This window comes from Ovis canadensis, chromosome Y (assembly GCF_042477335.2).
Source record: "Ovis canadensis isolate MfBH-ARS-UI-01 breed Bighorn chromosome Y, ARS-UI_OviCan_v2, whole genome shotgun sequence".
NCBI classification, from domain to species: Eukaryota; Metazoa; Chordata; class Mammalia; order Artiodactyla; family Bovidae; genus Ovis; species Ovis canadensis.
Genome location: NC_091271.1, coordinates 15,149,532 through 15,221,620, shown reverse-complemented (window position 1 = coordinate 15,221,620; position 72,089 = coordinate 15,149,532). Strand labels below are relative to the sequence as shown.

At 43.1% G+C, this 72,089-nt stretch overlaps 1 pseudogene; it reads left to right on the top strand.

Annotated features, from left to right (window-relative positions):
- Positions 1-57,194: 57,194 nt before the first annotated feature.
- On the top strand, positions 57,195-58,907 carry LOC138431333 (zinc finger protein 280A-like; annotated as a pseudogene).
- Positions 58,908-72,089: the final 13,182 nt, after the last annotated feature.

Below are 72,089 nucleotides of genomic sequence, written 5' to 3'. Positions count from 1 at the left end.
TGTGAGCATGGCTCTGCAGATATCCCAAGACCCCATGTTAACTTCTTTTGATTTTATATTGTGAAGTGCAATTGCTGAATCATGTGTCAGCTCTAGTTCTTTAATTTTTCGAGGAGCCTTTAAACTGTTTTCTGTAGCAGTTGCACCATTTTAAAATCTATCTGTAACACACAAGGATCCAGTTTCTGTACGTGCTTGCCAACAGTTGCCCTTTCCTTTCCTTCATATGTAAACACACACATATGCACACACAATTTCTTTCATACCCGTTTCCATGATTGTTTATCTCAAATTATGAGTATAGTTCCTTGTGCTATACAGTACACTCTTGTTTGTCTATTGTATATATTATGCTTTGCATCTGCTAATCACCAGCTCCCAATCTGTCCCTGCCTTACCTTTCCCTCTTGGGAATCACATAGTCTGCTCTCTATGTCTGTGAGTCTGTTTCTCTTTCATAGATCAGTTTATTTGTGGCATATTTTAGAGTCCATGTAAGTGATACCATACGATATTTGTCTTTCTCTCTCTTTTTTTTAATTTTTATTTTTACTATATTTTATTTTACAACACTGTGTTGGTTTTGCCATACATTGACATGAATCCGCCACAGGTGTACATGAGTTCCCAATCCTCACCCCCCTCCCACCGCCCACCCCATATCATCTCTCTGGATCATCCCTGTGCACCAGCGCCAAGTGTCCTGTATCCTGCATCGAACATAGACTGGCGACTATCTTACATGATAGTGTACATATTTCAGTGCCATTTTCCCGTATTATCCCACCCTCTCCCGCTCCCTCAGAGTCCAAAAATCTGTTCTATACATCTGTGTCTCTTCTGCTGTCTCTCATACAGGGTTATCATTACCAACTTTCTAAATTCCATATATATGTGTTAGTATACTGTGTTGGTGTTTTTTTTTCTGGCTCACTTCACTGTGTATAATCGGCTCCAGTTTCATCCATCTCATTAGAATTGATTCCTATAAAGTCTGCAAGCAATAAATGCTGGAGAGGGTGTGGAGAAAAGGGAACCCTCTTACACTGTTGGTGGGAATGCAGTCTAGTACAGCCGCTATGGAGAACACTGTTTATAATAGCCAGGACATGGAACAACCTAGATGTCCATCAACAGATAAATGGATCAGAAAGCTGTGGTACATATACACAGTGGAGTATTACTCAGCCATTCAAAAGAATATATTGTCTTTCTCTTTCTGACTTCCTAAGTATTCTTTTGAATGCTAGTGTAGATTCAAGTATTTACTTAACAACATTTGTTGCTACTGTATAAAATGTGGTTGACTTTTAAAATATTTGTCTTCTATTCTGCAAGCTTTATATTAATTCTAATACTTGTGTTTCTTCAACATTTTCTATACTAAATTATCTTATCTCCAATATACTTTGACTTCTTCCTTTCCATTCTGACGGCTGTTTTTTGTGGTTTTTTTTTTGTTTGTTTTTTCGTTGTTGTTTTTTTTTTTTTCTTTTTTCTTTTCTTTTATTTTTTTGGAACTACAGCAACAATTCTCTTTTGTTACCTGATTGCTCTGGTTATAGAACTGCCAGTATAATGTTGAGCCAAAGTGTGTAATAGACTTCCTTGTGTTGTTCCCAGTCTTAGAGGGAAAGCTTTCAGTTTTTCATTCTTAAGTATGATGTTAGCTGTGGGTCTTTTTACATGTGCCCTTTGATTGAGAAAGTTCTCTTCTGTTCTTAATTATTAAGTGTTCTTTTAACCCCGGTTATGAAAAGGTGCTAGATTCAGGGAAATGCCTTTTCTTCAGGCAGATGTGTTATTTGTTTTATTGTTTTAAAATGGCATAATGTTGATTGACTTTCCTATAAGGAACCAACTTTGCATACCTCCCTAAATTGCATGTGATCATAGTGTACAGTCTTTTTTATATGCTGTTGGATTTTGTTTGCCAGTATTTTGTTGAGGACTCTTTCACCTGTATTCATGAGGGATATCAGGTGTGTGTGTGTTTGTGTGTGTGTGTGTGTGTGTGTGTGTGTGATGTCTCTTTCTGATATTGGTATGAGAGAAAGACTGGCATCACTTTGCCTGCTATGTACGGAAGAGACATGTGACATAAAGATGAAGCATTGTTGGATTGAAGTTTAGCCAGGATTAGAGGGAGAAATTTAGGATATATCAGTGTGGAATTGGGGTGAGATTATCAGAGAGCTCATTCTCAGTTTCCTAGGCCTGAATTAAGTGCTTGACATTGTATTATGCTGTTTGTTAACTAGGTATAGATAGATTATACTTTGAATTTGCTACCTATTTTGTTTGTTAACATTTACGAAATTAGAATTTATGGATCAGTTGTAATGTGCATTTAAGATACATTTTCTTCCATTTTTACTACAAAACAAGATGCCGTTGAATAGCTGATGCCTTTTAAAAAAGCTGTTAACCTTAAGTCTAAGAAATAAGCATGTTTGTCTTTAAGATACAGAGACACATTTAAAAGTTACAAATTTGCCCAAGAAGACGCAACTGGTGTGTGGTTAAGTTAGAATTCCAACTTAATCTCCTATGACTCCAAAGTCCATGCTTCGAAACGCTGTAGAACAATGCTTTTGTAAAAATACTCATCCTTTACATGTGATTTCACGTAATGATCAGTGTGGCGTTTTTTTCCCCCTCTTTATTTTTTTAAGTAGAAGAGGTTAAAGTGAACATGCGACAAAGCTATGATTCTAGAGCCATGTAGACTTGTAGTCGTAGTTTTTTCAGCTGTCATTGAGTCTGGTTGACACTCAGTGTCTTTGTCTGTAAGATAAGGGTGTGTATAAGTACTCTAGAGTTTTGGAGATAATCAAATAGCCCATTTTTCTGTACTTAACTAATCTGTAGTATGTTTACACTTAGGTGGCAGTTTGTATAAAGGAAGCACTGGGACTTGTGGCCGCACCCTCTAAGAATAAAAAAGTATTAAAAATATGGAACTCCCATGTATGTTACGTGAAGAAGAACAAGAGCCAGAAGTACGGAAAAGGGAGGGAGAGACGAAACAAGTAGATGATGATGATGATGATGATGAAGTGATCTTGGTTGGAGTGGAACATGTAAATGACGATGCTGACGTGATCTTTGTTGGGATGAGCTCAGCTTCAAAACCAGTCGTTTCAAACATACTGAACAGAGATACCCCAGGTTCTTATTCAAGGAGAAAAAGGTATGGTCACTTCAGGAGAGGTAACGCTCACAGATTACAGCCTGTTAGTCATGTGACTCCTACATCAGAAGCAAAGACTGTCTTGCCAGTGTCTGACTCTGACTCAAGATCAACAGGTAGTCCTATTATTATTGAACCTCCGTCTCAAGCTGATTATAAAAATCTTTCACCACAAATAGTGCCTGATTGCTTTTCGAAGGAGTTATGTTCTTCTTTGATTACCTTCACAAGTTCATTGCAGCATCCAGTAGAAACAGCAGTTTCTGCAGGAGATATGAATAAAAGTCCTCATGTATCAAAGCGAGTTTCCCCTTGTGAAACAAATCACAGAAATCCCAGAAGGCCTAAACTCAGTGATGGCATTGTAGGGGAACATTCTTTAGGTTTTTCCCCGTCAGGTTTTTTTCATACAGAGACCACTCAGCAAAGCACACCAGACCGTGTCCATACCTCACTAAGCCATGTTCAGAATGGAGAACCTTGTCCAACACCTTTTCCAAAGGACAGTGTTCATTGCAAGCCTGTAAGACCTTTAGGGGAAAGTGGACGGACAAAAACTGATTTTCCAAGTTTGGCAAGTCCAAACAAAATTGGTGATCCCACAGAAGGAAATCTGATTGTGTTACTTCGCGACTTCTACTATCGCAAGCATGGAGGAGTTGGGCAGCCAGAACCGAAGACCCACACGGCGTTTAAATGCCTCAGCTGCTTGAAAGTTCTAAAAAATGTCAAGTTTATGAATCACATGAAGCACCATTTGGAACTTGAGAGGCAGAGAGGTGACAGCTGGAAAACCCACACCACCTGCCAGCACTGCCTCCGCCAGTTTCCTACTCCCTTCCAGCTGCAGTGTCACATTGAAAGTGTCCACACGGCCCAGGAGCCCTCCGCAGTCTGTCACATCTGTGAGTTGTCCTTTGAGACAGATCAGGTTCTCTTAGAGCACATGAAAGACAATCATAAGCCTGGTGAAATGCCCTATGTATGCCAGGTTTGCAGTTACAGATCATCATTTTTTGCAGATGTGGATGCACATTTCAGAGCATACCATGGTAACACCAAGAATTTACTTTGCCCGTTTTGTCTCAAAATTTTTAAAACTGCAACAGCATACAGACGTCATCATCGAGGGCACTGGGAAAAGAGTTTTCACCAGTGTTCCAAATGTCGGCTACAGTTTTTAACTTCCAAAGAGGAGAGGGATCACAAGACCCAGTGTCATCAAATGTTTAAGAATCCTAAGCAGCTAGAAGGATTGTCTCCTGAAACAAAAATTGTTATTCAGGTATCACTGGAACCCCTTCAGCCAGGATTGGTGGAAGTTGCATCCATTACTGTGAACACATCTGATTTTGAATCATCACCCCCCAAATCTAAAAGGAGGAGGTCAAAAAAAGAAAAAAAATAGTTAATTCTGCCTTCAGTAAGTCTGAAGCAAGTATTTCAGTCAAAGTTAAAAACCCCAATAAAAACAAAAAGATCAACTTATAGCATTATTCAATAATATCAAATATAGGGAAACCGATGGGTAATTTATGTGATTTTGTTTTAAATAGAGGAAGTACAGTTTTGTTTGATCTACATATTAAGCTGCTATTTAAAAATCTATGATCTGTTTTTCGTGTAATTGTCTTAACATGTAAAAAGGATGTGTGCATGTGTCTGTGAGAGAGAGAAAATGAGAGAAGTTGAGAAAGGAAAAGTAAGAACCTATTTTGGTATTTGATGTTACTTGTAAGTTCGAAAGCTCTACTATACATATAATCTGTAGAGTGTTTTAGCAATGTAATTTTGAAGTGTTTTCATGCCTTGAAGATCTCAGTATCAGCTATATAGCCAGACTTGAATGTCACTCTCTGAAGTGCCTCTTGGGCTGATCTAAGATAACCTGGCTCTGAAAGCGTGCAGTGGAGGTTGATGGAGAAGCTACGATGTGGGTTTGGACCAGACACGGGATTTAATCAGTGAAGAGCTGTGGCTTCTTGTCCCAGCTGAGGAAGAGGCATACATTCACTGCAGGCACAGAGCCCAGGGAGAAGGAACACTGTCTCAGAGTGCTTTTACCTAGCCCAGGGACATCTCAAGGAAGCCAGCCATTAAAATGCCTGTGTTTGGTGAGAGACCCTGGCAAGCGTGAAGCAGGCCCTGTGTAGCACTGACTGCAGTTGGAGAAGCAGAGATAGTTAATGAGATCTGGTGCCTGTGGACCTCCTGTTGAGTGATCAAAAGGGGGATTTGATTCATTCTGTCCCCTTTCCCATTTGGCTGGCCTGTAGTCACAGTGAGGTCGGCATATCTGTGTCAGACACAGTAGCAAAGCAAGTTAAAATTCCCAAAGGAAAAAGAGCCTTGACGTCCACTTTGATTTGCGCTGGACCCATAGTTGTAGCTGAAAAGGATCAAACACAGGAAATCTGTTCAGCTTTTGAATTGGGCTAAATTGAGTTCTCTTACCCTTAAGCTACAGTGGAGTTGTCCAAGAATGGTAAATATAGTGGATAAAAATAGTCCAGGGTGATTAAAGCCTTTTTGGAACTCTTCCTTCCATTTTCCAGTTACATGTGTCTTACCGAGTTGACCATGTGAAGATTTCGGTTCTGTATCTTATCTTGCCTTGGACACGAATGTAGTACAGTTAACTGCGAATTCTTTGCATGTGTCATTTCCCATTGTATCAAACTAATTGAGTTTCCGTCTTTCTTGACACAGTCTGATGTGCAAGAATTGTCTCATGTATTTCAGTAATTATCAGGTCATAGAGTTATCCTTCCTCTAATCTATCCAACCATCTAATCTGTGATTATACTTGTGGAAACCTTCTTTCTTGCGGTCTCCAAGGGCTCTTTCACAGACCTTGGGGTACCCTCTAAGTATTGGTGCCTGAACATCAGCACACTTGGCTGCCTCTGTAGGTTCTTGGAGTTGAGTCTCCTCCTGGAGTTGAATGTCACCCTTTCTCCACTTCTGGCACGGATACCTAGCAATCTCTGTGCACCATTTCAGGAAGCTGGGATCCTGTCTGTAGACCTATGCCAGGAGCAATCTCTCCGTTTCCTCTTCCTTTCTCCTCCTCTTTGTCTCTCGCCACTCTCCCCAGGCCTCAGTTTCTTTAAGTCCTCTAAGCTTTCACAAAATGCTGGAAAGAGATCATCACCAAGCGGTTAGCATCCTTCTCAGAACTGAAGAGGAAGGACTACAGATGATGAAGCTGTAGTGAATCTGTTGTCTCCATTTTAGGTAATTTCGTGAGTGTAAATTCAAATTCAAATAAATTGTGTTTATTTACTCAGAGCATGATTGTTTTCTTTGCACTTTGAATTCTTTACTAGGCCTTTCTTGTTAGTTTATTTGGGCCAAAGCACTTTGTAAGGGTCAGCTGAAACCACTTTTCGTTGTATAAAGAGTGTGTGTGTGTTCTGGTCTCAGGTGAAAACTCTCTGTATAAATAAATATGCAGACTATTGCATTTGTGTCTCCTTTCTTCAATTTCTATAGTAAAAGATACGAAATGTTTTAGTTACGTGCTTTTATTGTTGCTTAGTATTATCAACACTGTTGCTGTTAGTTGCTGTGAAGTATGCTCCTAAGGACTACAAGTTGTATTTATTGCCAAATTAAACGGTTCCCACAATATGGTCCCTGACTGCTTCGTCTCTTCCATTCTCTGTCTTCTACTCTACTATTTTCCCCACTAATGTACTCTTTTTGACAACACTGGCCTTGGTTTTCCCCCATCAAATTCCATTTCTTCCCGATCCCAAGACTGCAAGTGCTGTTCTTCTGGAAATGCTCTTCCCGCAGGCCCGCATGGCTTGCTACCTCCCTTGTTTGAGCTTCACCAATGCTGTTCAAACAACACAATCAAATCTCCAACCCCCTCTCTTTCCTCCTCCTCCTTAAAGGCACTTGAAGTCTCTATCCTCTTCTTCCCTCTCCAGCCTAAATTTCCTAAATTTTCACAAAAAAAGAAAAAGAAAAAAGGAAAAAAGAAGAGATAATAACATCAGGGCTTTGCTTCTTAGAATTAACTTGAGTCAGTTTCTGTGCCTGCAAATCAAAGATAGTTAATAGTGAGTTGAGTTCTTTCAGGAGCTTCCTCTGTTTTTCTTTTGATACCTCTATATTTTGTTCACATAATGACACTTTGTTTTCTTTACAAATATATTGAAAATGTGTCAAGATTACTATTTTGTTACTGCCCTTTGTGAATTCCCTTGTCTACCTTGCTTGTTCTTTCAGGTAAAATTTATTATTTTATTAATGTCATCTTACAAGACTGGAAACTTCCCAAATCAGCAAGTTTTGTCCCCTGTTTTAATAAACTTTATCTTAAACATTTAAAAAAAAATTCCCTTCATGTTTTACTACAGGCAGCAAGAAGAAACCAGGAAGCACTTTTGGCTGTTTGGATGGAAATCCTCTTAGATAACTCAATTAAGTACAGTTTGTCCTCCCAGCTCATTAGGTGCACTTTCTACTTTTCATAAAACTGCAGGTGTAGTGGACGTTGGTCTTCACACTCCCCAGGCTCTTTCCTCCTGCCTCTCCTTTCTGCCAAGCATCCTAGGTGCACAACAGTGATTCCGCTTAGAACATGTTTGCTCAGTGAGCAAATGGGGAGCGATTCCCTGGCTTCAGTGCTTCTGCTGGCCAGAGACTCTGTACTGTTCCCTAAGAACTTCATGGTTTCGCTGTCCAACTTCTATCACCTGGCTAGGTCATTTGCAGTAGTTCATACCCACAAGTGAACTGGCAGGGATTTCTACACGCATATGTGCAGAAACCTACATGTGTACACAGTAACATCGCTGAGGGGAAACCTGTCCTTATGCAGAAGTAAAGCTTTCTTTTCCAGGAACTTGAATTTTGGTAAGCACTCAAATTTCTGCACGCACATGTGCACAAACATGCACGTGTACTCAGTAACATCCCTGAGAGGAAACTTGTCCATATGCAGAAGTACAAGCTTTCTTTTCCAGGAACATTAATTTTGGTAAGCACTCAAATTTCTATGTGCACATGTGCACAAATATATGCATGTACACAGTAAAATCGCTGAGAGGAAACTTGTGCTTATTCCGAAGTACAAGTTTTCTTATCCAGGAACATGAATTTTGGTAAGCATCCACATTTCTGTCCTTGTTTTTTCACTTGCTCATCGATTATGTCATGTTACACTTCTAACTCTGTGCCTTATCCTCAAAGGTTCCAAAACCTTGGCATTTGCTATTGATAGGGACTGGCCTGCAGAGCAGCAGGCAGCATTGGAAGTCCTTGCCATGAACAGCTGTATAACATGTGCTGCCTTCTGCATTCTCCCATCACCTTGGACAGCTTCACAGTACCAGTCACGTTGGCCTGATCCATTGCCTGTGCATTCCTTCCGGGGACCAGAAAATAAGGAACTCTGAGCTCAGCTGACTTGAAGAACTGCTGCACCTGTCTAGGTCATTCCGTGTCAATATTGTGCCCCTCTTGCTACCTACCACCTGTTACAGCCCACAGCATTCTGAATGAGACCCCGTGTTCTTCCTATCTGTGGAGCGTTCTCTGTGCACCATCTACCTGTGCCCCGATGTGCTCTCTCCATGTGGCAGGAAAAGGCCAGAAACGCCTGAGCCTCCAAAAGCCCCCGGAGACTGTGACAGCCCTGGTTCTGATCCAAGGTTGTGAAGAAGGTAGACATGGATAAAGGGTCTCTTCCGATACCAAGAATGGAACAGGAGGCCATAAAAGTAAGGTGGCATCCCTACACGTCTTCCTTTCTGTTTAACACTACCCATGCACATGGGAGTCCACCAACAGATGATGCCCTGGGGAACCTGCAGGTTCTGGGCCCAGAGCTAATGCCTCCGTTGGACAGAAAGCAGCATTACTATCTCAAATGGACCAAGAGGGCTTGAACCACCCATGCCTCAGTGATTTGCTAAATGCCAAGGCTCTCTTTCAGTTGCTCTCATTAGGCCCAGGTAGGACTCCCTACAGTCAGGCATCCCTGCTTCCCTACACAGCACCCGTGCCAAGGAAGCCAGTGCGCGGTTGGGCCCAGGGATATCCAAGACGGTCACCTGGAAGGCAGCATCCCTCTGTGTCACCTGGGTGCAGATCCCCTACAATGCAATCAGAGATTCTGCTCCAGCAAGACTACCAGAATCCTCCTTCAGGTACAGACGTGCACCTTTGACATTCAGGCCCCCAAAGCCAGGGGCAAGACCCCAAAGAAAAGGAGGAATTCATATCAGAACTTTCAGCACAGACCATGGGGTATCTTTGGCAGGACTGCTACTGCCTAGAGTCTGGACCCTGAAAACCAGCAGGCCCTGAACTGCCCCAGGGGCTTCTCTGTCTCCACTCCCCTGAGGTCCCTTAGGACATGCAGTTTACCCACCGCCGTTGTCTTTTCTCTGTTCCCTCCCTCACAGGCATATCCCAGATAGGGTCACACAGGGAAACCCACTTGCGCATTCCTCGCCTTTGGGCACTTCCAGGGAGGCAGGCTGGACGTGCCTGGAGGCATGCCTTGCTTACAGACCATGTCTCTCCTAGGATGCCTGTGGTTTGGCAGATACAGCATACTTTAGTGCATCTCATGTTTTGTGTCATATCGTGCCAGTGTGTGCCACCCTCAGGGAGGGCGTGTGCTGGCTGCTGGGCTGATCCGGGGCAGCACTGGTCCAGGACCTTCCCAGTTCTCCTTTTCACATGTGTGTGGAACAATCTCCAGTGCAGCAGGCAATCTATGACTCTTTCTCCTTCAGCTCTCTGCCCATCTCGGCAGGACCTTAGCCTCACCATCCCAGATCTTGCCATAGCCACGTCCCTCATTTCCAGAGGCCAGCCCATGGCCCCACACACGGAGGGCTCCACAGGCAGTGGTTTCAAAGCCCCACCCCACGTGATTTGCTCTGTGTGAATCCTTAGACCATGAAACCCTCTTCCTGATCCAAGCACACACAACAACACGGTAGAACTGATGAGCGTGTTTTGTATCTGGTCTAATTGCAGATATCTGGAGCCACAGTCTGGAGTTATCACTGGCCATCCTTTCCTTGTTCCCATCCTGGGCAGGGTCAATGCAGAGATGAGGCGACAAACCACCTTCAGCCTGGTCGCCTCATGACTCCTCTTCTGGTTGCTCAGCACCTCCTCTCCTGCCAACTTCATCTCTGCCTCTGCTCTGGGCCAGACACACACACACAATCACAGCCAGCATAAATAAGCACACGTGTGTATACACACACATGCTCACCACGGGGACACAAATGCAAACAATGAGCATTGGTGTTTCAGGAGGTGAAGACGACCGAGGCCAGCAATGCCGGAGATGGCGACAGTAGGCACCATGTCCTGCCCTTGGGGCTCCCTGTTCACCTTCTCCACGAACTCTTCCGTATGTTCCCAAGGCAGCCTGAAGCCGCTTCCACGCAGCATGTTTGGTAGTTGTGAGACAGTGAGTGCTGAATGTGGAAATTCACAGAAGATCCCAAAGTCAGCACACAGGTGCACTGGGACCCCGGAGAGGACAGCTTTTCAATGATAGGCCTTCCCTGGGTAAGGGGTGGGAGTGAAGTGACCAGGCAATCTCAAACTCAGTGAGCAGCAGGAGGCCAGGGGATGAAAGGACCCACAAAGGATGATTCTGACAAAGATACTTAATACACACTGCCTCTAGTATCACCTGGACTCTGGTGCTGCCACCTCAGCTGATTTGATGGAGACTTGCTTCACTCACGGACACACCAAGTCCCCAAATAAACAGTCTCAGGAGGTCACCTGCTACAAGCACGACCCAAACTCAGGCTCCACAGCCAGCTTGCATGAGTCTGAGCATCCCCATTTGGGAAAGGACAGTGTCCCTGTAGTATCACACGAGTGTCCCTTCAGGGCCCACCTTCAGACCCCATCTCCACACATGTTTCTGTCAGTTACTCTCATGGAAGAACCTTCCTGCCCAGGGTACTACTTCAGATGATCGTCCCAGACATCTTGGCCGACAATCCGCTGGCAATACGAGCAAGGTGAGCCAGCAGCCAAGAATCCCAAAGTGAATTGCTGTGTTCAGGCCCAAAGCAACCACACCTCAGCAATCCTGTTCGACTCTGAGCAGTTGTGACCTGACAACCAGCCGAGAAAGTTAAGGCTCCTGGTGTCCACGCTGCGGCTGGATGCTCCCCGTTCAAAGTCCCAGAACCAGTGGACAGGAGTGGAACAATGTGCCCTATGCCCTACAGAGAGACGGGAGATGGGTGTGGATCCCACAGGTGGACACTCCACAACCTTGCACACCCACACATCACCCCAGGAACCACGTTTCACAAGTGATGTCAAGGTAATTCTACTTAGTGGTCACTGTGTTCAAGAAGTAGGGGGGTCCTGAAAGGAAAATATCAACTTGCAGTGGGACGATGGATGGCTCCGCAACAGCACCTGTCAGGATAGGGAGCAGGGAAAAGGTTCCTGCACCGCCTCCTCTTCCTGAGCAGCAGACTTCAAAGAGCAGCAGAAAGGATACAGCTACGGCCCAGAAGCAAGGGATGCCCCAGGTGATGGCGATCCTCCAAGCCAAGTCAGGCTTCCTCCTCTGATGGTTCTTGCACATGAACTGGAAGTAGGCCCTGCAGTTCTTCTTATGCTCAGAGCTCAGTTCCACCAGCAGGGCAGCCAGTGCCTGCAGCTCATCTTGCCCTGGAAGCTCAGTAGTGCTCCCGGGCCTTCCCTGGCCCTGCTCCTCCACCGTCTTCTCAGCTCCTGGAAGAACCCCTATTGCTGCTCCTCATCTGCCACAACCTCCACCTCCTCCATGACGTCTTCGGCAAGCAGCTGGAACAACCACCCAATCCCCACCACGTCTCCGTCCACCAGGGGCTCACCGTCGTCCACCGCCTCCACCCTGCATAGCGTGGCTCCTTTGCCTGGCATGACAACTTGTGGCTGCAAGGTCCCAGCCTCAAAAAGCCTGAGGATGGCAGGCCACCAACCCCAGCGCCCTGAAACCGGAGCTCACAACTAGGAAGGTCTGGGGTCCCAGGATGCTCCTGCATTCCTCTGACGGCCTTTCACATGCCTCTTGGCCCTGGTCGAGACCCCAGGCTGGGGCAGATGCGAAGGGATGGGACATAATAGCACAAGTGGTGTGCAAATGCGGCTCAGGTTTCAGTAATCCTGTGGGACCCACTAGCTCTTTGGGGGCGGGGAGTGAGGGGGATGGTAGGGAAGCGGGGGCTGGTGTGTGTCCGGTGGCCTGAGGCTGAAGAAAGGGTTGGCAGACAGCACGGGACAGGGTGAACAGGCCCTGGGGAAATCAGCCGAATAGGCGGATCCCTAGGCTGTGAGCCACGCATAGGCTGCTGGCCCAAATCTAGTCCAATGGCCGAGAGAGTGGTGGGTGGCACCCTTCTGGACACGCCCCTCAAACGTAGGGAATCTTCCACAGTTCCTGGGCTACAGCGCACCCACATGGCATATACCGCTCCAGGGAGTAATGGGTTTTGCATCTGCTGATACTCCAGGCGCTGTCATTGTCCAGACTCTGGAAATCCCAACAACGGGTTCCTGCTTCACAGTCTGAACAGCTTACTCCTGTGTCCCTCAGGACCCTCAATAACTGAGAAATTTCCCTGAGGATTCAAAGCATAAACAGGGACTCCACGTGGCTGGATACTTTTTCTCCATGGGACACAGAACCTGTTGTCCGGATGCTAGGGGAGAAGGGAAAAACCACACTGTTGGCTACAGTTGATCTCCACTGTTCAGGGACACCAGAGCCTTAGGGTACAGAGCTGGCTCTGTGTCTCTTCATCTCTGCTTCTGGCATAGCACTGTTTTGGGCAACCCTTCCATGTGTGTACCAAGGGCTGGTGTCTGTTTGTCTCCATCTCTCTAAGTGGTGCTCTTGCTGTCTGTCACTCTCTGCACACCAGTGCTCATACGAGAAGTTTATATGAGAAGGCAAGCCCTGCTCCTCCTTAGTGAGTTGCACCCATGGGAGATCAGACTTTGTTAGTCCACACATTCGGAGAGTGCTTTCTCAAACTTGAAAGTCCACAGTGTGCGGTCACTGCTGAACTGCAGAAGGTGCGGTGTGACCCTCCCTCCGTCGCTGGACAGACGTGAATAGTGCAAAGGCCTCAGGTAGCTTGGCCACACTTTGCACAGATGGAGAAATGGGGCATGGCCTGGGGCCTGAGGGAACTCCCTGAACATTATTTGAATACCTGCCAGGGAGATGGTAAGGACAGCTCCCCATTAAGTTCCATGACACACTGGTGCCAGAAACATGCATGGCTGCCAATTTATCCTTTCAAAGTGGTTCTGTTCTCCATGTGAGAACACATTCAAGCCTGCCCGGTCACCCAAGCCTGTGGGGCTGGGAGCAGCAAGAGGATCAAAATAAGCCATCCATCCTATAGTCCGGATAGCCAATATATGTGTTCTGCAAAGAGTACAAAGAGTGATGATTCAGACTGGAAGACTGCAGGTAGCTGGTGCTTATGCTGCAGTTCTGGTCCATCACTGAAACCACACAAAATAGGCAAGGGTTGCTCATGCTCATGGTAAGGTCAGGGAAAGTATGCCTGGCACTTGGGAAGGATGGAAAGGCCTTTGTATCAGGGTGTTCAAAGGGCTGTGGGGTCACCCACAGTGGCTTCTGTGTCTGGAATTGCAACCTGTTCTGTGTCTCAGATCTTCTGCACTCTCACTGGTCACCCCCAGGCACTTTATTCCTGCCTCTCCTTTCTGCCAGGCATCCTTGCTGTACCACTGTGATTCCACTCAGAACTTGTCACTCAGTGAGATAACGGGGATCAGAAAGTATGCCTACATATGTTCTCTGGGTTTGTGTATGTGTGTGTGTCTGCGCGCGCGCTTGTGAGTGTGACTCCCATATCTCAGTTGTTTTCGGAATCATTCACCTTTACAACAATAACTGTCAGCTAAGGTGGCTCTGATGTACTGTCTCTGGTCATTTCTGACTTAGAGGCTAATCCTCCTCAGATGCAGGCCTGAAGGAGACACACAGAGTCATGGCTGTGACACTTACAGGTGTGGCCCTGCCCGGACTCTACTCAGTTGTGCCTTTGGAGCCTGCCAATTGCCCAGTACCACACTTCCTTCAGGGTCCACCATTCTGCCCCCTCGCCTCCACCCCTCCTCCTGCTCCTGCCTCCTCCCCCTCCTCCTGAGCACTGGACCACAACGAGTAGCAGAAAGGATACCACGTTGGCCCAGAAGCCAGGGATGCCCTGGATGTTGGCACTCTTCTGAGCCAAGTCACGCTTCCTCCTCTCATGACTCTTGCACATGAACCAAACGTAGGCCCTGCAGGTTTTCTCAGGCTTAGAGCTAAGTTCCACTTACAAGGTCGCCAGTGCCTGCATCACATCTAGTGCCGGGAGCTCACTCGGGCCTCCAGGCCTTTCCTGGCACTGCTCCTCCAATGTCTTCTCCTCCAGCTCCAGGGAGGACCCCTGTTTCTGTTATTCATCTGGCACAACCTCCACATCCTCAGTGATGTCCTCTGCAGGCAGCTGGAAACCCCGTCTGATCCCTGCCACGACTCCGCACCTGGGCCTCTCTGTCCTCTCCTGCCTCCACTCTGAAGAGGGTGGCATCTTCGCCTGGTGTGGCCACTGGTGGCTGCAACGTCCCAGCCATGCACAGCATCACCAGGACAGGCTGTTGCTGGCCAGATGCTAGGGAAGTAGGGAAAATCCCCACCATTTCCCACGTTGATCTCCATTGTTCAGGGACACCAAATGGGAAAGGGGACGGAATGAATCAAATTCCCCTTTAGATCACTCAACAGGAGGTCCTAGTCACCAGGTCTCATTCATGTTCCTGAAAAAGAAAGCTTGTACTTCAGCATATAGACAAGTTTCCTCTCAGCGATGTTACTGTGTACACGCATATATTTGTGTACATGTGCAGGTAGAAATTTTAGTGCTTACCAAAATTCAAGGTCCTGGGAAGGAAAGCTTGTACTTCTGCATATGGACAGGTTTCCTCTCAGCGATGTAACTGTATTCACCCATCTATTTGTGCACATGTGTGTGTAGAAATTTGAGTGCTTACCAAAATTCATGTTCCTTGAAAAGAAAGCTTGTACTTCCTCATATGGAGAAGCTTCCTCTCAGGGATGTTACTGTGTACAAGAGCCTGTTTGTGCACATATGCGTGCAGAAATTTTAGTGCTTACCAAAATTCAAGTTCCTGGAAAAGAAAGCTTGTACTTCTGCATATGGACAGGTTTCCTCTCAGCGATCTTACTGTGTACACGCATATATTTGGGCACATGTGCACATAGAAATTTGAGTGCTTACCAAAATTAATGTTCCTGGAAAAGAAAGCTTGTACTTCTGCATATGGACAAGTTTCCTCTCAGGGATGTTACTGAGTACACGTGCATGTTTGTGCACATGTGCGTGCAGAAATTTGAGTGCTTACCAAAATTTATGTTCCTGGAAAAGAAAGCTTGTACTTCTGCATATGGACAGGTTTCCTCTCAGCGATGTAACTGTATTCACCAATATATTTGCGCACACGTGTGTGTAGAAATTTGAGTGCTTACCAAAATTCATGTTCCTGGAAAAGAAAGACGTACTTCTGCATATGGACAGGTTTCCCCTCAGCGATGTTACCGTGTACACATGTATGTTTCTGCACATGTGCGCATAGAAATCCCTGCCAGTTCGCTTGTGAGTATGAGCTACTGCAACTGACCTAGCCAGGTGATAGAAGTTGGACAGCGAAATCATGAAGTTCTTAGGGAACGGTACAGAGTCTCTGGCCAGCAGAAGCACTGATGCCAGGGAATCGCTCCCCGTTTGCTCACTGAGCAAACACGTTCTAGGCGGAATCACAGTCGTGCACCTAGGATGCTTGGCAGAAAGGAGAGGCAGGAGGAGAGAGCCTGGGGAGTGTGAAGATGAAAGTCCACTACATCTGCAGTTTATGAAAAGTAGAAAATGTACCTAATGAGCTGGGAGGACAAACTGTACTTATTTAATTGAGTTATCTAAGAGGATTTCCAACCAAACAGCCAAAAGTGCTTCCTGGTTTCTTCTTGCTGCTTGTAGTAAAACATGAAGGGAATTTTTTTTTTTTAATGTTTAACATAAAGATTATTAAAACAGGGGACAAAACTTGCTGATTTGGGAATTTTCCAGTCTTTTAAGATGATGGAAGATGTTCAAATTAATGACTCTCAAGCAAGATCATATCCAGGGCATTGAGATTAGGTGGTCTAAATATAACATTTTACACCACCGATAGGCCAGTTCTTCTTCATATTATTTTTTATAAACAAAGGTGTTCTAAAGATGAGTGTGACTGTAAAATTCTTTGTTAAGCCTCAGAAAGCTGGAAGGGGATGCCTCATGGCATTATTTAGTCAGGCCAATACCCTCCAAAGAGTTTAGGGGTGTCACTCAGAGATCCTTTCAGTCACACAATAAGACTTCTACCAAGGTTCAGGGTGTTATCCCTCAGCTATCTCAGCAGAAAACCAAGACAGAATAAGCCTTATTATGAAGACATGTGTGATTGTGGCTTTGGAGTGGGGTGCTTTGCCTTGAACACCAGTAAGAGTATCAGGAGACACACCAAGGTTTTAAGATAACATATTTTAGTTCAGCTCGGACTGAAAGGACCAGCAATAGTACAAAATAGGAGCTCTGGACTTCTACCTTCTACAAGCAGGAAGCAGGCTAGGGAGACTGTTTCATGTAACCATATACTAGCCACCTTTCATGCAATGGCATCATGTCAGGCGGTAGAATGAAAAAATCAGAGACTGAAGCCTAGGAAGTGTCCAGGCCTTAAATACTAATCAAAGGACTGCCCGCAAGAACCCATGGGATTTCACAACTGCTACTATTGACTCCCATCTCCCCTCCCCTTTCTGGAACAGGAGTGTCTATGAAGGTTATCTATGCCTGAACCACCACTGTATGTTGGCTGTGAAAGGGAGCAGATTAACTCATCTCTTTTGTTCACACATCCTCAGGTCTAGAGGAACTACACTTCTATAATTTGAACTGATGTGTTGCAGACTTGAGAGGCTCTTGGACTGCAAGGAGATCAAACCAGTCAATCCTAAAGTAAATCTCTCCTGCATATTCATTCGAAGGACTGATGCTGAAGCTGAAGCTCCAATACTTGGGCTATGTGATGTGAATAACCGGCTCATTGGAAAAGACCGTGATGCGGAAAAAGATGAAGGTAGGAGAAGGGGACAGCAGAGGATGGGATTGTTGGATAACATCATCGACTCAATGGACTTGAGTTTGAGTAAGCTCCTGGAGTTGATGAACAGGGAAGCCTGCAGCGCTGCAGTCCATGGGGTCGCAAAGAATACGACACAACTGAGCAACAGAACACTTGAGATACTGTACACGTGGACCCTGATCCATAGCTGGACCTGACTTAGATGACAAGGTCCTGAACTTCAAGTTAATGCTGTAACAGATAAATTGTTTAAAAGCATTGGCAGGAAAAGGCATTTTGGACATACACGCATGTGAACAATTTCTGGCCATGTGTGTACCACGTGGTTTTAAATTATGTCCACGGTTCCTTCCTCCGCCCCTTCACATGTGTGGTGGGCTTAGTGGCTCACTTCTCATGTTAGAATACTGTAGAAACGAACAATGAAGCGTCTGAGACTAGGTCATAAAAGGCATTGCAGCCTCCTTGCTCATCCTCTTGGATCACTCACTCTAGAAGCCAGCTTAGTCATATCTCGAGAACACTCAGGTAGCCCTTTAGAGAGGCCCATGTGAAAGAACCGAGGCTTTCTCCCAACAGCCAGCAAGCAAACTGGTTTCAACAGCTATGTGAGTAAGCCATCTTGGAAGGAAATCCACCAGCGCATGTCAAGGCTTCAGAGGATGGCAATCTCATGAGACACTGAGCCACAACACTCAGCTGAATTACTCCTGGATTCCCAACTTTCAGCAGCAGTATGAAATAATATTGTTTTAAGCTGCTAGTTTTGGCTAACTGCTTATGCAGCACTAGTTCATTAATGCACTGCCAACTTTGGGCAATGTCTTTATTCAGGGCTGCCTGTCCATCTAGTCCAATCTAATCCAGAATCTGCTACTTCAGTTTAGAAAACATAGCCCACCCTTGATCTGACCACCCTCAGTATCAGATCAAATATCATTTCACTCACCTGAATATCTTATCAGCCTTGCCTAGCCTCAGCAATGATCCTTTCAGTTGAGCCAGAGTCCACCCTCACCCTTATAGTCCTCATTTTAATACGTTTCCATCCACTGACACCCATTCTGTTATTGTTGTCCATTGCTTTTCAGTCTCCCATCTCTGTCTGCAATCCCATGGGCCCACCCTGTTCCTCAGCTATAAATCCCAGCTGCACCCCTCCTGGAGTCACACATAAGCTCAATCTCTCTCCCATGTTATAATACGCCACTGTAGTACTCTTACCTTGAATAAAGTTTTTCTTGCCACCTTTCGGAATTGTTATGAATACTTTTTGAACATTCCCAAGTTCTGTTAGTAAGGATTACGCTCAAAGGAATCTAGTTTTATATCTTTATTCTTTATACTATATTCATTTCGGGGAATAAATTTCTAGAATTAAAACATTTCATGTTTTTACCATACACACAGAAAATATCTTTGAAAATACACTTACATATCTTAAAACATGTAGTAATCTGAAAAGGATGCGTATATAGACATGTCAGTGTATATACACACATACCCTCAGAGCTCCAAGGAAAACTTAATTCTCAGTAAACAATAAATGAAAAGATTCAGCCTGAAAATAGTGAACTCTTTGGAATCAACTTGCCAAAAATCTTAGACAATGAAATTTTAATTAAAAAACATGGATACATAAAAATATTTGGGATTCAGACAAAATTGCTAAATAAAGATAGGTCAACCCCTAAACCATCTATGGAAAAAAAAAAAAAGAGAGAAAAGAAATCCTCAGTATCATGTAATAACCTATCATGGAAAAGAACCTACAAAAGAATAGATACGTATCTGCATAACTAAATCACTCTGATATACATCTGAAATTCAACATTGTAAATCTAATATATTTACAGGAAAAAAAATTGTGAAGAAACTTCTAAAATACAAAGTTATAAAGAAAAAATAATCCTAAAGAATGTAGAAAGTATCTATGAATTGAAACAAAAATAGAAAACCAAAATAAAGCTTGTTGGGATAAGACTACAAGAGCTGCTTCTTGGAAAAAGAAAATCAGAAACATTGATACAACTGTGGCAAATCTAATAAGGGGACAGGCAGGTTAATTCCAATACTAGAAATGAGGAATGAAATGGGATTCTGAGAGGATAACATTCAACTCTGAGTGGAATTCCTTTTGTTTCAGGAAAGGTCCAGTCAAGCAACAACCTGGGGAAAGAAAGGGAAGGAAAGAAAGAGGAAGAGAGACAAGGGAAGAAAGCAAGAAAAAGAAAGGAGAGGAGAAGGAAGGGACAGTAAATGTCTCAACAAATGTTGTAAACTATCCAATAAAACAATTCTCTTCAAGATCTAAAAGCAGAAACGGAAATTTATTAAGCCAGATACTCATTGCTTTTGATGGTACTCAGAACAAGAAAGCCCACTTACACATCACTGTTTAGAACTGGCCAACACAATACGATTATTTAAAAAAAATAAAAATATGCCATGTTATTTGTAAAAAGACAGCAGAATTTTTAAAACATTATTTCTACAAATACTAATTTTACTTACAATGTTTTGGCAACATTAATAAAATAATAAATAAATAAATTTTACCTGAAACAACAAGCAAGGCAGACAAGGGAATTCACAAAAGGCAGTAACAAAATAATAATCTTGACACATCTTCAATAATTTGTAAAGAAAACAAAGTGTCATTGTGTGAACAAAATATAGAGGTATCAAAAGAAAAACAGAGGAAGCTCCTGAAAGAACTCAACTCACTATTAACTATCTTTGATTTGCAGGCACAGAAACTGACTCAAGTTAATTCTAAGAAGCAAAGCCCTGATGTTATTATCTCTTCTTTTTTCATTTTTCTTTTTCTTTTTTTTTTTTTGTGAAAACTTAGGAAATTTAGGCTGGAGAGGGAAGAAGAGGATAGAGACTTCAAGTGCCTTTAAGGAGGAGGAGGAAAGAGAGGGGGTTGGAGACTTGATTGTGTTATTTGAACAGCATTGGTGAAGCTCAAACAAGGGAGCCATGCAGGCCTACGGGAAGAGTATTTCCAGAAGAACAGCACTTGCAGTCTGGATCAGGAAGAAATGGAATTTGATGGAGGAAAACCAAGGCCAGTGTTGTCAAAAAGAGTACATTAGTGGGGAAAATAGTAGAGTAGAAGACAGAGAATGGAAGAGAAGAAGCAGTCAGGGACCGTATTGTGGGAACCTTTTAATTTGGCAATAAATACAACTTGTACTCCTTAGGAGCATACTTCACAGCAACTAACAGCAACAGTGTTGATAATACTAAGCAACAGTAAAAACACGTAACTAAAACATTTCGTATTTTTTACTACAGAAATCGAAGAAAGCAGATACAAATGCAATAGTCTGCATATTTATTTATACAGAGAGTTTTCACCTGAGACCAGAACACACACACACTCTTTATACAACTAAAAGTGGTTTCAGCTGACACTTAGCAAAGCGCTTTGGCCCAAGTAAACTAACCAGAAAGGCCTAGTAAAATATCCAAAGTGCAAATAAATCAATCAAGCTTTGAATAAATAAACACAATTTATTTGAATTTGAATTTATACTCACGAAATTACCGAAAATGGAGACAACAGGTTCACTACAGCTTCATCATCTGCAGTCCTTCCTCTTCAGTTCTGAGAAGGATGCTAACCGCTTGGTGATGATCTCTTTCCAGCATTTTGTTAAAGCTTAGAGGACTTAAAGAAATTGAGGACTGGGGAGAGTGGGGAGAGACAAAGAGGAGGAGAAAGGAAGAGGAAACGGAGAGACTGCTCCTGGCATAGGTCTACAGACAGGATCCCAGCTTCCTGGAATGGTGCACAGAGATTGCTAGGTATCCGTGCCAGAAGTGGAGAAGGGGTGACATTCACCTCCAGGAGGAGACTCAACTCCAAGAACCTACAGAGGCAGCCAAGTGCGCTGATGTTCAGGCAACAATACTTAGAGTGTACCTCACAGGTCTGTGAAAGAGCCCTTGGAGACCGCAAGAAAGAAGGTTTCCACAAGTATAATCACAGATTAGATGGTTGGATAGATTAGAGGAAGGGTAACTCTATGACCTGATAATTACTGAAATACATGAGACAATTCTTGCACATCAGACTGTGTCAAGAAAGACGGAAACTCAATTAGTTTCATACAATGGGAAATTACACACGCAAAGAATTAGCAGTTAACTGTACTACATTTGTGTCCAAGGCAAGATAAGATACACAACTGAAATCTTCACAGGGTCAACTCGGGTAAGAAACATGTAACTGGAAAATGGAAGCAAGAGTTCCAAAAAGGCTGTAATCACCCTGGACTATTTTTATCCACTATATTTACGATTCTTGGACAACTCCATTGTAGCTTAAGGATAAGAGAACTTAATTTAGCCCAATTCAAAAGCTGAACAGATTTCCTGTGTTTGATCCTTTTCAGCTACAACTATGGGTCCAGCGAAAATCAAAGTGGATGTCAAGGCTCTTTTTCCTTTGGGAATTTTAACTTGCTTTGCTACTGTGTCTGACACAGATATGCCGACCTCACTGTGACTACAGGCCAGCCAAATGGGAAAGGGGACAGAATGAATCAAATTCCCCTTTTGCTCACTCAACAGGAGGTCCACAGGCACCAGGTCTCATTCTATTAACTATCTCTGCTTCTCCAACTGCAGTCAGTGCTACACAGGGCCTGCTTCATGCTTGCCAGGGTCTCTCACCAAACACAGGCATTTTAACGGCTGGCTTCCTTGAGATGTCCCTGGGCTAGGTGAAAGCACTCTGAGACAGTGTTCCTTCTCCCTTGGCTCTGTGCCTGCAGTGAATGTATGCCTCTTCCTCAGCTGGGATAAGAAGCCACAGCTCTTCACTGATTAAATCCCGTGTCTGGTCCAAACTCACATTGTAGCTTCTCCATCAACCTCCACTGCACGCTTTCAGAGCCAGGTTATCTTAGATCAGCCCAAGAGGCACTTCAGAGAGTGACATTCAAATCTGGCTATATAACTCATACTGAGATCTTCAAGGCATGAAAACACTTCAAAATTACGTTGCTAAAACACTCTACAGATTATATGTATAGTAGAGCTTTCGAACTTACAAGTAACATCAAATAACAAAATAGGTTCTTACTTTTCCTTTCTCCACTTCTCTCATTCTCTCTTTCTCACACACACATGCACACATCCTTTTAACATGTTAAGACAATTACACGAAAAAAAGATCATACATTTTTAAATAACATCTCAATATGCAGATCAAACAAAACTGTACTTCCTCTATTTAAAACAAAATCAAATAAATTACCCATCGGATTCCCTATATTTGATATTATTGAATAATGCTATAAGTTGATCTTTTTGTTTTTAATGGGATTTTTAACTTTGACTGAAATACTGGCTTCAGACTTACTGAAGGCAGAATTAACTATTTTTTTTCTTTTTTTGACCTCCTCCTTTTAGATTTGGGGGGTGATGTTTCAAAGTCAGATGTGTTCACAGTAATGGATGCTACTTCCACCAATCCTGGCTAAAGGGGTCCCAGTGATACCTGAATAACAATTTTTGTTTCAGGAGACAATCCTTCTATCTGCTTAGGCTTCTTAAACATTTGATGACACTGGGCCTTGTGCTCCCTTTCCTCTTTGGAAGTTAAAAACTGTAGCCGACATTTGGAACACTGGTGAAAACTCGTTTCCCAGTGCCCTCGATGATGACGTCTGTATGCTGTTGCAGTTTTAAAAATTTTGAGACAAAACGGGCAAAGTAAATTCTTGGTGTTACCATGGTATGCTCTGAAATGTGCATCCACATCTGCAAAAAATGATGATCTGTAACTGCAAACCTGGCATACATAGGGCATTTCACCAGGGTTATGATTGTCTTTCATGTGCTCTAAGAGAACCTGATCTGTCTCAAAGGACAACTCACAGATGTGACAGACTGCGGAGGGCTCCTGGGGCGTGTGGACACTTTCAATGTGACACTGCAGCTGGAAGGGAGTAGGAAGCTGGCGGAGGCAGTGCTGGCAGGTGGTGTGGGTTTTCCAGCTGTCACCTCTCTGCCTCTCAAGTTCCAAATGGTGCTTCATGTGATTCATAAACTTGACATTTTTTAGAACTTTCAAGCAGCTGAGGCATTTAAACGCCGTGTGGGTCTTCGGTTCTGGCTGCCCAACTCCTCTATGCTCACCATAGTAGAAGTCACGAAGTAACACAATCAGATTTCCTTCTGTGGGATCACCAATTTTCTTTGGACTTGCCAAACTTGGAAAATCAGTTTTTGTCCGTCCACTTTCCCCTAAAGGTCTTACAGGCTTGCAATGAACACTGTCCTTTGGAAATGGTGTTGGACAAGGTTCTCCATTCTGAACATGGCTTAGTGAGGTATGGACACGGTCTGGTGTGCTTTGCTGAGTGGTCTCTGTATGAAAAAAACCTGACGGGGAAAAACCTAAAGAATGTTCCCCTACAATGCCATCACTGAGTTTAGGCCTTCTGGGATTTCTGTGATTTGTTTCACAAGGGGAAACTCGCTTTGATACATGAGGACTTTTATTCATATCTCCTGCAGAAACTGCTGTTTCTACTGAATGCTGCAATGAACTTGTGAAGGTAATCAAAGAAGAACATAACTCCTTCGAAAAGCAATCAGGCACTATTTGTGGTGAAATACTTTTATAATCAGCTTGAGACGGAGGTTCAATAATAATAGGACTACCTGTTGATCCTGAGTCAGAGTCAGACACTGGCAAGACAGTCTTTGCTTCTGATGTAGGAGTCACATGACTAACAGGCTGTAATCTGTGAGCGTTACCTCTCCTGAAGTGACCATACCTTTTTCTCCTTGAATAAGAACCTGGGGTATCTCTGTTCAGTATGTTTGAAACGACTGGTTTTGAAGCTGAGCTCATCCCAACAAAGATCACGTCAGCATCTTCATTTACATGTTCCACTCCAACCAAGATCACGTCATCATCATCATCATCATCATCCACTTGTTTCGTCTCTCACTCCCTTTTCCGTACTTCTGGCTCTTGTTCTTCTTCACGTAACATACATGGGAGTTCCATATTTTTAATACTTTTTTATTCTTAGAGGGTGCGGCCACAAGTCCCAGTGCTTCCTTTATACAAACTGCCACCTAAGTGTAAACATACTACAGATTAGTTAAGTACAGAAAAATGGGCTATTTAATTATCTCCAAAACTCTAGAGTACTTATACACACTCTTATCTTACAGAGAAAGACACTGAGTGTCAACCAGACTCAATGACAGCTAAAAAAACTACGACTACAAGTCTACATGGCTCTAGAATCATAGCTTTGTCGCATGTTCACTTTAACCTCTTCTATTTCAAAAAATAAAGAGGAAAAATAAAAAAAAAACAAAAACGCCATACTCATCATTAGGTGAAATCACATGTAAAGGAGAGTATTTTTACAAAAGCACTGTTCTACAGCGTTTAGAAGCATGGACTTTGTGGTCAAAGGACATTAAGTTGGAATTCTAACTTAACCACACACCAGTTGCATCTTCTTGAGCAAATTTGTAACTTTTAATTGTATTTCTGTATCTTAAAGACAAACATGCTTATTTCTTAGACTTAAGGTTAACAGCTTTTTTAAAAGGCATCAGCTATTCAATGGCATCTTGTTTTGTAGTAAAAATGGAAGAAAATGTATCTTAAATGCACATTACAACTGGTCCACAAATTCTAATTTCATAAATGTTAACAAACAAAATAGGTAGCAAATTCAAAGTATAATCTATCTATACCTAGTTAACAAACAGCATAATTCAATGTCAAGCACTTAACTCAGGCCTAGGAAAAGGAGAATGTGCTCTCTTTGATAATCTCACCCCAATTCCACACTGATATATCCTAAATTTCTCCCTCTAATCCTGGCTAAACTTCAATCCAACAATGCTTCATCCTTTATGCCACATGTCTCTTCCCCACATAGCAGGCAAAGTGATGCCAGATTTTCTCTCATACCAATATCAGACAGAGCTATCAATCACACACACACACACACACACACACACACACACACACACACACACACCTGATATCCCTCATGAATACAGGTGAAAGAGTCCTCAACAAAATACTGGCAAACAAAATTCAACAGCATATAAAAAAGACTGTATACCATGATCACGTGGGATTTAGGGAGGTATGCAAAGTTGGTTCATTATAGGAAGGTCAATCAACATTATGCCATTTTAAAACAATAAAACCAATAACACATCTGCCTGAAGAAAAAGCATTTCCTTGAATCTAGCACCTTTTCATAACCAGGGTTAAAAGAACACTTAATAATTAAGAACAGAAGAGAACTTTCTCAATCAAAGGGCACTTGTAAAAAGACCCACAGCTAACATCATACTTAAGAATGAAAAACTGAAAGCTTTCCCTCTAAGACTGGGAACAACACAAGGAAGTCTATTACACACTTTGGCTCAACATTATACTGGCAGTTTTACAACCAGAGCAATCAGGTAACAAAAGAGAATTGTTGCTCTAGTTTAAAAAAAAACAAAACACAATGAAAAAACAAAAAACAGCCTTCAGAATGGAAAGGAAAAAGTCAAAGTATATTGGAGATAACATACTTTTGTATATAGAAAATCTTGAAGAAAACACAAGTTTTAGAATTAATATAAAGCTTGCAGAATAGAAGACAAATATTTTAAAAGTCAACCACATTTTACACTGTAGCAACAAATGTTGTTGAGTAAATACTTGAATCTACACTAGCATTCAAAAGAATACTTAGGAAGTCAGAAAGAGGAAGACAATATATTCTTTTGAATGGCTGAGTAATACTCCATTGTGTATATGTACCACAGCTTTCTGATCCATTTATCTGTTGGTGGACATCTAGGTTGTTCCATGTCCTGGCTATTATAAACAGTGCTGCGATGAACACCGGGGTACATGTGTCTCTTTCAATTCTGGTGTCCTCAGTGTGTATGCCCAGCGGTGGGATTGCTGGGTCATATGGCAGTTCTATTTGCCATTTTTTAAGGAATCTCCACAATGTTCTCCATAGTGGCTGCACTAGATTGCATTCCCACAAACAGTGTAAGAGGGTTCCCTTTTCTCCACACCCTCTCCAGCATTTATTGCTTGCACACTTTATAGGGATCAATTCTAATGAGACGGATGAAACTGGAGCCGATTATACACAGTGAAGTAAGCCAGAAAGAAAAACACCAATACAGTATACTAACACATATATATGGAATTTAGAAAGATGGTAATGATAACCCTGCATGAGAGTCAGCAGAAGAGACACAGATGTATAGAACAGATTTTTGGACTCTGAGGGAGCGGGAGAGGGTGGGATAATTTGGGAGAATAGCACTGAAACATGTACACTATCATGTAAGGTAGTCGCCAGTCTATGTTTGATGCAGGATACAGGATGTTTGGGGCTGGTGCACAGGGATGATCCAGAGAGATGATATGGGGTGGGAGGTGGGAGGGGGGTCAGGATTGGGAACTTATGTACACCTGTGGTGGATTCATGTCAATGGATGGAAAACCAACACAGTGTTGTAAAATAAAATAAAATAAAAATAAAAATAATAAAATGGAGAGAAAGACAAATATCATATGGCATCACTTCCATGGACTCTAAAATATGACACAAATGAACTTATCTATGAAACAGAAACAGACTCACAGACATAGAGAGCACACTATGTGATTCCCAAGAGGGGAAAGTTGGGGTAGGCACAGATTGGGAGCTGGTGATTAGCAGATGCAAACTATAATATATACAAGAGAGAAATAAGAGCGTACTGTATAGCACAAGGAACTATATTCATAATTTGTGATAAACAATCATGGAACAGGGTATGAAAAAATTGTATGTGCATATGTGTGTGTTTACATATGAAGGAAAGGAAAGGACAACTGTTGGCAAGCACATACAGAAATTGGATCCTTGTGTGTTATAGATGCATTTTAAAATGGTGCAACTGCTACAGAAAACAGTTTAAAGGCTCCTCAAAAAACTAAAAAACTAGACCTGATACATGATTCAGCTATTCCACTTCAGGATATAAAATCAAAAGAAGTTAACATGGGGTCTTGGGATATCTGCAGAGCCGTGCTCACAGCAGCACGAAGCACAACAACTAAGAGGTGGAAGCATCGAAATGGCCATCAAATGTGATATATACACACAATGAAATATTATTTAGCCATATAGAGAAACTTCTGTCACATGCTACAACATGCATGATCATTTCAGACATCAAGCCAAATGCAATAACCCAGTCATACAAAAAGACAAATACTGTAAGTTTCTACTTGCATGAAATAGCTAACACAGTCAAGCAATAGAAAGGAAACAAAAAAGAACGATGGAGTCCATGGTCTAGGTCAACAGGCAAGAAAAGAAGAGTTGCTGTTTAATGGGACAGGTGATGGGTACAGAGTTTCGATTTTGCAAGCTGTAAAGGTGTAGAGATCTGTTTCATAACAATGTGATAAGGAATTCCCTGGTAGTTCAGAGGTTAGGACTCCACAGTGTCCTATCAGGGGCCTGGGTATGATCCTCAACCAGGGAACTGTCATACAAGCTGCACAACACAGCTAAACAATGCAACAACAACAAATCAACACTGTGACTACGTGTGTGTATATGTCTTAGTCACTCAGTTGTGCCCAACTTTGGATCCCCCGGGACTAAAGCTCACCACGTTCCCTTCTCCATCAGATTTGCAGTGGGTTGCCATTTCTTTCTCCAAAAGGCTGATGAAAGTGTGCAAAATACTTAGCATGCAAAAATGGTTAAAATGGTAAAAGTTTAAGTTAGATGTTTTCTACAACAATTAAAAACAGAAAAGCATTTAACAACCAGGAAAAGAATTTGAATAGACATTTCCGACTCTTTGCAACCCCATGGACTGTAGCCTACCAGGCTCCTCCGTTCATGGGATTTTCCAGGCAAGAGTGCTTCAGTGGATTACCATTTCCTTCTCAAGGCGATCTTCCCCACCCAGGAATTCATGCCAGGTCTCCTACCTTGCAGGCAGACACTTTCTCTTCTGAGCCACCAGGGAAGACCCGAGCAAAATGTCAATCAGTTTCACTGAGATACTACTTCACACCCATACTACTTCACACCCAATCAAAAGGACGAATAATAACAAGTGCTGCAGAGGATGTGGAGAAAAGGAATCTTCATGATATTGTTGAGGTAATTGCTGTAAAATGGTACAACCACTCTTGCAAAAGTGGTTGGACAGTACCTCAAAAATTAAATGTAGAGTAGAGATATGATCCAGGAATTTCCATCTTTTGTATATATGTACCAACACTGAAAATGTTCAGTCCATGCAAAATCAGTGTTCACAGCAACATTACTCACAATAGCCACAAAGAGTACACCATCCACGTATTATCCATTCATTGACGAATGGATAAACAAACTGTGGTATATGCTCAAAATGGACTGCATGGAAGCCATTTACCATATTCATATACCATATTCAGCCATAAAAATAAAACAAAAACAGTCACTGCTATACAAGCATGAAAAAGATGAATCTTGAAAGTACACCAACGAGGGGACTTTCCTGGAGATCCAGGGTTTAAGACTCTCCACAGGGGCCATCCCTGGGCTGGGAACTAAGATCCCACATGCCACATAGCTAAATAAATAAATATTTAAAAAGAAAATAGGACATCTGAATAAAGCCGGACACAAAGGTCACATATTGTATGTGGGAGAACTGTAGGTGGAAGACAAGCAGGAAAGAGAAGCGCTCTATAATCCAAGTGAAACATTTTCTTCAGGGAGGAGGAAATGAACTACTCTGATAAAGGCTGCCAATAAATTAAATAAAATAACAACTAAAAATTGACCCCTGAGTTATTCATTTGAAATTCACTAGTGGCCTTGCCAAGAGTGGCTTTATAGGAAAATGAGAGAACTCGAGATAACAAAGTCTAGGAACAACTCTGCAGAGGTCTATCATAAGCAAATATGAAATAAAAGCAGCAGAAGCAGGAGGTGTCACCAAAAGATGGATTTTTAACGACAGGTCACATTATGGTCAGTCTGTTTGCTGATGGGAACCATCCAGAGAAACAGAAACCTTAATCCAGGAGGACAAAGAGGAGACTTGCTAGAATATCAAGAAATGAGTAGGTCTAGAAATGAGCAGATTAAGAATTGAGTACATCAAACCACAAGAGCACACAAGCTGGAAAAGGCAATGGAAACCCACACCAGTACTCTTGCCTGGAATATCCCACAGACGGAGGAGCCCGGCAGGCCGCAGTCCATGGGGTTTCGAAGGGTTGGACACGACTGGGCGACTTCACTCTCATGCACTGGAGAAGGAAATTCTCCAGCGTTCTTGCCTGGAGAATCCCAGATAAGGGAGAGCCTTGTGGGTGGCTGTCCATGAGACTGCAGAGTCGGACACGACTGAAGCAGCTTAGCAAAAGTAGCAGCACACAAGAAGGGTACACAAGCCAAATAATTTGCTCACATTGACAGAGCTGAGATCATGTGAAAAAAAGGCTGGCATAGTGGATTAATGGGTATGGTAACCAGCCTTCAAGCGAAATCAATCTCCTGATATTCCCACCCCTGTGTAGTTCTCTCTCAATCTATCACAGGGTAGACCTGTGAGGCTAAGCAAATACACAAGTGAAGATGTGTAACATCTGAAAAAAGACTCTGCACTTTATCATGGGTGCAAGCGCTTTCCTGAATCACTCATTCTGAGAAAAGACAGCAGCCTCCACAAGAGAAGCCCCTTGGAGAGGCCCACAGAAGGAGGAACTGAGGCTTCATGAGTACAGACAAGTGAGAGAGCTTAGATTCAACAAGCTAAGTCTTCAGAGGTTGCCAAGCCAGACAAAAGCTTGACTACTACCTCAGGGGAGATCCTAGGCCAAGAGATAACAAGTGGTAAGTTCGTTCAAACTATTCCATTTTGAGATCATATGTACAACACAAACATTTCAAGTTCTAATACCATTCCCATCATACTTACACACAGAACAGTTCTCCTATAAATATAGCAAAAATCAAACCACACACACACACACACACACACACACACACACACACACACACACTCACCCAATCCAAAGCACCGAAATACAGGATTGCCTAACAGTCCAGTGGTTTGGTTAGGACTCAGCCCTCTCACTGCCAGGATCCTGTGATCGATCCCTGGCTGGGGAACTAATATCCTATGAAGCCACATGTTGTGACCAAAACAAAACATGCTCTGAAGTTCAAAGCTGTATCAGCAAGATAAGTATACAACACAGCTGTAGGCACAAGTTGCTGGGCATAGGGCTTCCTATGATCTTGTTTACTCGCATGAAATGAACTCAGATGGTGCCTCACCCCCATCCAGTGGAGTTCACTTACTTAATGAAGAAAAGCCCTTAAGGGTACAGAAATGAGCAAGTAATCTCACGTGAACATGTTAAATCACAGGATATTTTCTCTGAATGAACCACTGGATTCATTCATTCATTTGGCCATGCTGTTTGGCTTGTGGGGTCCCAGTTCCCTGACCAGAGATTGAATCCAGACCACTGCAGTGAAAGCCCAGAATCCTAATCACCAGGCCACCAGGGAACCCCCACACCTGCATTGCTTTGCATTCCTAGCTAAAACCTTAGGATATGCGCATTGCCCCATTTTAGCCTCACCAAGTGGTAGGAGTCAGCTCTACACAGCGTAAGACACATAGTGTTATTACTTTTTTTCTTTCAAGAAGGCAGGGGAAAGCAAGCCACCCTGCCTGTTTTTAAGCTTGCCACTCAGAAAGCTGCAAACCTGAAACCATGATGGCCCTGAAGTCAGCACCCACAATCAGGGTCAGGTAATCCCCAGGTAATCAGGTCAGGTCAGGTAATCAGGAATACTCTCTCTCAACAGCAACGTGTCAGTCGACGAATGAAAGGAGAAAAACGCAATGTAAGAAAGCCACAACTTTGTCCCTTATTGTAAAGATGTCTGTCACCTTACCTCAGGGGCCCACTGAAATCCTGAGCGCTTGAGACCTCCCAGGCAGCACACGGTCACATCCTGGGGACAAGCAGAGGAAACGGCCAGGGTGAGTCCCCTGTTCTGGGAACATTCTATCCCCCCAGGCCCTACCTGGCCCTACCCTACGGATGCTGACCAGGCATCTCACACTCAACCAGACCAAGTGATTGAACTCCTTTGCCCTGAGCTTCTTCCTCCCACCTCCCTTCTCTCAGTAACAAACAAACAAATACCTCATCTGCCAACTTCCAGAACCAAAGGCCTGAATCTCGGGGCCCCCAGGGACGGGGCAGCCCTGGAGGCCGAGGAGAGGCAGAGGAACCAGAAAAACGACTAAAGCACCAGGGCAGTGAAGAGGCTGCTAGATAAATGTTTTTTTTCTTTTTGTTTTTGTTTTTTTTTCTGCTCCTGCCTGACTGTGCCTGGGTGCAGAACCGGGCTGGGCCATGAAGTTTTGTGCATCTGTGTTTAAATACATTAGGTTCCACAGGAGAGCTAGGTGCCAGGGGCCAAGGGCCTAAGAGGCCCTTTCCGCGAGCTGGCTTGTCCCGCCCCTGGGCAGGAAAGCTGCTGGAGAGCAGAGCCCGCCCAGACTAGAGAGGGGAGAGGGCAAAAGGAGCCTGAAGCCTGTGGATCCTGCCAGAAGCTCTCACCGCCCTCACCAGCCGCCCCTCCGAGCAAGGCCTCCTGCGAGTGGGGACCCGAGAAACCCTCCCTTTAGCCGTCAGGCACTGCTTTGGCTGAACCACGCTCCAGTCCTTACCGGTCCCCATTGAGGGAGGAGACAGAACTGCTGGCAGCTCACCTGCCCTAGGCAGTTCCAAGATTAACCCTGAGGAGTCGAGCCTGAGGGCATCTGGCTTCCTCAGGTCTGGAGCGCCGTCAGCTCCCCCTACAGGCCTGCTGGCTGCCTCCGATGATTGGCTGCCAGATGTCGGCGCCTGCAATCTGATTGGCCGCGAGGCCGAGTTGGGCGCATGCGCGCACGATGAGCCCTCCCCCCACCCCCTCACCCCGTAAAAGCACCCACTGTAGGCGTAGTCAGGCTGAATCTGAATCTCAAGGGTCTTGGGTCAAGATTCCTCAGCTCACCAAACGTGAAGAAAGAAAAAACAGATGGCACAGTCGCCTGGGCACAGGGCTGAGAACGGCCTCCGAGTCTACCAGGGGAGTCCAGTGATGGTGTCCGGCACTCACAGCCCTCAGGGGTGACCTCCCTTAAGCCAGTTCTTTGCTTAAGGAACTTGACCTTACAGTGGATCTTGGCACCCCTCCTGTTGGAATTACATTTCAATCAAGGCAGGGCAGCCTGCCCCTGTTTTTGCACTGTTTATTGTGAGCTGAGAATGAGCTTTACTTTTTCTTCTTCTTCTTCTTCTTCTTCTTCTTCTTCTTCTTCTTCTTCTTCTTCTTCTTCTTCTTCTTCGTCTTCTTCGTCTTCTTCGTCTTCTTCGTCTTCTTCGTCTTCTTCGTCTTCTTCGTCTTCTTCGTCGTCTTCGTCGTCTTCGTCGTCTTCGTCGTCTTCGTCGTCTTCGTCGTCTTCGTCGTCTTCGTCTCCGTCTCCGTCTCCGTCTCCGTCTCCGTCTCCGTCTCCGTCCCCGTCCCCGTCCCCGTCCCCGTCCCCGTCCCCGTCTCCTTCTCCTTCTCCTTCTTCCTTCTTCCTTCTTCCTTCTTCCTTCTTCCTTCTTCTTCTTCTTTCTTCTTCTTCTTCTTTTTAATTTTAGAGCTTTACACCTTTAATGGCTGAGGAAAACCGAAAAGAATTTTATTTTCTGATGTGAAAATTGTGTGTAATTCAGTTTTCAGAGTCCTTAAAGGTGGAACAGGGACTTGCCAGCTTCTTTGGTTACCCTCTATGCCTGAAAACTTAATTAATTGCCAATGATCATATTGGCAAAGCCTAACATATTTCTTTTTTGGCCCTTTACAGAGTGTTTTTTAAATGCCCTGTTCTGCTGGAAGTCTCCTAGTAGTCATATGGGAGAATAAAGTTTTGGTTTTGTTACAATATTTCTTCTCCATTTTATTCATTTTTCATTCTTTACTAATTTCATTCCTTCATATCACTGTAAGTTTCCTTTAATGGAAGCAATGAAATAACATCAAAGAAAATACCTCTGTTGGTAGTTTTAACAGGTAACATGTTAGAAGGTATATGCTCAACCAAAAATATGTTGTATATATACAGTAAATACCACTTTAAGTGGCTTCAGAACTTGTATCTGGTATCAAGTCACTAGGAAGGTTTGTTGAACATCCAATATTCTAACCTCCAGCTGTTCTCAACTTCAAAAAGATACAACTTTTTCAATAATTTGTTATCTCAAGTTTAAACTCCCTTTTAGCCACATATATGAACATGCTTTCTAGGTCACATGATTGAATCTGACCTATTGCCAAAAAGTGAAAATTTTGGAATACCTTTCTCAAAAGAGAGATGTTGTTTTCTTCTTCCAGAAAGACTGGTAGTGCAGCCGATCTTTGAACAGTTTGTCAGTTTTTGTTAACTCCATAAAGATTAAGCTGTCGAATTAAACTTTTCATGCTCTAGGTTTCAAATTTTCTGAAAGGCTCCTTTCTTTCCAAGACTTCTTTCCTGAAGAGTTCTTCATTGATCACTCTACATGTGCCTGTCTCATCCCACCAAATAGATTTAAACTGATCACTTTCCACTATATTCCAAAGATTTTGTGGAAATGTGAGTGAAAGGAAATCATTCACATCATCTGTTTCAGAGACAGAATATGTGTAGTGTGGCCTTTTGATCACCAGATCCTCAGACAAAGCCTGAAAAGCATATTCTTCAATCATAGATCTCAAAACTGAGTCCCCAGTTGTATAATCATACCAATAAGATCTAATGGAGGTTTCTGAACCAGTGGACTCACTTTTAGGAGGTCCATCTTGAATTTCTGAAGAAATATGTGCCATCTCAGGGAAATCTTTCTTCAGATAATGTTCTCATTTGTCTGCTTTTACACAATGCAACTTCAAATGATGTTTGGCTGGCCTACAGAGAGAAACTCTCTGGACGATCACAGAGGTCCTCGCAGTCAAACAGCTGTGACATCACAAAATCACTGGTCTCCTAGCAATCGAAGGTTAGTTGTGACATGACCAAGTCACTGGTCTCCTAGCAACTGAAGGGTAATGTTCAACCAAGTGTTTACTTCAGCATCAACTTAAAATACAGAGTGCTGGCAGAAATACTAACCAAAACCATGAAGCATGCTAAATCTCATTAGGAAAGTTGGCCCTTTTTTTTTTTTTTTTTTTTTTTGGGTGTGGGGGGTTCCTGTGTTTGGGATGGTCTTTCTCTTTCTGGCAGTTTGTGGTTCCTCTTTATTGTGGAGGTTCGTCCCTGTGGCTGGGGTTGGACGAGTGGCTTGTCAGGTTTCCTGGTTAGGGAAGCTTGTGTCAGTGTTCCGGTGGGTGGAGCTGCATCTCTTCTCTCTGGAGGGCAATGAAGTGTCCAGTAGTGAGCTTTGAGATGTCTATGGGTTTGCTGTTTGGGCAACCTGTATATTGAAGCTCTGGGCTCTGTTCCTGTGTTGCTCGAGAATTTGCATGGTATGTCTTCCCCTGGAACTTGTTGGCTCTTGGTGGTGCTTGGTTTCAATGTAGGTATGCAGCTTTTTGGAAGATTTCCTTTTTTTTAATAAATTTATTATTTTAATTGTAGGATAATTACTCTACATTATTGTAATGATTTTGCCATACATTAACATATGTCCACCACAAGTGTACACATGTTCCCTTTCCTGAACCCCTTCCCTTCAGCCAACCCGTACCATCCCTCTGGGTCGTCCTAGTGCACCAGCCCCAAGCATCCAGTATCATGCATTCAACCTGGCCTGGTGACCCATTTCATATATGATATTATACATGTTTCAATGCCATTCTCCCAAAATATCCCACGCTGTGACTCTCCCACAGAGTGCAAAAGAATGTTCTATACATCTGTGTCTCTTTTGCTATCTCGCATACAGGGTTATCGAAAACTCACATCAATAAATCCACTTTATTTCTGAAATAAAAGTGATTTATCATCCTTCTATGCACACATTCTTAATATTCAGTACTGTTACCCTAGCAGACTTGGTCTACTTGCTTCTGTGCAAACAAATTTATGAATTGACTGTGGGTTTCAGTGTGGGGGGGGGGGCGGGAAGTGCTTATTGTAGGACGAAGCAAGGTGCCTTAGCAGCTGGTGCTTCAAAAACGCAAATCCCCAAATACTTTCAGGGGAAATATTTTAATGACTGAGTGAGGGTGGAACATGGGGTCTGTGGTCAATATTGGGACATTCTACTAATGGCCTATTAGTGAGGATATTGGGAGTCCACATCATTGACCGTCTAGATCCAACTATGCACTTACATTTCAGCCTGGTTTGGGCTTTAGCATCTCTAAAATTGTTCACAGGATATTGCTCCGAATGTCATCGATGGTCCTTGCTGCTGCTGCTGCTAATTCACTTCAGTCGTGTCCGACTCTGTGCGACCCCAAAGATGGCAGCCCACCAGGCTCCCCCATCCCTGGGATTCTCCAGGCAGAACACTGGAGTGGGTTGCCATGTCCTTCTCCACGCTGGCCCTTGAAGAGGGACTAAAGACCCTTGAGTTTGATTAGTGACTAAATCATTATTATTGTCTATCACTTGATTGTTTTCCTTAGTTTCTGTCTTTTCTAGCTTCTCTGATTAAAATTCCTTTTGAACATGAGGAGGTCTACAACCTCCTACCTCTCTCTCTCGATTTCCATGCTTTTCAATCTTAAGGAGGGACTGCTTAGTACAATAAAGGAAAACAAGTCTTGGACTTAGAGCTCGATCATAAATATGACAGAAAATCTCAGTGCAGGTTCCGTTTCTTTTTCAGGTTTCCCAGCTCTTGGAGTGATTGAGTCAGCAACAACTTTGGCTCTTTCCTGTTGAGATGGAGCATGGAGTTGGAAATAATTCTAAAATCTAGGCTTGCTATCAACAGTTTATGATATGAAAACGTGTCTCTCTTTATATATATATATTATATATATGTCTATGTCAGTATTTTGTCATTAAACTGGACAAACATTTGAAAATTGGTCTTTATTTATGAAAAGGAGAGAGGTGAGTGATATAAAAGAGTCCTCATATGTTACATGCAGCCAAGGAAACATATTTTGAAGTATTTCAACTTCCATAATATTCAACAATCGAGTAGAATTTGAATCATTCTACATTTGGGTTTTATTGTTTTCCCATTTCTATTACACCTAACATGAATTAGAAGCCATTGCACTTTTTTTCATACACACACTCATGCATAGACAGGTGTATATGTGTATATATGTCAAAATATAATTTTTGGCAACTTTATTTAGGTCACCACACTCATTGCTAGCTCCCAAGATCTTAATAAACTGTTTGGGAAGCCCTACATTACTTAATATCTTTCTGGCTGAAGCATTCATCTCGTTGCTGAAAAGCTCTCCTTTCATCTAGCTCATTTTCCACTATTCTTTCTGTAATAAGAGTTAGGGCTCATACTTATGAGGGCACCTTGAACTCAGAAAACTGCAACTCAAGCTTACTTAGTGATATTGTTCCAAACGTGCTGCTGTTTTCCTCACGTTGGACACAATTTGACTTGATTTATTTCTAATATAAATTTGTTTATTTTCATAGTAGACTAATTGCTTTACAATATTGTATTGGTTTTGCCCTACATTAACATGGATCTGCCACTGGTGTACACGTGTTCCCTATCCTGAAAACCCCTGCTACCTCCCTCCTCAAACCATTCCTCATGGTTACCCCAGTGCACCAGCACCGAGGATCCTGTATCACGCATCGAACTGGTCTGGCGATTCGTTTGACAAATAATATTACACATGCTTCAATGCCATTATCCCAAATCATCCTACCCTCGCCCTCTCTCGCAGAGTCCAAAAGACTGTTCTATACATCTTTGTCTATTTTGCTGTCTCACGTACAGGTTTATCATGACCATCTTTCTAAATTCCACACATATGCGCTCGTTTGCTCTATTGGTATTTTTCTTTCTGGCTAACTTCACTCTGTATAATAGGCTTCAATTTCATCCACCTCACTAGAACGGACTGAAATGTATTCTTTTTAGTGCCTGAGTAATACTCCATCACGTATATGTACCACAGCTTTCTTATCCTTTAGTCTACTGATGGACATCTAGGTTGCATCCGTGCCTTGGCTATTAGAAACAGTGCTGTGATGAACAATGGGGTACACGTGTCTCTTTCAATTCTGGTTTCCTTGGTGTGTATGGCCAGCGGTGGGATTACTGCATCATATGACAGTCCTGTTTACAGTTTGTTTGTTTGTTTGTTTGTTTGTTTAAGGAATCTCCACAGTGTTCTCCATAGTGGCTGTACCAGTTTGCAATTCCACTAACAGTGTCAGAGCGTTCCCTTTTCTCCACACCCTCCCCAGCATTTATTGATTGTAGACTTTTGGATAGCAGTCATTCTGACTGGCGTGAAATGGTACCACATTATCATTTTGATTAGCATTTTTCTGATAGTGAGTGGTGTTGAGAATCTTTTCATGTGTTTGTTAGCCATGTGTATGTCGTCTTTGGAGAAATGTTTGTTTACTCCTTTCGCCTATTTTATCATGGGGTCGTTTATTTTCCTGGAATTGAGGTTCAGCAGTTGTTAGTATATTTTTGAGCTAAATTCTTTGTCAGTTGCTTCAGTTCAGTTCAGTTCAGTTCAGTTCAGTCGTGTGTGACTTTTTGAACCCCCATAAATTGCTGCACACCAGGACTCCCTGTCAATCACCAGCTCCCTGAGCTCACGCAAACTCACGTCCATCGAGTCAGTGATGCCATCCAGCCATCTCATCCTCTGTCGTCCCCTGCTCCTGCCTCCAATCCCTCCAAGCTTCAGAGTTTTCCAGTGAGTCACCTCTTCATATGAGGTGACCAAAGTACTGGAGTTTCAGCTTTAGCATCATTTCTTCCAAAGAACACCCAGGAATGATCTTCTTTAGAATGGCCTGGCTGGACCTCCTTGCAGTCCAAGGGACTCTCAAGAGTCTTTTCCAACACTACAGTTCAAAAGCATCCATTCTGCAGTGCTCAGCTTTCTTCATAGTGCAACTCTCATATCCTAACAAGACTACTGGAAAAACCATAGTCTTGACTAGATGGAACTTTGTTGGCAAAAATAATGTCTCTGCTTTTGAATATTCTATCTAGGATGGTCATAACTTTCCTGTCATAGGGCAAGCGTCTTTTAATTTCATGGCTGCAGTCACCATCTGCAGGGATTTTGGAGCCCCCCAAAATAAACTCTGACACTGTTTCCCCATCTATTTCCCATGAAGTCATGCGACCAGATGCCATGATCTTAGTTTTCTGAATTTTGAGCTTTCAGGCAACATTTTCACTCTCCTCCTTCATTTCATCAAGAAGCTTTTTAGTTCCTCTTCACTTTCTTCCGTAAGGGTGGTGTCATCTGCATATCTCAGGTGATTGTTATTTCTCCTGGCAGTCTTTGTTCCAGCTTGTGCTTCTTCCAGCCCAGTATTTCTCGTGATATACTCTGCATATAAATTAAACAAGCAGAGTGACAATACATAGCCGTGACGGACCTGTTTTCCTATTTGGCACCAGTCTGTAGTTCCATGTCCTGTTCGAACTGCTGCTTCCTGACCTGCATATAGGTTTCTCAAGAGGCAGGTCAGGTGGTCTGGTATCCCCATCGCTTTTGGAATTTTCCACAGTTTATTGTGATCCACACAGTCAAAGACTTTGGCATAGTCAATAAGGCAGAAATAGATGTTATTCTGGAACTCTCTTGCTTTGTCAATGATCCAGCTAATGTTGGCATTTTGATCTCTGGTGCCTCAGCCTTTTGTAAAACCAGCTCGAACATCTGGAAGTTCATGGTTCATGTATTACTGAAGCCTGGCTTGGGGAATTTTGAGCAGTACTTTACTAGCGTGTGAGATGGATGCAATTGTGCCGTGATTTGAGTATTCTTTGGCTCTGCCTTTCTTTGGGATTGGAATGAAAACTGACCTTTTCCAGCCCTTTAGCCGCTGGTGAGTTTTCCAAATGTGCTGCCATATTGAGTGACGCACTTTCACAGCATCACTAAAAGGGGGCAAAATCCCTAAACAGACGTGTCTTTAAAGAAGACATACAGATGGCCAACAAACACATGAAATATGCTTAAAATCATTCATCATTAGAGAAACAAAACTTAAAATTGAATGTGTCGTCATATCACACGGTTCAGAGTGGCCATCACCAGAAATTCTACAAGCACGAAATCCTGGGGAGGCTGTGGAGAAAAGCTAACCCTAATATACTGCTAGTGGTAACACAAACTGGTACAACCTGTATGCAGAACAATTTGGTGATTCCTTGAGAAACTTGGACTACAACTGTCATATGACTGAACAACCCCCCTTCTTGGCATATACCCAGAGGGGATTACAATCAAAAGAGACACATGTGCCCCAATGTTTATTACAATTCTGTTTCTGAAAGCTATGACATGCACGTAATCTAGATGCACATCAGCAGATGAAAATATAGGAAGTTGTGCTATATATTTAAATAGAATATTACTTAGCTACAGAAAAACATATATTTGTGTCTCTTTTAGTGGGGCAGTTCAACCTGCAGCCTATTATTCAGAGTAAAAAATAAAAGTAAGAAAGAAAAAGGCAAATGTTGTTTATTAATGCGTATGAATGGGATTTAGGGAGACAGTAACAATGATTCTGCATGAAGGCTAGTAAAAAAGATCCACATATAAAGAACAGACTCTGAGACTCAATGGGAGAGTTCAAGGATGGGATGATTTGAGAAAATAGCATTGAAACAGGTACATTACCATACATAAAAGAGATGACCAGTGCAAGTTCAATACATGAAAGATGCATCCAACTCTTGTGCTGTGGACGAACCCAGAAGCGTGGGGTAACAAGGGAGGTTTGAGTTGTGCTGAGGATAGGGGACACATGTATCCATGCGGCTGATTCATGTTGATGTGTATGTCAAAAACCATCACAGTAATACACAGTAATTCTATTCCAATTAAAATAAATCATTTTTTAAAAGAAATATGAAGAAATACAAAAAGAATGCATTCAGAAATAGCAGGGACATGCTCCAGAATACAACCTCAACAGTTGTTTCATATCTATTCAAGAAAGAGGGCTTAGGAGGGGCAGAACATGTGTGCTGGTATAAAAGCTGAAAGTCGAAGAAGGTAAGCTTGAGATTGCAACTATGCAGTTGCAGCATGACCTCAGTATCATAGTCTAAATAGTGAAAGACGCATTCGGCAGAATGCAAGCTTAGTAGATCGGCATGACTACTGTGGAGCGCAGGCTGAGTTGGAGTTAAATGCATGCACTTGAGCATCCTTTCAGGAGTGACGGTACGTATGTTTCAGAGTGAAGATAAAGAGATGCAGCAAAAGTGCTCTAAAATAGTCGACAAATACTTGTAAGAAGGAAGGTTCAGAGTGGAAGCTCAGTATTTGCTATAGACTTAGACTTAAGTTGAAGACAGTAGGGAAGACCACTCGATGATTCAGGTTTGACCTAAATCAGATCCCTTATGATGGTACAGTGGACATGAGAAAATATTTAAGGGATTAGGTATAATAGAGTGTTTGAAGAACTACATATGGAGGTTCATGACATTGTAGAGGAGGCAGTGATGAAGACCATCCCCAAGAAAATGAATGCAAAAAGGCAAAAAGGTTGTCTGAGGAAGCCTTACAAATAACTGAGAAAGGAATAGAAACAAAAGGCAAAGGACAAAAGTGAAGATATACCCATATGAATATAGTGTACCAAAGAATAGCAAAGAGTGATAAGAAAGCCTTCCTCAGTGATGAGTGCAAAAAATGGAGGAAAGCAACAGAATGGGAAAGAGTAGAGATCTCTTGAAGAAAATTAGAGATACCAAGGGAACATTTCATGCAAAGGTGGACACAATAAAGGACAGAGATTGTATGGACTGAACAGAAGCAGAAGATATTAAGAAGAGGTAGCAAAAATCTATACCGCAAAGATTGAAGAACTATGCAGAAAAGATCTCCATGATCCAGATAATCATCATGATCTAATCACTCACCTAGAGCCAAACATCCTGGAATGTGAGGTCAAACGGGCTGCAAGAATCATCAATAGAAACAAAGCTAGCGGAGATAGAGAACTCCACTTGAGTGATTTCAAATCCTAATAGATAGTGCTATGAAAGTGCTGAACTCAATATGCAAGCAAATTTGGAAAACTCAGCAGTGGCTACAAGACTGGAAAAGATCAGCTGTCCCAGTATATGCATTTTAGAGCTTCTTCTCTGTAGTGGTGAAATGTGTTCCACACAGAGTTAGACAGGACTGAAGCAATCCTGTGCAAATAGTTGCACGATTTTTTTTTTTAACAAGTAGCAGCTTTTTACCAATGAGAGGTAACTGTGAAGGTGGAGCAGCTGCTTGGCTTTGAGGGACGCAGGTGGTGTCAAACGGGCAGGGTGCAGGGACACAGACTGACTACACCACAGGAGTTATGGCCCTATCAGAGCCTTTTTTTTTTTTTTTTTTTGAGCCCTTGTATCCGGTGATAAGAAGGCGGCTTTGGCCAGTCTTCTCCCTAGTTCCACCTATTCAGCCACTCAGAAGGCTTCCTTGCCTGGGATCCTTCTCTGTCGTTCAATGGGTCAGCACATAGAGCGAATTTCCTGGCTGGGGTCCTGCTGTGTAAATCAGTGCATCCGACACTTAAAGGAGCATCCTGAGTGGGATTCTACTCTAGTATGGTGCATCAGGCACTTAAAGCAGGACCCTGCGTGGTGTCCTGCTCTGCATTTCAGTGTGTTCAGCATTTGATGGGTCAGCCTCACTATCGTAGTAACTGCTGATGCTAGCATGTGGGGAGAGAGAGGCTATGGTGATTGCTCCACCCCCGACATGTGACTCGGTGTTATTGCCTTGCTTTCATGGCTGCCTGGCTTTCCTCCACAGGCATACCCTACCACAGTGTCCTCCTTCAAACCCCCTCTCTCCATCTCTCCCCAGGAAACAGCAGCCCTCCCCATGAATTGCCGCAAAGTCCCTAAACTGCAGCTGCCAGCCATGGGGCCTTTCAGGGGACGGATGTCCTTGTACGGGGTATGTACGGCTGCAGCAAGGACCCTCTGCTTCTCATTGCACCCAGCTTTCCACAGATCAGCAGTTTCACTCTCAGCTTTAAATGTCTATTCTACAATTCAGACGATTGACCCAATGTGGGATTGGACCTCAGCTTCAGTTCCTTCCCCCACTCAGGGCAGATCCAGTCCTACTAACACTCCTGATTTTTCCCCCAGTTCTTTCCCCCGACTGAGTTTTGCGTGGTTCTATATATTCTTGCCACTTGTCAGGTACTCCTGTCTACTTTCCGGTAATGTTCTGATTACTCTTCTGTGTCTGAAGGAGTATGCCTGATGTATCCATGGAGAGATGTACTCCACATCCACTTATAGATCCACCATCTTGTTCTCTCATCTCACGAGAGTTTTAGAGCACAGGATCCACCGTGGTAGTAGGTGTGCTATAAAATGTGTGTTCAGATATACTCTTGAGGGCAAGCTCAGTGATTTTAGCACAGCTGATCTAAAGCGTGGATTTAGTGTTGGCCAGACATATGCTTCAAATGTTAAGAAAATTATGTATGGTGTGCCAATTCTAGAGCACAAGGTCAGTGTTTGTGTACCATTTCCTGTAGAATGCAAGTTCACTTGTGGAAAGAGATATGCTCCGCAATGCAACTGAGCAGTTTAGACATCTTGTGGTAGAGTACATGCTCAATAGTGGCAGGAAATGTGCTCTAGTGTGCATTCAGCAGTGGCTGGACGCATGTTGCCAGTGCCAATGGGATGGCTTCAGACAGCCTGCTCTAAAGTGTAAGCACACTAGTGGCAGAACGTGTGCTCCGGATTGCGAGCTAAGCTGTTTCAGTACTTCCAGGCTAGAGCAGAGACGCAGTAGTGAGGCATGCAGGCTCCAAAGTGTCACACCCGCTCTAGAGTACAGTCTTAGTAGCGGTGGGGAGAATCCGCAAAAGCACCATCTCAGGAGATGAAGCACGTGTTCTCGAAAGCCAAGATTCAGGATGTGAAGCATGCCTGCTCTAGATCATGGGTCTGTATTAAGAGGGGTATGCCTAAAGTGTGTTTCACTGTTGAGAGGCATGCTGAAGAGCTAAGTTCAGCAGATGCAGCATGCCTGCTCTACATGTGCTTCAAAGTGTTGTCTCAGGAGTTGCAGTGCCCTTGCTCAAGCGTGCAGACTGCAGCGGGACATTTCTCTTGAAAGCTGGGTTTTTATTTTTGGTTGCATATCCAGAGATCAAATTCAGAAAATGTGATATACCTGCTGTGCCACACAAGCTCAGTAGCGGGAAGACAAGCCCTCAACAGTGCAAGCGCAAGGGTTGTGGCATATGTGTATGGTGACGCACGATCAATTGAGGCAGGACATATGAAGTATACACCAGGTCTGTAGTGGTGGCACGTCATCCACAGATATACAGGTACACTACTCACAGCTTGCACAGTCTAGAGTGCTGGGTGACTAGCAGCAAAATGGCTGGTATAAAATGTCACGGGGGTAATCGTTGCACACACCTTCTCGACCAATACCTCAAGGAAGGTAATATAACACTTCAGAATTCAAGGTCACTAGTGTTCACACAGTTGATCTAGAATGACGGTTCACTCGTGGAGACGATATGTGTTTTAGAAAGCAGCCTCCTGGAGTAGGTGCTCCAGAGTGCAGGAAGAAGCGTGGGGAAAATATGCAACAGAGGGCAAGCCACGTCATTGGCAATTTTCAGCTGCAGAGTGTAGGCTCACAGGTTTAAGCACCCAGGCCATCGAGCAAGATTAGTAGTAGTGGAACTCATGCTCTGTAACGCAGTCTCAGCAGTGATAAAGGAGTGTACCAGGGTGCAATATGAGTAGCTGAAACATGAATATTTGGGGGCCTGGGCTTACAAGTGGCAAGACACAGGCTTCCGAGTCTGAAATTAGTAATTCCCACACATATGCTCTAGACCACATGCTCACTAGCTGTGCCATGCCTGCTTAGTATAAGGACTCAGAAGTGACAAGTGTGCTGTAGTGCTAGGATTTATACTGCTGGGATGCATGATTCAGTGTGCAGTTGTGTAGTTCAGGCATTCTTACTCTACAGCACAGTCTCCGTAGTGTCAGAACATTGGCTCTTGAAGGCACACGCAGGCACGTTGGAAGATATGCTTCTGAGTAAACCTCAGAAGAGCAAAACCCATGATGAAATGCGCTCACTCTGTAGTCATGAGATCTGTACCCCCAGCTGCACGTTCAGTTACTTTGGCATGTGTGCAACTAGAGCATGTTCTCAGCAGAGCCCGGATGCCTGCACTTGAGCTCATGCTCAGGAGAGGCGTACCATATCCTCCAGTGTTTAAACTCACTCGGTCTACAGGAGTGCTGGCCCAGTTGTGTCCAGAAGGAAACTTCAGAGTGCAAGTTCAGTAACTATTTAGGCACACCTGAACTACAGTGCAGGTCGAGTAGTGGCCTGACTTACTATAAAGCAACAAGCTGATGATTGTGATGTTCATGCTTCAGAGTGAAAGTTCAGCCGGTGATGAACTCTTGTTCTGGAAGGCAATTTCAGTAGTGCTGGGATGCAGAATCCAGAGTGTAATACACCAAAAGTGTATGTGAGTTTACAACAGGCATGTTTTACTGACAGGCTCAGTAGTGGCAGGCCATACCCTAAAGAACCCGGGTTTAGGAGTGATGGGATGTATGCTCTACTGTGCAGTCTCAGTGACAGCAATGCACTTGTTCTAAAGCTTGTTAATAGTCTCAATGGTGGCAGAAAGGGTGATCCAGATTGGAAACTAAGTAGTTCCAGCGAGCATCCTCTAGATGGTGGCCTCAGTATCGACAAGCGCGTATTCCAGAGGGCAAGCTCAGTGTTTGTAGCATGTGTGGTTTGACATAAGAGAAGGAAATCACAACCCACCCCAATATTCTTGCCTGGAGAATCCCGTGGACAGAGGGGCGTCGTGGGCTACTGTCCATACGTTCGCACGGAGTCGGATAAGACTAAAGCGATGTAGCATGCATGCATGAATTGGAGAAGGAAGTGGCAACGCACTCCAGTATTCTTGCCTCAAGAATCCCAGGGACAGGGGAGCCTGGTGGGCTGCTATCTATGCGGTCACACAGAGTCGGATACGACTGAAGTGACTTAGCAGCAGCAGCAGCAGCAGCAGTGGTTTCAAATCAGGGGTCTGTAACTGTGAAAAGCTTCTTGCATTTTCAGTCGTTACCGCATGCCAGGTCCGGAGTGCAGACGCACTTGGTTGTGATACTTATGCTCTAGAGTTGTAATGTATGTGCCAGAGAGCAAGCTAACTAGTGCACCTGTCCTAATTCAATTCTTAGTAAAAGCAGAATGCAAACTCGTGATTTCAACCTCAGTAGTTGCTGCATGCATCATCAGAAGTAGTGGTGCATACACTCATTTGACCTCTGGTTCCTCTGACTTGTCCAAAACCAGCTTGAACATCTGGAAGTTTATGGTTCGTGTATTGCTGAAGCTTGGCTTGGATATTTTTGTGCACTACTCTACTAGCGTGTGAGATGAGTGCAATTGTGCAGTAGTTTGAGCATTCTTTGGCATTGCCTTTGTTTGGGATTGGAATGAAAACTGACCTTTCCCAGTCCTGAGCTGCTGCTTAGTTTTTTAAATTTGCTGACATATTGAGTGAAGCACTTCCGCAGCATAATCGTTTAGGATTTCAAATAGCTCAACTGGAATTCTATCACTTCCACTCACTTTGTTCATAGTGATGCTTCTTAAGGCCCACTTGACTTCACATCCCAAGGTATCTGGATGTAGGTGAGTGATCACATCGTCATGATTATTTGCGTTGTGAAGATCTTTGATGTACAGTTCTTCTGTGTGTTCTTTGCCACTTCGTCTTCATGTCTATTGCTTCTGTTAGGTCCATTCCTTTTATGTCCTTAATAGTGCCCATCTTTGCATGAAATGCCCCCTTGGTATCTCTGGTCTTCTTGAAGAAATCTTTAGTCTTCCCCATTCTATTGCTTTGCTTTATTGCTTTGTTTCATTTCTTGGCACTGATCACCGAGGAAGGCGTTCTTCTCTCTCCTTGGAACTCTGTGTTCAGATGGGTATATCTTTCCTCCTCTCCTTTGGCTTCGTTTCTCTTCATTTCACAGCTAATTGTAAGGCCTCCGCCGGCAGCCATTTTGCCTTTTTGCGTGTCTTTTTTCTTGGGAATGGTCTTGATCCCTGTCTCCTGTACAGTGTCATGAACCTCCGTCCATAGTTCATCAGGCATTCTATCAGATCTAGTCCCTTACATTTATTTCTCACTTACACTGTGTAATCATAAGGGATTTGAGATAGGTCATTCCTGAATGGTTTAGTGGTTTTTTCCTCCTTTCTTCAATTTAAGTCTGAATTTGGCAATACAGATTTCATGATCTGAGCTGCAGTCAGCCTCTGGTCTTGTTTTATGCTGTCTAGGAAGAGTAAGCGTCTTTTCATTTCATGGCTGCAGTCACTATCTTCAGTGATTTTGGAGCCTACCCCCCCCCCAAAAAAAAAAACTGTCTGCCACCATTTCCACTGTTTTCCCGTCTATTTGCCATGCAGTGATGGGACAGGATGCCATCTCAGGTTTCCTAATGTAGAGCTTTAAGCCTACTTCTTCACTTTCCTCTTTCACTTTCATCAAGAGACTCTTCAGTTCCTCTTTAGTTTCTGCCATAAGGGGGGTGTCATCTACATATCTGAAGTTTTTGACATTTCTCCTGGCAGTCTTGATTCCCGTTTGCATTTCTTCCAGCCACACATTTCTCTGCATAGAAGTTAAATAAGCAGGGTGACAATATATACCCTTGAGGTGCTGCTTTTCCTATTTGGAACCAGTCTGTTATTCAATGTCCAGTTCTAACTGTTGCTTCCTGAACTGTATACAGGCTTCTCAAGAGGCAGATCCGGTGGTGTGGTACTACCGTCTCTTTCAGAATTTTCCACAGTTTATTTTGATCCGTACACTCAAAGGCTTTGGCATACTCAGTAAAGCAGAACTAGATGTTTTTCTGGAACTTGCTTGCTTATTTGTGAAGATCCAGCAGATGTTGGAAACTTGATCTTTCATTCCTCTGTATTTTCTAAAACAAGATTGAATATCTGGAAGTTCATGGTTCACATATTGCTGAAGCCTGGCTTGGAGAATTTTGAGCATTTCTTTGTTAGCATGTGAGATGAGTAAAATTGCATGGTAGTTTGAGCATTCGTTGGCATTGCCTTTTTCGAGACTGGAATGACAACTGACCATTTCCAACTGAGCCACAGCTGAGATTTTCAAATTTCTTGTCTTATTGAGTACATCACTTTCACAGCATCGTCTTTGAGGATTTGAAATAGCTCATCTGGAATCAAAGCCGTAATAGAGCCCACTAATTCCCTAATGGACACTGCATGGACTCTCAGAACAAGTGAGATCAACAGCCATCTTCTATAACAACAACAACAAAAAGTTCTCTCAACAAGAAAATTTACACAAGCCACTGGTCCCATCACATTCACTTGGAGGAGACCACCCAATTAATAGCAATGATGGCCCTCTGGTGTGCAGAAAATAGACCTCGAAGACAGTCTTCGAAACAACATGAAAAGGCAGAGACATATCCAGCAGATGAAGGAATACAATGAAAATCAACAAACCAGTGAAAGAGGCGGAGGTAGGACGTCTACAGGAAAAACAGTTCAGCACAATAATAGTCAATGTCTTGGAAACAAATGAAACTACAGATAAATAGACTTCAGGCATGGATTGAGAAGATGAAAGGGATGTTTTAAATGGACCTGGAAGAAATCATGAGTAGTCAATCAATAATGAGCGATGAAATAACTGAGATAGAAATCACTCTGGACAACAGGAACAGTACTGTAGCTGAGGCAGAAGAAAGACTAAGTGAGCTGGAAGATCGGATATGGGAAATAAATGAAGCAGAGCAGAAAGAAAAAAAAGAAAGAGAGAAATGAAGACAATCACAGAGACCTATGGGACAATGTCAAATGCCCCCATATTTAAATCATAGGTTTCTCAAAGAAAGAAGACAAAGGGAAAGGGCATGAGAAAATATTTGAGGAGGAAATATTTAGAAACGTCCCTGAAATGGGAAAAAGAACAGACAACTAAAATGAAAAATCCCAGTGTGTCCCATAGGGGGAAAACCAAGACACAACATGTCAAAACACACATTAATCAAAATGAAAACAAACAAAGAAATAAATATACACAATGAACAAATATTCAAGGTAACAAAGGAATCACAACAAATAACATAGAAGGGAATCCCCATAAGGATAACAGCTGATCTTACAATAGAAACTCTTCAACTTAGAAGGGAATGGCAGGATGCACCTAAAGTGCTGAAAGGCAAAAGCCTAAAGCCAAAATTACTCTATCCAACAAGGATAGTATTCTCATTCAAAAGACAAAACAAGAGCTTTACAGACAAACAAAAGCAGTTAGTGTTCAGAACCACCAAACCAGCACTTCAGCAAATGCTGAAGGATCTTTTCTAGATAGGAAGCAGAAAAGCTTATAAAAACAAAGCCACAAAATATATAGTAAGTGGTAAGAAGATCATACTTATCAACAACTACCTTAAACAGAAATGGGCTAAATGCTCCAATGAAAAGGCAAAGACTGGGTGAATGCATACAAGAATATACTGTCTGCAAGAAAACCACCTCATAACTAGGGACACATACAGACTGAAAGTGATGGCCAGGAAAAAGCTATCGATGAAAAAAGAGACTAAGGAGGTAGGAAGGGAGCTCCGTCCTGGAAAGGGAATCCCGTTCCGGGAAGGGAATCTTAAGAAGAGAGGTTTCCAAACACCAAGAAACATTCTCCCTGCCGAGTCTGTGGTGAGCTTTGGAAGCACAGAGTGCAACGTAGCAGGAAGGAAACATAAATATATAATTAAAACCTACAGATTACAAGCGCAACAGTAACTCCCCCAGCAGAAAAGCAGCACAGACGCCTGCATCCGACACTAGCAAGTGGGGGCAGGGCAGGGAGGCTCAGGAGGCGCGGGCTGCATTGCTTTTTAAGAATCAGGCAGGAACGCCCCGCACATAACCACAAAGAACGAACCTGCACTGGCAAATCAGACTGTGGGACAGCTACCACGTGAAAAGCCCAAACATAAGACACCACCAGGACCGCACACAGAACAAAGGATGGAACAGAAATAGCCGGTTACAGACCATTTCACGCCGGTGACAGGCAGCCAGAACCGTATTCGCTGGAAGGGGGCGATCGCAGCCCCGGAGAGACTTTACCTACAAAACTGCAAGCAGGCTTCTTTGCTAAGACTTCTGGGGGTTCTGGACAGTCACCATCCACCTCACAAGGGGCACCAGTGGTACATCCAGAAAACTAGCAGCGTAGACAGGAAAGGCGATAAGTCACAGTGACTGCACTCACCACACACCTGAGCTACTCGGCCGTCAGAAGGACACAAAAGGCAGTCCCAACCGAATCTGTGCCTCTGAGGGCTTACCTGAGCACCGAAGCTGAGTTCGGCTTAGACCTGGGAGGTGCGTGCAGCCTAGGGCCGGCCTCAGACCTGGAGCAACGTAAGCATGAGCGGTGTGCATCGTGAGCAGGGGCAGGCCCAGGGGGCCTGAAACGCTGAAAGCACACGCAGGTGTTATTTGTTTGCAGCATCCCTCCCTCCCCACAGCACAACTGAACAAGGGAGCCAAAAAAATAAAAATAAAAAGTGTCCACCATGCTCCCCCCCCCCTTATTAGGACGGAAATCAGACACTGAAGAGACCAGCAAACAGAAGAAATTTAATGGAGGGAACTGCCTTGGAAATAACCCCACACTGCCCACAACACCAGAGAAAGGGCCAGAAATATCTTTACTATTTTTATGACCATTTATTTTTCTTTTTTTCTTTTTTGCTAATGTTGTTTTGTGGTAGTTTATTCTTCTTTTGTTTTTCTTCTTCTTCTTTTTTTAACTTTTAGAAATATTTAAGTCCTCTATTTATCCTTTAATTGTTATTCTTATAACCTACTATTACTTAAAAAGAAACCTATTTTTAAAAGCAAACACTGTATATAGTCTTTGTGTGGTTGTTGTTGTTGTTTTAATAGTTCTTGTGGCTTTTTTTTTTTTCCTCTTCTTCTTCTTCTTTTCCTTAATATTGCGTTTTTTAAAATCCAACCTCTATTCTAGATTTTTAATATTTGCTTTTTGGTATTTGTTGTCAATTTTGTACATTTAAAAACCCAAACTTCACTACCCAATTTTACCTGAGACCGAGATTACTGGCTTGACCACTCTCTCCTCCTTTGGACACTCCTTTTTCTCCACCAGGTGGCCTCTGTCTCTTCCTTCCCCCTTCTCTTCTCTACCCAATTCTGTGAATCTCCGTGTTCCAGACGGTGGAGAACACTTCAGGAACTGGTTACTGGCTGGATCTGTCTCTCTGCTTTTCATTTCCCTCTTTTATCCTCCTGGCCACCTCTGTCTACTTCCTCCCTCTCCTCTTCCCTGTATAACTCTGTGAATACCTCTGAGTGGTCCAGACGGTGGAGCACACATAAGGATGTGACTGCTGGCTAGCTTTCTCTCTCCTCTTTTTTTTTTTTTTTCTCTCTCTCCTCTTTTGATCCCACCTCATCTCATTCCAGTCACCTCTAACTACCCCCTCCCTCTTCTTCCTCCATGTAACTCAGTGAACCTCTCCGGGTGCCCCTCACTGTGGGTAAACCTTTCATCTTTAACCTAGATGTCTTATCATCGATGCTGTATAGGTGGAGAACTGAATTGAACTGAGACAGCATATTAAAAAGCAGAGATGATAATGTGCCAACCAAACTCCACCTAGTTAAGATTATGATTTTTCCAGTAGGCGTGTATGGATGTACCAGTGGAACTATAAAGAAAGCTGAGCACCAAAGAAGTGATGCTTTTGAACTGTGTTGTTGGAGGAGATTCTTGAGAGTCCCTTGAACCGCAAGGAGATCCAACCAGTCCATCCTAAAGGAGATCAATCACGAATATTCATTAGAAGGACTGTGGTTAAAGCTGAAACTCCAATACTTTGGCCAACTGACGTGAAGAGCTGACTCATTTGAAAAGACCCTGATGTTTGGCAAGATTGAAAGCAGGAGGAGAAGGAGACGACAGAGGATGAGACAGTTAGATGGTATCACCGACTCAAAGGACATGAATTTCAGTAAACTGCGGGAGTTGGTGATGGACAGGAAGGCCTGATTTGCTGTAGTCCATGGGCCCACAAACAGTCATACACAACTGAACAGCTGAAGTGAATCGAACAAAGACATGCTCACAATTCTCCTGGCAAGACTTTAATAGCACATTAACCTAGAAGTTGCAAATGTTCAAATTGGATTTAGAAAAGACAGAAACCAGAGGTCAAATTGGCAACATCCATTGGATCATGGGAAAAGCAAGAATATTATTTAAAAAAAAAAAAACTATTTCTGCTTTATTGAGTATGATAAAAATCCACTGTGTGGATCACAACAAACTGCAGAAAATTCTTAAAGACATGGAAATACCAGACTACCTACATGCCTCCTGAGAGACCTGTATCCAGGTCAAGAAACAACCAGTGAGAACCAGAAAAGGAGAACAGATGGTTTGAAATTGGGAAAAACAAACAAACAAACTACTACATGTGTCACCCTGTTGATTTAACTTATATGCAGAGCACATCTTGGAAAATGCTGGGCTGGAGGAAACACAAGCTGAAATTAAGAGAAAAATAGAAATATCAATAACTTCAGATATGCAGATGACACCACCGATATAGCATCAAGCAAAGAATAACTAAAGAGCCTCTTGATGCAGGTGAAAGAGGAGAGTGAAAAAGCTGGCTTAAGACGCAACATTCAAAACACTAAAGATCCTAGCATCTGGTCCTATTATTTCATGGCAAATAGATGGGAAAACAATGGTAACAGTGAGAGACTTCTGTTTCCTTGGACTCCAAAATCATGGCAGGTGATGACTGCAGCTATGAAATTAAATGACACTTGTTTCTTGGAAGAAAAGCAGTGACAAACCTAGACTGCATGTTAAAGAGCAGAGGCATCCCTTTGCCAAGAAGCGTCCATATAGTCAGAGCTATATTTGTGTTTTTTTAAGCAGTCATGTGACGATGTAAGTTAGACCATAAAGGAGGCTGAACATTAAGGAATTGATACTTTTGAACCACAGTCTTGGAGAAGACTCTTGTGAGTCCCTTGGGCTGCAAGGAAATCAATCCAGTCAACTGTAAAGGACCTCAATCCTGAAAATTCACTGGAGGGGCTGATGCTGAGGCAGAAGCTCCAATATTATGGCTATCTGATGTGAAGAGCCAACTCGTTGGCAAAGACTCTGATGCCGCAAAAGATTGGAGCAGAAGAAGGGGACGATGGAGGACCAGATACTTGGATGGCATCACCGACCCAGTGGATTTGAGTTTGAACAAGCTCCGGGAGATGGTCAAGGGCAAGAAGGCGTGACATACTGCAGTCCATGGGATTTGAAGAGTTGGAGATGACTGAATGACTGAACAACATATAACAGCCAGCAACAACAAATCTACAGAGTGCCTTTGACCGTGAGTAGTTTCAGGAGCTCTTGAAGCATGTCACAGATCTGAAACCCAAGATAGTGGCAAACCACTGAAGGTGTTTGACTTGGAGTTAGTGAAGCAGCCATTAGTATGTGCTACAACATTGAAACAATGAATGTCGATAACCTGTATGGTGTATTTGTTGTGGAGTAAGTGAAGAACCACTTGAAGTGGGTTTCATGACTGAAACACTGTATGTTCACACTTCAGATGGCCTGTGTTTGATCTTGTATATAGAAAGAAGCACAAGGAGCCTGTCACAACACTGAAACTGGATCATGGTAAATCATTGTGTATGATGAGCTGTGGTAGTTGAAAAATCAATGAAAGTATGTACTATCCCTGAATCAATGGATGGTGATCAACTAAGAGTGTGCTCAACCTTGAGTGGACAAAGGACCTTTTGAAGCATATGCCAGAATTAACACACTGGATTGTGATAAATTATTGGTTATGTATTTTCTGCAGAGAATGACGAAGCAGTTGAGCAGGAAACAGCCTTGAAACACTGGATGATGATAAACTACGGGGTTTGTTTGATACATGTTGAATGAGGAGAAACTGAAAGCATGGCACAGACGAAAACATGGGACCATCATAAACTTCTGAATGTGTTTTATCTAGAATGGCCTAAAGAAGGACTTTAAACTCAGCACAGAACCGAAACAGTGTTTAGCTGCACTGAGTCAACTGGACTTCAGGAGCTGGTGAGCCATGGGGTTTGGAATGCTTCCTTTTGTTCTCTGCAGCCATGAGTCTGCAAAATTTCTCTGTTAAGGTCTAGAGAGTAACCAGGCATTAAGGGCCATTGAGGTCTCTCCCATTAGCAGGGTGAAATAGCCTCAGGCAGAGGCAAATGATCACGTCTATGTTCCAATAAAACTTTCTTTGTGACACTGAAATTTAGATATCATATAATGTTCACACGTCACAAACCTTTCCTTTGTTTTTCCCAAAATTAAACCTCAATGTAAAAAATATTAAACGTTTTTAAAAATTAAAAGAAAAAACAAACAAACAAAAAAAAACAATCGGGAAGCAAGCCGATTTGTCAATCCCTGTCTAAACCACTTGCCTATATAATGCAGCTAGCATGCCATTAGTGACTTGTGACATGAATTAAGTAGGCTGGATTCTGCTTATGAAAAATAGAAATCTTCAATAAATCTAAGATGACATCAGCTGTAAGATACATTATTCCATTTACCTTGGCCACACCCAGTGGCATGTGGGATCACAGGTCCCTGACCAGGGATTGAAGCTGTGTCCCTGGCCTGGAAGTGAGAAGTCTTAAATACTGGAATACCAGGGAGGTCCCACAGCACTATTTTTCATACCACTATAAAAAATATATTTATATACATATGTCTGCGTGTGTGTTCAGTTGCTTCAGTCATGTTTGACTTTCTGCAACCCTATGGACTGTCGCCCACGATTCTTCTCTGTCCATATGATTCTTCAGGCAGGAATACTGCAGTGGGTTGCCATGCCCTCCTCCAGGGGGTCTTCCTGACCCAGAGATGGAACCTGCATCTCTTAGGTCCTCTGCATTGGCAGAAGGGACCTTTACCGCTAGGGACATCATTTACACACAAGCAAACAAACTATGATATGCTACTGATGAAATGTGATCTGGTATCACAAATGGCCAAATGTAAACTTTAGAATGTCCTTTAATGTCTATGAAACGTGTTAATGGCATGGAAGCTATCAACAAATGTATTATATGGAGAGAAACTGTGTTACAAACCTTTAATTTCAAGCAGCACCACTGCCCCTGTCAGCATCCAGCTACATACTGGCTGACTTTCTCTCTTGCCTGATAGTTTTAATCCATTCAGATTTGGAAGTCATCAAATGCTTGGAGAAATTGCTTCTCAGCCTTTTGGCTAAGATCAAGTGTAAGTACCTGGGGAGCCAGGAATGAGTGGGCCGAGCTTGAGGTACAGGTAAATGATTGTTTAATAACAGTTACTGTTTATTTCTGCAGCAGGCATGTAGCACTGACAGACACCCCATGTTGTTCTAGAAACCAAAATACAGCAGCCCAATAGCTCTGGAGGGGAAAATGGCATGTGAGTTGGGGGAGGCTGTGATTTCTGACATCATGGTCAGGAAAGCCTGGCAGAGAAACTGTGGACCGAGGCAGCTCAGGAGTTGAGTGCTGGTAATTGAGACAGCATCCAAGGCAGGGGGAGCAGTAGAAGTCTTGAGAAGTCCCGTCCCTCCCTCCTCGGTACCCTTGGGAGATTGGGTCTGGGAACCCTGCACCTGGAGACACCAAAATTAATGGGTGATCAAGTCCATTACGTAAAATGGTGCAGTCTTTGCATGTAACGTAAGGGGATACTCCCACGTTTTAAATCATCTCCACATTCCGTATAATACCTAATACAATGTTGATGCTGTGGTAGTAGTTTCAAGCACAGAGTAAATGCTCTCCCTCTCTGAGAGAGAGAGAGAGAGAGAGAGAGAGGGAGAGAGAGAGGGAGAGAGAGAGAGAGAGAATTGCCAGCATGAGGCAGGTTCAAGTCCTGCTATTAGAAATGGCTGGGATTAAAAACAAATATTTTGGATCCATGTATAGACTATGGTGCCTTCTGGACTCGGAGAGTGGAGGGAGTGAGAGGCACCCCCAAGGGACAGCTGGGGGCTCTTTTGGACATTTTCTGTCGGTCAGCATTTCTGAGTGAGATTGTAGATCTGTAAGCAAAATGGTGCCTACCAGCTCTCCTGCAGAGTTTAACAGGAGCACGGGGGCCACCATGGGGAGTCAAGGCAAAAGTGGTGGCTGGAGAAGGAAGTTTAAAAGGGTCATGTCATTTCACTGAGTTTGAGATGTTTCCTTATGTCTAAGGGTGCTAATAGTTATCTCAATGTTTCAGCCAGTGATTAAACCAGGTACTAATTTTGTCTTTTGAAAGAAATATAATCATCACCACTTATCGGCAGAGAGTAAGTTTCAAGACCCCCAGGGGACATCGGTAACCTCACACAGTATCAAACTCTATATACACAATGGTTCTTCTATACAAACACACCTGTGATGCAGTCTACTGTATAGAGGCACAGTAAGAGATAGCTACTGCCTAAAAATAACAGGAAAGTGAAAGTGAAGTCGCTCAGTCGTGTGCAACTCTTTGCGACCCCATGGACTGCCGCTTATTACGCTCCTCTGTCCATGGGATTTCCCAGGCAAGAATTCTGGGCTGGATTGCCATTTCCTTCTTCACAGGATCTTCCTGACCCAGGCATTGAACCTGGCTCTCCCGAATTGTAGGCAGACACTTTACCATCTGAGCCACCAGGGAAGGTGTAATAATAACATAGAACAATTATAACAATATACTTTTATAAAAGTGTTGTGAGTCTAGTCGCTATGTAAAATATACTACTGTACTAATTGAGCGATTTTTTTTCACCCTAACTAAGCACTTACTACGCTCTGTGTCCATACCTTTTGCAGTTGGAGGTTTGACAGCAAAACTAACCCAGATTTATTTTCTCTTCTTCACATTCACCACAGATATTAGCAACCTCAGCATACATTGTTTCTTTCTCTTTTATATCAAATTGAGAACTTCGATCTTTTCACTGAAAGGTAGCACTTAATGGATTTTCTCTGGCATATGTCAATGGACAGCATCCCTCCACTTACGGTTTGGGGCCATTATTGAGTAAAGTAAGGATAACTTGGTCACAAGCCCCGTGGCATCTCAACAGTCATTGTGGTAACCGAGTGACAGACGCGTGGGATGTTCAGGACTAAGGAACGATTCACATTCTGGGCAGGAGGAAGCAGGATGGTGTGAGATTCCAATCACTCTCCTCAGAATTACCTGCAGATTAAAATGCATAAGTTGTATATTTCTGGAGTTTTCCATTTAATATTCTCGGTGACCAACTGAGGGTGACCTGAAACCACAGAGACTGACACCTGAGATCAGAGGGGATGACCTTGCCTGGTGATTGCTTTTAGGGGGAGAAAAACACTAGAAGGGGCCACTTGAAGCCACAAGTGGTTGCAAAATGGCCCATCTCTTCCCGTGTGAGGAAGCACAAGCACCACCACAACCCGAGAAAAAGACCGCCGTGTCCAAATCCAGAGGTGAGGACAATGACGATGCTGAGGTCATCTTTGTTGGAGTGGAGCACGTCAAGGAGGATGCTGAAACCTTCTTTGTCAGAGTGATTTCAACTTCAAAGCCAGTCATTTCTAACGTTTTGAACAGAGTGACCAGGGACTCATCTTCAAGAAGAATGAAGGACCACGTGAATCCGGATCCCTCCTGCAGGTGGCAACCTGCAAATCTGAGGACCCCAGCATCAGAGCCAGCTGCCGTATCACCAGTTTCTCAGTGTGTATGGGGAGGAAGAGGCAGTTCTATTATTTCGGAGCCTTCATCTAAACCTGATTGGAAAACGAGCTCGCCGGAAACTGTCCTTCACAATTCAGAATTGTTCTCTCTGCGGCCACCCTGTCTCTCTGGAGCCGTTCTCTCATTAGGAGGCAAGGATGAAAGCCCTCTTAATTCAAAGCGGTGTCCCACTTCAGATGTGAATTTTAACAGTGGGAATCCCAAAAGACCCAAACTCAGCGATGGAATCCCAGGGGGACCTGCCTCCACCATGGCCCCTCCAGGTATCTCTCCTGGAAAAACACGGTTATGACCTTGGAAGATTCCCCGACCTCACCGAGCCGTGTGCATGGTGGGGCATCATTTTCACGGACTCGCACCAATGGCCAGGCATGCTTCCGTCTTATGGATCCAGAAGGAACATGTAGTTTGTCAGGCCTGGAGAAAATGGACTTTCTGACTCTTGCACGTCAGAGCAAGACTGTTGATCCCATGAAAGTAAATCTGGGATCAAATTCACTGATGAGAGTAAATGTTATTTGATGGCTTTTACTTTGGAGCATACAAGAGACGGCACCAGAACAGAAGACTCACACAGCCTTCAAATGCCTCAGCTGCTTGAGTCTTCTAAAATATGTCAAGTTTATGACCCACCTGAGGAACCATCTGGAGCTTGAGAGGCAGAAGGGTGACAGCTGGGAAACCCACACTACCTGCCAGCACTGCCACCGCCAGTTTCCCACCTCGTTCCAGCTGCAGTGTCGCATGGAAAGTGTCCCTGCTTCCTGGGAGCCCTCCACGGTCTGTAATATCTGTGAATTGTCCTTCAAAACAGATCAGGTTCTCTTACAGTACCTGAAGGACAGTCACAAACCTGGCAAAATGCCCTATGTCTGCCGTGTTTGCAGTTACAGATTGTCAGCTTTTGCCAATGTAGAGGCGTATTTTAGAACATGGCATGGAAACATGAACAATTTGTTTGTCTGGTTTGCCTCAAAATGTTCAAATAGGTGACATCCTTTGTAAATCACGCTCGGAAGAACTGCAACAGGAGGGTCTTTCCATGTTGCAAGTGCTGGCTACAAAGTTTGAACGTGAAGGAAAAGACCGAGCACCAAACCAAGAATCATCAGTCATTCAAACAGCCAGAGCACTTGCCAGGGTTGCCTCCTGATACAGAGGTCATGATCCAAAGTTCAGTTCAGCTGGGACTGAGAGAGACAGCATCCATCATTGTGAGGAACACTGACTCCCAGGTGCCACCCAGAAAACACACAAAAAAGATTGACTACGAGCACAAAATATTCCAGACATGCTGCAGCATGGGATCTGGCTAAAAAATTATGTTCTACCCACCTCCAGAAATTCAGAAAAGCCCCATTGAGGTTCAGCCAGCTGTACATAAAGACCCTGCCTGGCTTTTGTTGTTCAGTTGCTTAGTCGTGTCTGACTCCCTGCGACCCCATGAACTTCTGTATGCCAGGCTTCCATGTCCATCATCATCCCCTGAAGCTTGCTCAAACTCATTCCGTTGGGTTGCTGATGCCACCCAATCATCTCATCCTCTGTCATGCCTTCTGCTGCTGCCTTCAATAGTTCCCAGGATCAAGGGTTTTGTTTTGTTTTGTTTTGTTTTCCCAATGAGTTGACTCTTCCCTTCAGGAGGCCAAAGTATTGGAGCTTCAGCATCAGTTTTTCCACTGAAGATTCAGGGTTGATTTCCCTTTGGATTGACTGGTTGGATCTCCTTGCAGTCCAAGGGACTCTCAAGAGTCTTCTCCATTCTCCAGCACCACAGTTTGAAAGGATCCATTCTTCAGCACTCAGCCTTCTTTATGGTGCAGCTCCTCCATCTGTACCTGACTCCTGGAAAAACCATAGCTTTGACTTTATGGACGTTTGTTGGGAAAGTAATGTCTCTTTCTTTTAAAACACTGCCTAGCTTTGTCACAACTTTTCTTCCAAGCAGTGAGCATCTTTTAATTTCGTGGCTGCAGTCACCATCTGCAGTGATTTTGGAGCTCAAGAAAATAAATTCTGTCACTGTTTCCATTGTTTCTTCATCTATTTTCCATGAAGTGATGAGACCTTTGCCTGTGTGAACCACAACAAACTCTGGAAAATTCTTAAAGAGATGGGAATACCAGACCATCTGACCTGCCTCCTGAGAAATCTGTATGCAGGGCAAGAAGCAACACTTAGAACTGGACATGGAACAAGCGACTGTTTCCAAATAGGGAAAGGAGCACGTCAGGATTATATACTGTTGCCCTGCTTATTTAACTTAAACGCAGAGTACATCATGAAAAACACTGGGCCGGATGAAGCACAATCTGGAATCAAGATTGCTGGAGAAACAGCGACAACCTCAGATATGCAGATGATGTCACCCTAAGGGCAGAAAGTGAAGAGCCTCTTGATGGTGGCAAAAGAGGAGAGTGAAAGGCTGGCTTAAAACTCAAATTTCAAAAGACGAAGATCACAACGTCTGGTCCCATCACTTTATGGCAAAGAAATGGTGAACAACTGAAAATAACAGCACGTTTGATTGTCTTGGACTCCAAAATCACTGTGGATGGTGAATGTAGCCACAAAATTAAAGGAAGCTAGCTCCTTGGAAGAAAGCTATGGCAAATATAGACAGCATTAAAAAAGAAAAAAAAAAGCTAAGGCATCACTCTGCTGACCAAAATTCTTATAGTCAAAGCTATGGTGGTTCAGACAGTAAGGAATTCACTTGCAATGTGGGAGACCTGGGTTCATTCATGGGAAGGACATCCCTGTAGTCCGGTGGAATTACTCGGTGCTCCCAGATTAGGGCGTCCAAGTTCATTCCTTGGTCAGGGCATTAGATCCCACATACTGCAACTAAAAATACCACATGTGACAATTAAAATCCCTGCTCCCTCCCACATGCTACAATGAAGATTGAAGGGTCCTTGTGCTGGAACTAAAAACAAGCACAGCCAAGTAAATGAACAAATATTTGAAAGAAAGAAAGAAAGAGGTATGAGAATTCCCTGTTGCTTCAGTGGTTCAGACTTGATGCTTTCACTGTCAATGGCCAGGTTCAACACCTGGTTGTGGAACTAAGATCCCACAGCTTCTGTGGCATGACCAAACAAAAACCCAGAAAGATAACTGAGGAGTACAGAACTCCCAAAGTTTGAAAATGAAGCAATGACACTGCACACAGGCTGAGGATAGAGTAAGGATTGCCAGGAACCCAAAGTGCAAAAGCGGCACCTCTGCAATTCACAAGCCTCTTTAATGTTGTGGTTTAGGCTTCTCCTTCTCCTGCTTCTGAACCTAAATAACTTATTGCTCCTAAGAGAAATTGTTATGGGAAAAACATTATTTGAACTGAATGATAGTGAAAATAGCAAATTTTTGAGACAGAGCTAAAGCAGTTTCATGTGTTAATATGCATCACATTTGAAAAGAAGAAAGGTTGGAAAAACAATGACCTAAGTCAGTGCTATTCACAGACCTTTCTGCAGCAGTAGAAAACATTTTCATAATTGTTACATGTATTCCCTCATAAGGGCGATCAGCTTTTCACATATATAAATGCTTATGTTTCTTTTCTTTTCTGTGAGGTGTTCTGTTTATATCCTTTATCTGTATATTCAGATGGAGTGTTCATCAGGCAGGGTTTGGGGTTGTTTTTTTTTTTTTTTTTTTTGCCTTGCTGTGAGGATTAAGGGATCTTAGATCTTCAACCAGGGATTGACTCTCTGCCCCCTGCAGTGGAAGCACAAATCTCTAATAACCCGATCACTAAGGAATTCTCAATAAAATATATTTTCTATGTCCGTGTCTAATATGCCACTAGCACCAACTGGGAAACCTATTAAATCTTTACCTTAATTAATTTAACATTAAAAGATATGGCTAGAAGGACCAGATCTTCCTTACAAAGGAGTTTCAATTAACTTGTATACTCAGTAATTTGTGCATGTCTTCGATAGTTTCCTCAAGATGAGATTCCATGCCCCTCCCTAAATGTAGGCTGTGTTTAGCGGCTTGTTTCCAAAAACAGAATATGTCAGCAGGAAGGAGACAACTTTATAGCAGACGAACTAGTGGTAGGTCATATTGATAGTATGAATCCTTGATGGGAGATGATGAGAAAGATATTTTGCCTTGGAGGTATAGTTCTAAAATTATATAAACCCCAGGGCAATCAGGAGAAACATCCCAAACCCATATAGAGAGTCATTCTGCAAAATGCCTGTCCCTGAAGGACTCCTGAAAACTGTCAAAAGTCTTGAAAAACAAGGAAAGTTTAAGAAACTGCTATAGACCAGAGTAAGCTAAGGGAGGTATCTGTAGCTTTTTGCTCTATATTCTCATGCAGTTCAGTATCCTATATGGGACTATGAAACTAGGAAAGAACATTTGTGGAAAAACTGGTAAAATTTGAGAAAACCCTGGAACTTAGTTAAAGGTACCCTACTGAAAGTTGCTGGAATAATTGTGAAGCATAAAGGAAGTCATTTCACATACATGCATTTCAGACATTGCAAGTGTTTTCTCTACACAACACTCACTTCATTTTGACTTCACGGAGATGGAAATCTGAAGTACGGCATACTTAACGGAAATCTTCGAATACAAAGGATCAATAATATTTAGACTGTGTCATCTGACTATAATGCAATAATGAGAAATTGACCAAGAAACATCTTTGAAAATGCCATTCACTTGGAAAATAGAAATAACTATCTTAACACATAACATATATCTCTATGGAATTTTCATGCAAGAATCCTGGAGCAGATTGCCATTATTTTCTCCAGGGGATCCTCCTGACCCGGGATCGAACCCAGGCCTTTTGTGTCTCCTGCATTGGCTGGAAAGCGATTTACCAGTTGAGTGACCAGGGAAGCCCATGCAACATTTAGGCTTGTCTTTAGAAGAGAATATTAGGATATACTCGGATGTGAATGATAATGAACAGTCTATTCACAAAAATTGTGGGACACATTTAAAGTTGTACGGAGAAACAATGGAAAGAGTAACAGACTTTATTTTCTTGGGGTCCAAAATGATTGTGGATGGTGAATGCAGCCATGAGCTTAAAAGATATGTGGCCCTTGGAAGAAAAGCTATGACAAGCCTAGACAGCCTATTAAAAAGCAGAGACATTTCTTTGCTGACAAAGTCCATCTAGTCACAGCTATGGTTTTTCCTACAGTCATGTATAGATGTGACAGCTGGACCATAAAGAAGGTGGAGTGCCGAAGAACTGATGCTTTTGAACTGTGGTGTTGAAGACTCTCGAGAGTCCCTTGGACAGCAAGATTCAACCAGTCAATCCTAAGGGAAATCAACTCTGAATATTCACTGGAAGGACTGATGCTGAATCTGACGATCCAATAGTTTGGCCACCTGATGGGTAAAGCCAACTCATTGGAAACCACCTTGATGCTGGGAACAACTGAGGGCAGGAGAAGAAGTGGGCGGCGATGGATGAGATGTTCGGATGGTATCACCAACTCAATGGACATGAGTTTGAGTAAACTCCAGGAGACAGTGAAGGACAGGAAAGCCTGGTGTGATGCATGCAGTCCATGGCGTTGCAAAGAGTCCAACATGACTGAGGGATTGAACAACAACAACAAATTAAGGTAACTTTATAGCATTAGATACAAGAGAAATGAGAGTTATAAACAGTTATCTCAAAAAGTTGTAAAGATGAGCAACAGAACAAACTTATAGCGATGTGAAGGAATGAAATTAGGAAAGAATGAAAAATGAATATAATAGAGAAGAAAATAATGTAACAAAACGAAAACTTTATCCTCCCATAGGAGATCTCAACGGTCTACTAGGAGACTTCCAGCAGCACAGGGCATTTAAAAAAGACTCTGTGAAGGGCCAAAAAAGAAATATTTTAGGCTTTGCGAATATGATCATTGGCGATTAAGTTTTCAGCCATAGACAACAACGAAAGAAACTGGCAAGTCCCTGTTCCAAATTTAAGGACTCCGAAAACTGAATTTCACACAATTTCCACGTCAGAAAATAAAAGTCTTTTCCGTTTTCCTCAGCCATTAAAAGTGTAAAGCTCTAAAATTAAAAAGAAGAAGAAGAAGAAAAAGTAAAGCTCATTCTCAGCTCACAATAGACAGTGCAAAAACAGGGGCAGGCTGCCCTGCCTTGATTGAAATGTAATTCCAAGAGGAGGGGAGCCAAGATGCACTGTAAGGTCAAGTTACTTAAGCAAAGAACTGGCTTAAGGGAGGTCACACCTGAGGGCTGTGAGTGCCGGACACCATCACTGGACTCCCCTGGTAGACTCGGAGGCCGTTCTCAGCCCTGTGCCCAGGCGACTGTGCCATCTGTTTTTTCTTTCTTCGCGTTTGGTGAGCTGAGCAATCTTGACCCAATACTCTTGAGATTCAGATTCAACCTGACCACGCCCACAGAGGGTGCTTTTATGGGGTGGGGGGAGGGGGTGGGTGTCCATCGCACACGCATGCGCCCAACTAGGCCTGGCGGCCAATCAGATTGCAGGCGCCGACACCTGGCAGCCAATCATCGGAGGCAGCCCGCAGGCCTGTAGGGGGAGCTGAGGCGGCGCGCCAGACCTGAGGAGGCCTCATCCCCTCAGGCTCGCCTCCTCAGGCTTGATCCGGGAACTGCCTAAGGCAGGTGAGCAGCAGGCAGTTCTGTCTCCTCCATCAACGGGGGCTGGTAAGGACTGGAGCGTGGTTCAGCCAAAGCGGTGCCTGACGGCTATAGGGAGGGTTTCTCGGGTCCCCACTCTCACGAGGCCTTGCTCGGTGGGGCGGCTGGTGAGGGCCCGCGGGCCCTCAAGAGGGAGCATGCGGCAGGACCCACAGGCCTCAGGCTCCTTTCACCCTCTCTCCTCTCTAGTCTGGGTGGGCTCAGCTCTCCAGCAGCTTTCCGGCCCGGGGGGTGGGTGGGACAAGCCAGCTCCAGGAAAGGGCCTCTTAGGCCCCTGGCCCCGGGCACCACCCCCAGCTCTCCTGTGGAACCTAATGATTTAAACACACACACACACAAATCTTCACGGCCCAACCCGTTCCTGCACCCAGGCTTAGTCAGGCGAGCACAGCAAAAAAAAAAAAAAGGAAAAAAATCGATCTAGTGGCCTCTTCACTGCCCTGGTGCTTTGGTCGTTTTCCTGTTTCCTCGGCCTCTCCTCAGACTCCAGGGCTGCCCCGTCCCTGGGGGCCCCGAGATTCAGGCCTTTGGTTCGGAATTTGGCAGATGAGGTATTTGTTTGTTTGTTACTGAGAGAAGGGAGGTGGGAGGAAGAAGCTCAGGGCAAAGGAGTTCAATCACTTGGTCTGGTTGAGTGTGAGACTCCTGGTCAGCATCCATAGGGTAGGACCAGGTAGGGCCTGGGGGGATAGAATGTTCCCAGAACAGGGGACTCACCCTGGCCTTTTCCTGTGCTTGTCCCCAGGATGTGACCGTAGTCTGCCTGGGAGGTCTCAAGCGCTCAGGATTTCAGTGGGCCCCTGAGGTAAGGTGACAGACATCTTTACAACAAGGGACAAAGTTGTGGCTTTCTTACTTTGTGTTTTTCTCCTTTCATTCGTCGGCTGACACGTTGCTGTTGAGAGAGAGTATTCCTGATTGGGGATTACCTGACCCTGATTGCGGGTGCTGACTTCAGGGCCATCATGGTTTCAGGTTTGCAGCTTTCTGAGTGGCAAGCTTAAAAACAGGCAGGGTGACTTGCTTTCTCCTGCCTTCTTGAAAGAAAAAAAGTAAGAGCACCATGGATCTTAAGCTGTGTAGAGCTGACTCCTACCACTTGGTAAGGCTAAAGTGGGGCAATGCACATATCCTAAGGTTTTAGCTAGCAAAGCAAAGCAATGCAGGTGTGGGGTTCCCTGGTGGCCTGGTGATTAGGATTTTGGGCTTTCACTGCAGTGGTCTGGATTCAGTCTCTCGTCAGGGAACTGGGACCCCACAAGCCAAACAGCATGGCCAAATGAATGAATGAATCCAGTGGTTCATTCAGAGACAATATCCTGTGATTTAACATGTTCACGTGAGATTACTTGCTCATTTCTGTACCCTTAAGGGCTTTTCTTCATTAAGTAAGTGAACTCCATTGGATGGGGGTGAGGCACCATCTGAGTTCGTTTCATGCGAGTAAACAAGATCATAGGAAGCTCTATGCCCAGCCACTTGTGCCTACAGCTGTGTTGTATACTTATCTTGCTGGTACAGCTTTGAACTTCAGAGCATGTTTTGTTTTGGTCACAACATGTGGCTTCATAGGATATTAGTTCCCCAGCCAGGGATCGAACACAGGATCCTGGCAGTGAGAGGGCTGAGTCCTAACCAAACCACTGTACTGCCAGGCAACTCCTGTGTTTCAGTGCTTTGGATAGGGGTGTGTGTGTGTGTGTTTGTGTGTGTGTGTGTGTGTGTGTGTGTTTTGATTTTTGCTATATTTATAGGAGAACTGTTCTGTGTGTAAGTATGATGGGAATGGTATTAGAACTTGAAATGTTTGTGTTGTACATATGATCTCAAAATGGAATAGTTTGAAAGAACTTACCACTTGTTATCTCTTGGCCTAGGATCTCTCCTGAGGTAGTAGTCAAGCTTTTGTCTGGCTTGGCAACCTCTGAAGACTTAGCTTGTTGAATCTTAGCTCTCTCACTTGTCTGTACACTTGAAGCCTCAGTTCCTCCTTCTGTGGGCCTCTCCAAGGGGCTTCTCTTGTGGAGGCTGCTGTCTTTACTCAGAATGAGTGATTCAGGAAAGTGCTTGCACCCATGATAAAGTGCAGGGTTTTTTTGAGATGTTACACATCTGCGCTCGTGTATTTGCTTAGTCTAACAGGTCTACCCTGTGATAGATTGAGAGAGAACTGCACAGGGGTGGGAATATCAGGAGATTGAATTCGCTTGAAGGCTGGTTACCATACCCATTAATCCACTATGCCAGCCTTTTTTTCACATGATCTCAGCTCTGTCAATGTGAGCAAATTATGTGGCTTGTGTACCCTTCTTGTGTGCTGCTACTGCTGCTAAGCCACTTCAGTCGAGTCTGACTATGCAGTCTCATGGACAGCCACCCACAAGGCTACCCCTTTTCTGGGATTCTCCAGGTGAGAATGCTGGAGTGGGTTGCCATTTCCTTCTCCAGTGCATGAGAGTGAAGTCGCCCAGTCGTGTCCAACCCTTCGAAACCCCATGGACTGCGGCCTACCGGGCTCCTCCGTCTGTGGGATATTCCAGGCAAGAGTACTGGTGTGGGTTTCCATTGCCTTTTCCAGCTTGTGTGCTCTTGTGGTTTGATGTACTCAATTCTTAATCTGCTCATTTCTAGACCTACTCATTTCTTGATATTCTAGCAAGTCTCCTCTTTGTCCTCCTGGATTAAGGTTTCTGTTTCTCTGGATGGTTCCCATCAGCAAACAGACTGACCATAATGTGACCTGTCGTTAAAAATCCATCTTTTGGTGACACCTCCTGCTTCTGCTGCTTTTATTTCATATTTGCTTATGATAGACCTCTGCAGAGTTGTTCCTAGACTTTGTTATCTCGAGTTCTCTCATTTTCCTATAAAGCCACTCTTGGCAAGGCCACTAGTGAATTTCAAATGAATAACTCAGGGGTCAATTTTTAGTTGTTATTTTATTTAATTTATTGGCAGCCTTTACCAGAGTGGTTCATTTCCTCCTCCCTGAAAAAAAATGTTTCACTTGGATTACAGAGCGCTTCTCTTTCATGCTTGTCTTCCACCTACAGTTCTCCCACATACAATATGTGACCTTTGTGTCTGGCTTTATTCAGATGTCGTATTTTCTTTTTAAATATTTATTTATTTAGCTATGTGGCATGTGGGATCTTAGTTCCCAGCCCAGGGATGGCCCCTGTGGAGAGTCTTAAACCCTGGATCTCCAGGAAAGTCCCCTCGTTTGTGTACTTTCAAGATTCATCTTTTTCATGCTTGTATAGCAGTGACTGTTTTTGTTTTATTTTTACGGCTGAATATGGTATATGAATATGGTAAATGGCTTCCATGCAGTCCATTTTGAGCATATACCACAGTTTGTTTATCCATTCGTCAATGAATGGATAATACGTGATGGTGTACTCTTTGTGGCTATTGCGAGTAATGTTGCTGTGAACACTGATTTTGCATGGACTGAACATTTTCAGTGTTGGTGCATATATACAAAAGAGGGAAATTCCTGGATCATATCTCTACTCTACATTTAATTTTTGAGGTACTGACCAACCACTTTTGCAAGAGTGGTTGTACCATTTTACAGCAATTACCTCAACAATATCATGAAGATTCCTTTTCTCCACATCCTCTGCAGCACTTGTTATTATTCGTCCTTTTGATTGGGTGTGAAGTAGTATGGGTGTGAAGTAGTATCTCAGTGAAACTGATTGACATTTTGCTCGGGTCTTCCCTGGTGGCTCAGAAGAGAAAGTGTCTGCCTGCAAGGTAGGAGACCTGGCATCAATTCCTGGGTGGGGAAGATCGCCTTGAGAAGGAAATGGTAATCCACTGCAGCACTCTTGCCTGGAAAATCCCATGAACGGAGGAGCCTGGTAGGCTACAGTCCATGGGGTTGCAAAGAGTCGGAAATGTCTATTCAAATTCTTTTCCTGGTTGTTAAATGCTTTTCTGTTTTTAATTGTTGTAGAAAACATCTAACTTAAACTTTTACCATTTTAACCATTTTTGCATGCTAAGTATTTTGCACACTTTCATCAGCCTTTTGGAGAAAGAAATGGCAACCCACTCCAAATCTGATGGAGAAGGGAACGTGGTGAGCTTTAGTCCATGGGGATGCAAAGTTGGGCACAACTGAGTGACTAAGACATATACACACAGGTAGTCACAGTGTTGATTTGTTTTTGTTGCATTGTTTAGCTGTGTTGTGCAGTTTGTATGACAGTTCCCTGGTTGAGGATCATACCCAGGCCCCTGATAGGACACTGTGGAGTCCTAACCTCTGAACTACGAGGGAATTCCTTATCACATTGTTATGAAACAGATCTCTACACCTTTACAGCTTGCAAAATCGAAACTCTGTACCCATCACCTGTCCCATTAAACAGCAACTCTTCTTTTCTTGCCCGTTGACCTAGACCATGGACTCCATCGTTCTTTTTTGTTTCCTTTCTATTGCTTGACTGTGTTAGCTATTTCATGCAAGTAGAAACTTACAGTATTTGTCTTTTTGTAGGACTGGTTTATTGCATTTGGCTTGATGTCTGAAATGATCATGCATGTTGTAGCATGTGACAGAATTTTCTCTATATGGCTAAATAATATTTCATTATGTGTATAGATCACATTTGATGGCCATTTCGATGCTTCCACCTCTTAGTTGTTGTGCTTCGTGCTGCTGTGAGCACGGCTCTGCAGATATCCCAAGACCCCATGTTAACTTCTTTTGATTTTATATTGTGAAGTGGAATTGCTGAATCATGTGTCAGCTCTAGTTCTTTAATTTTTCGAGGAGCCTTTAAACTGTTTTCTGTAGCAGTTGCACCATTTTAAAATGCATCTATAACACACAAGGATCCAATTTCTGTATGTGCTTGCCAACAGTTGTCCTTTCCTTTCCTTCATATGTAAACACACACATATGCACATACAATTTTTTCATACCCTGTTCCATGATTGTTTATCACAAATTATGAATATAGTTCCTTGTGCTATACAGTACGCTCTTATTTCTCTCTTGTATATATTATAGTTTGCATCTGCTAATCACCAGCTCCCAATCTGTGCCTACCCCAACTTTCCCCTCTTGGGAATCACATAGTGTGCTCTCTATGTCTGTGAGTCTGTTTCTGTTTCATAGATAAGTTCATTTGTGTCATATTTTAGAGTCCATGGAAGTGATGCCATATGATATTTGTCTTTCTCTCCTTTTTATTATTTTTATTTTTACTTTATTTTATTTTACAACACTGTGTTGGTTTTGCCATACATTGACATGAATCCACCACAGGTGTACATAAGTTCCCAATCCTGACCCCCCTCCCACCTCCCACCCCATATCATCTCTCTGGATCATCCCTGTGCACCAGCCCCAAACATCCTGTATCCTGCATCAAACATAGACTGGCGACTACCTTACATGATAGTGTACATGTTTCAGTGCTATTCTCCCAAATTATCCCACCCTCTCCCGCTCCCTCAGAGTCCAAAAATCTGTTCTATACATCTGTGTCTCTTCTGCTGACTGTCATGCAGGGTTATCATTACCATCTTTCTAAATTCCATATATATGTGTTAGTATACTGTATTGGTGTTTTTCTTTCTGGCTTACTTCACTGTGTATAATCGGCTCCAGTTTCATCCGTCTCATTAGAATTGATTCCTATAAAGTGTGCAAGCAATAAATGCTGGAGAGGGTGTGGAGAAAAGGGAACCCTCTTACACTGTTTGTGGGAATGCAATCTAGTGCAGCCACTATGTAGAACATTGTGGAGATTCCTTAAAAAATGGCAAATAGAACTGCCATATGACCCAGCAATCCCACCGCTGGGCATACACACTGAGGACACCAGAATTGAAAGAGACACATGTACCCCGGTGTTCATCGCAGCACTGTTTATAATAGCCAGGACATGGAACAACCTAGATGTCCACCAATAGATAAATGGATCAGAAAGCTGTGGTACATATACACAATGGAGTATTACTCAGCCATTCAAAAGAATATATTGTCTTCCTCTTTCTGACTTCCTAAGTATTCTTTTGAATGCTAGTGTAGATTCAAGTATTTACTCAACAACATTTGTTGCTAAGGTGTAAAATGTGGTTGACTTTTAAAATATTTGTCTTCTATTCTGCAAGCTTTATATTAATTCTAATACTTGTGTTTTCTTCAAGATTTTCTATATACAAAGATATGTTATCTCCAATATTTTGATTTTTCCTTTCCATTCTGAAAGCGGTTTTTTGTTTTTTCATTGTGTTTTTTTTTTTTTTAAACTAGAGCAACAATTCTCTTTTGTTTCCTGATTGCTCTGGTTGTAAAACTGCCAGTATAATGTTGAGCCAAAGTGTGTAATAGACTTCCTTGTGTTGTTCCCAGTCTTAGAGGGAAAGCTTTCAGTTTTTCATTCTTAAGTATGATGTTAGCTGTGGGTCTTTTTACAGGTGCCCTTTGATTGAGAAAGTTCTCTTCTGTTCTTAATTATTAAGTGTTCTTTTAACCCTGGTTATGAAAAGGTGCTAGATTCAAGGAAATGCTTTTTCTTCAGGCAGATGTGTTATTGGTTTTATTGTTTTAAAATGGCATAATGTTGATTGACTTTCCTATAATGAACCAACTTTGCATACCTCCCTAAATCCCACGTGATCATGGTATACAGTCTTTTTTATATGCTGTTGAATTTTGTTTGCCAGTATTTTGTTGAGGACTCTTTCACCTGTATTCATGAGGGATATCAGGTGTGTGTGTGTGTGTGTGTGTGTGTGTGTGAGTGATAGCTCTGTCTGATATTGGTATGAGAGAAAATCTGGCATCACTTTGCCTGCTATGTGGGGAAGAGACATGTGGCATAAAGGATGAAGCATTGTTGGATTGAAGTTTAGCCAGGATTAGAGGGAGAAATTTAGGATATATCAGTGTGGAATTGGGGTGAGATTATCAAAGAGAGCACATTCTCCTTTTCCTAGGCCTGAGTTAAGTGCTTGACATTGAATTATGCTGTTTGTTAACTAGGTATAGATAGATTATGCTTTGAATTTGCTACCTATTTTGTTTGTTAACATTTATGAAATTAGAATTTGTGGATCGGTTGTAATGTGCATTTAAGGTACATTTTCTTCCATTTTTACTACAAAACAAGATGCCGTTGAATAGCTGATGCCTTTTAAAAAAGCTGTTAACCTTAAGTCTAAGAAATAAGCATGTTTGTCTTTAAGATACAGAAACACATTTAAAAGTTACAAATTTGCTCAAGAAGATGCAACTGGTGTGTGGTTAAGTTAGAATTCCAACTTAATGTCCTTTGACTCCAAAGTCAGAAACGCTTCTAAACGCTGTAGAACAGTGCTTTTGTAAAAATACTCTCCTTTACATGTGACTTCACCTAATGATGAGTATGGCGGTTTTTTTTTTTTTATTTTTCCTCTTTATTTTTTGAAATAGAAGAGGTTAAAGTGAACATGCGACAAAGCTATGATTCTAGAGCCATGTAGACTTGTAGTCGTAGTTTTTTTAGCTGTCATTGAGTCTGGTTGACACTCAGTGTCTTTCTCTGTAAGATAAGAGAGTGTATAAGTACTCTAGAGTTTTGGAGATAATCAAATAGCCCATTTTTCTGTACTTAACTAATCTGTAGTATGTTTACACTTAGGTGACAGTTTGTATAAAGGAAGCACTGGGACTTGTGGCCGCACCCTCTAAGAATAAAAAAGTATTAAAAATATGGAACTCCCATGTATGTTACGTGAAGAAGAACAAGAGCCAGAAGTACGGAAAAGGGAGGGAGAGACGAAACAAGTGGATGATGATGATGATGATGATGAAGTGATCTTGGTTGGAGTGGAACATGTAAATGAAGATGCTGACGTGATCTTT